Source organism: Dioscorea cayenensis, chromosome 12 (genome assembly GCF_009730915.1).
Source record: "Dioscorea cayenensis subsp. rotundata cultivar TDr96_F1 chromosome 12, TDr96_F1_v2_PseudoChromosome.rev07_lg8_w22 25.fasta, whole genome shotgun sequence".
In the NCBI taxonomy this organism is placed as follows: domain Eukaryota; kingdom Viridiplantae; phylum Streptophyta; class Magnoliopsida; order Dioscoreales; family Dioscoreaceae; genus Dioscorea; species Dioscorea cayenensis.
The window spans coordinates 3074483-3146571 of NC_052482.1; the positions used below are offsets into that span (position 1 = coordinate 3074483).

Sequence of the window (72089 nt, forward strand, 5' to 3'; positions counted from 1 at the left end):
ATACTAAATTCCGTGGGTGACAATAAGAAATTCAGGTTGGTTAAAATACAAGAACTCAGTTAGTGATAGTAAACAATTCCCTTAGTAATAGAGTTCAATTCCGTTGGTAATAATATGAAATTCCGTTGGTGATAACACCAAATTCGGTAGGTAATAACCCAAAAATTTTGTTGGTGATAGTCAAACATTCCATTGGTGATGATACAACATTCTGTTGGTGATAGTATCAAATTCCGCTGCTAATAATCCAAAAAAATTCCGACAGGACAATACTAAATTCCGTGGTGATAATAAGAAATTTCGCTGGTGATAATACAAAAATTCCGTCGGGTGATAGTAAATACGTTGGTAAAAGGTCTAATCTGTTTGTAAAAATCAAATTCGCTTGGTAATAATTCAAAAATTCAGTAGGTGATATTACTATATTCCGTTGGTGATAGTAAAAATTCGTTGGTAATAATTCAAGATTCTATTACAAATATATTAAAAACAATATTTTTAAAGCTTAAGAAAAAATTAATAATGTTCATTGGGATTTTATATAATATATATTTGATGAGGATTTTCTCTTTCATTGCAATTTTTTTTAGATTTTAATTTATTTTGATTATTTTTTCATGTCGTCTATTAATTATATAAAGCATTTTAGATTTATTATTTCCATATTTTCCTATATAAAAGGAGTTGAATTATGCTAAATTAGATGGATATAATATAAGAATTGATTTATAATAACAATTTAAATTGTACCATGCATGCATGCTTTTACCACAGTCTCACTTTTTCTTGTGGCTCTTTAATATGTATATATTTAGCTATAGGATATATATTATCCACTATAGCTACAAAAGCTATACTCATAACAAATTATTTTTTAAAATTACAATTTGCTATATGTATTTAATGTTTGTAGTTGTATATTGATAATAGCCACTATTATCTTAATGTGGCTAGTATCTAAATTTTAAAATCATTATTGCCACAAGAAATTACTATTTGTAACTAAATAAACTATTTTGCTATAGTATATTACTGTGGCTAAAAAATAGTGGCTAGAAAATTAGTTATTGCCACAAAATCAAGATATCAAAACAAAAATAATCTATTTGCTATGAATTAATGATCATTGTAACTAAAAAAATCTAATCAAATATAGATAGCTACAAATGACTTTGTCTATAGCTATTGTAATGTTTTAGCTACAAAAATATATTTTGTGGCTATGAATTTGTAGCTGTAGATATAGATTGTTGTAGTGGTTGCTGATGAGGTAAAATTCTCGTTGTTTGAGTTTTTTCCCTCTTGTTGAAGCAAAATTTCACAAATTAGGGTGTTTTACTAGGAAGTATGTAAACTAAACACTGTATTTAAATAAAAAAAATTAGTGAATATATTATTGACATGAATGAATAATTAATATTATATTTTGTAGAAACTATATACAATTATATATATTCACGTAAATAATAATTATTTAATTATATTACTATGTTTGGTTGCCCATATAAAAACACAAAATGACCACCCAGGTTTGTATAGCTACTGCACTCTTGCCTCCGGAAAGGATTTATATATACTAGTGTGGGAGGTATGTGCTGACGCTACGGGTTTATATATGAAAGTAAATTGATCTTTAATTGTATATGCATTTTTCATTTTTATGTAATTTTATTTATTTCATTTTTTAATTTCTTTTTTTCTTTTTTTTCATTTGTTGATAATTTATATTGGTTAAAAAATATATAGTAAGTTTGAGAAAAACAAATCATATGTTTGATCAAGGATTTCTTCATACATGAATAAATTACAACATTTTTTTTCATTCATGGTAGAAAAGTTGAGTTGTGAAGGATTCACCTACTTGATTTATATTCTCAAGTAAGTTTGGAATAGTTACTCAATTTAACTAAGACGTCATTCATATTTACTTAATTTAGTAATTAATTTAAAGATTATTATCATAGTATTAGCAAACAAAACCACTTGAATTGCACACAACAAAAACTTGCTCAATTTCTCATCTTCAACTCTAAACAATTTTTTTTTTTTTAAAAAAAAGAGGCATAAAAGTAAACAACTCCACTCCACTCATGTTTGTCATTATAGATGTGCATCAGAGACAGTGGAGTGTTCAACGTCATTAACCATGGCAACAAGAAGGTTGAGGTCGATCACAGTTACTAAAGATGAGATTTTAGGAGATGAACTGGATCTGAGAGACTTCCCGGCGTTGTTCTCCGATGAGTTAACTCCATGTATCTGATGATGGTTTGGGGTTGACCCTTTGCCTACCTTCTCACGGCTAGCATTATTTTTGACCTGTAAAAGGACAATGTATTAAGGAAAGTTTTTCTAAGTAAGTCATGTGAAGATGTTATTTGAGATGCTATAAAAAATTTTATTCTATACTAACTAATGCATAGAATAATTTATTGTTAGATTATATTCTCCATATCCATTGTTTGCAGCAATATTGTTGATATTCATGTCGAAATGTTCCTCTACTTTTTTGAGCATTATTTGTAAATATTTTTTTGTGTCTCAATAGTCATCTGTAGTGTATTTTCGACCTGTAAAAGAAGAATGTATTAGTGAAAGGGTTTTTTTTGTAAAAAGTATTGTCTATTAATTCATGCGTATAATAATTTAGTGTTAGATTAGTTTTACATTTTTGTAGTAAATTTTTTATTTTCAAGGTTTTCCTAGTGTGTTATGTCAAGATGGCAAGGAAGGTTTAATTGTAAGGTTTGTTGACCTTTTTTTTAATAGAAGGCTTTTTTTAACATGCATTTAAAAAAAAGCGCTAAACAAAAAGATTAGTCGTATGCTATGCAAGTCAACATTTCTTATAACAGGACGTTAAAAACATAGTTTGATGTTCTTAACTGGCAAAAGTTGATGCAAATGTTGTTTTTCATTAAATCTTTCTAATTAAGTAGAAATTTCATTATCTTGGGAGTGGTTGAGCTACTCAGAGTTCCGATTTAGTTTTAGTGAAATTTCTTCATGATATGGATAGTAGTCTTGTAATTGCAATACAATTCTTAATAATCAATAATAATTATCAAGAAAGTAACATTTAGTAAATATTGTTTTCAGTATTTAAATATTACTTCGAGTTTCTCAATAAGCTCCTTTGCATTTGAAGCATAGATAAGGATATGTCGTGCACTTGGGTTGATGAAACCTTCTTTTACAGCTTGGTCAATGAATGAAAGCAATGAATTGTAGTAGCCATCAATATTCAGTAATCCGACCTAAAATAAAGAATAAGTTTATCATGATTTGTTCATAATTTCAGTTGTGTATGCATACAATTGCCATGGAATTAACGGCTTGCTATGTATGCCTAATTGTGCCTAAGTAATCATTTCAAAAAGCTCCTCAAGAGTGCCATAACCTCCTGCATAACAATTCCAATTGAGATTAATTAGTCTATATTTGTTTGTATTTTTGGTTATTTATTTCAAGAAAATTAAAATATCATGACTTGTGAATGGATTTGTGTTTTTGTGCATAATGAATGATAAAAGAATGATAACAAAATAAAACAATGTTAGTGGCCATATAATAAATATGAAATGTAGGTTATGTACTAACCAGGCATAACAATAAAAGCATCAGAATTGCGAGTCATCTCTGCTTTTCTTTGGTGCATATCTGTAACTGGTTTTACTTCTCCTATAATGACGCCAGTGATCTGACAAATTTAAAAAACAATATATTACTGAATAGGCATTGGTATTTGTGGTTTGAGTTTTTTTTTCCTTGGAATAGTTTGTCATAAAATTCAATAAATTTTTGTCATACCTCTTTATCCATTAGAGCTTGGGGAATGATACTGAGTATATGGAGGAAAAATGTTAATATCTTAAGTTATTTTCAAATAAATGTCCTTTCAAAAAAAAATTTTTTTTAAATAAACCATACCCAAGAACTTCTCTTCCACCATCAAAGACAGTTTGAGATATCAAGCCCATTAATCCAATATTGCCTCCTCCATATACTAAATTAATGTTTTTCATCACCTGAAGGGATTTGCAAGGTTATTTCACATGTTTGTAGTTGAGCATACATAAATGAGTAGGCTATATGATTAAAAGAACAATAACAGAGAAAGAACAATGGAAACGAAGAGAGAGTGATGAAAAAAACATTTATAAATTAAGTAAAAGTAATAAGCCAAACCAGTTCTTTGCCAAGATCAATAGCAACATCTTGGTAGGTCTTTTTCTTTCCTAGGTTACTATCACAAAAAACACAAATTGTCTTGAATTTGGATGTACTCATTCTCTTTATTTTGTTTTGCTTTACTAACACTATCAAATTGCATTAAATTATAATAAGGAAAGATAAATTCAAGCTGCAAGTATGATATGTTTTTTTATTGCTATAAAAAAAAGCAAACTGGTTGACAATTGAATAATAATAAAGAAGGATGAGTAAAAGAGGACCTTGTAACCGTAGGAAAATTAGGCTGATGATATGTATTTTTTGTTGGAGTCTTACCACGTTTGATCTAGGAGACTGATGATTGTGTGGGAAGAGTATTCTATTTCTATCAGGTGTTATACATGCATACATATATATATATATATATGTATATATTTGTTTTTGGGTTAGCCACTACTACATTAGAAATGCATATATATAGAGAGATGGTTGCCTTGCGTTGTTCTTCTTTGGTTAAATTTTTTAAATTTAATTTTTGTATGTTTAGTCAAAGATATTTATCATATTTTTTCGGATTTTCTGAAAAGAAGAGTAGATTTGTTTTAAATTCGTACAATTTTTTTTTAAAGAAATGTAATGTAAAATGTTAAAATTATGATAAAATCCAAAAGAAGAGTAGATTTTCTTAAAAGATGAGTAGATTTTTTTATACCAATCCAGTCAAAAGCTAGCATACCCTAGAATTTTGGATCCCGATGATAAAAGAATTTACATTCCAATCTTGCCAAAAGCTAGCAAACCCTAAAATTTTGGATTCTGATGATTAATGTGTAGATCTGCACCCAATTGTCTTCTTGATTAGATGGGAGCAATGAACAACATATATTGTGTTATCACATATAATGGGCAAAGACCAAGAAGTGAAGCGCAAATACCAAAAATGAATCTAGCTATTTCATACCATGCTTAAATGATTAGTTGTTGATCTTGACATCCATACCCATTTTTTAATTAAATTAGATTTGAATTAAGTGTCATACCCTTAAAAACTTATGAGGATCCTCCCATTCAAAACCTATAAAAAACACCCACTTTATTTTTTTTTCATTTGTAGTGTAGAGGGTGTGGCATAGTCATACTGAGATTTTATAAACAAATGTGAAAAAAAATTATAGATAGACTGGAATTAAAGAAAGGAGGGGGGTTTTCTTTTGTTGAGTTTTTCAATGAATTTTTCTTGCATGGTCTCACAAATAGCCTTCATAAGGCCAAGTTTTTTTTTAATTCATTAATTTGGAAATAACTCACATGGTTTATATTATCAAGCAAGTCCAAAAAAGTTATATTTTAATTTGCAACTTATGCTCTTGTTTGAATTTGTAACTTGTTAAAATGTGTTCTTATTTGAATTTGTAATTGTGTTCCTGTAATCTAAATGGGGTTGCAAAACTGAATAATTGTTCAATTTATGGGATGGTCTTTTCAATTAAAAGAGATTTGGATATCATTAGTTTGAAAATAAAAAACTCAAAATAAAATAAAATAAAATAAAATAAAATAAAATAATCATAAAACAAACTATATATATAATTATATATATATATATATATATAAAGCAAAATAGGATATATAGTTTATAAAGATGTTTTGAAAATCAGTTAGGTTCAAATTTCATCTATTAATTTTAACATAATAACAATAATTCTAAAAAAATTGAAAAAAAAAACCAATCAACATGCTCCAAATGGCATTGAAGGGCTTTAGAGCTTTTAAGGGGATAAACTATATAGTATGTATATATTTTTTGCTAAATTGATGACAAAAGTCTGTCTATTTTTTTGTATTGTGCTTGAGAGGTTTTGAACTTGAAACCTCTCAAACACAAGTAAGGTAGGTAACTACTAGATTATGCCTTGGTTCCTAGGATAAATATCTCTTTTGTAATTCAAAATAATTTTTAACTATATATATAATCAAATATTATGTTTTCAGGGTATAATGAGTAGTTGTCCTGCAAAGACAGAATTCTAATATTATAGGGTTATGTTTAAAATATATAATTTGCTTGGAATTTATTTTTGTTTTTTTTAAGAAGAAGACAAGCGTTGCCCCACAAAGGGTTGTTAAAGGAACAAATAGGTACTATGATGCACTAGTTACGCTGGCTTAACGACTCCCTAGACTCCTTAGGAATTTATCATGTGAGGCTGGTTAACACGTGGAACAATTAGAGCATGTTAATATATCAATGACCACAACCTCACAATAGTAAATCTCCTACCTTGTAACCCTACATTACTGATACTATATTTCTATATTATATCTATAATATATTTGCATAGTACTATATAATATTGCGGCACAAAGGGTTTGAATTTACATCACTCATCCACCACTCATGGTGACTTCCTCTGAGTCATCTAGTGATTATCTGCAATTTTTTCTTTAATTGCAAAGTTCTCTAACACACAAATAAAATAAACCAGTGCTTGTGTGACTCTTTTAAACTCCTTTATTTTATTTTTCTTTTCATTTAAATTTTGGCATTCTAGAATTTTAATCATCATCTTCATCTAAATAAAAACATCGAGAACATAGAATGAGTTAAATTTTTGCTTTTTTAAATGGTTATTAATCTAACCCCTACTCTCATATTGCGGTGGTGGTATTTAAAAAAAAAAAAAATCTTTAACATAAAACCTCATATGTAGCATATATGTATCCATTCATTTATTTATTTAATGGCTAAAATGTATATGTATATATATTTATTAATCTATAATTAGAAACATATTTTGGTATAATACCTGAATTAGTCCTTCTACTTTTCTCCCTTTTCCCTTTTGGTCCCTCTACTCAGAAATGCTCCAAAGTAGTCCCTTTACTCTTGAAAATAGTTCTACTTAGTCCCTTCTACTCTAAAATAGGTCAATTATTGGCTGCATTTTCATAGTAGAGGGATTAGAAGGGAATAGATTAAGGGTAAAAGGACTAAATTGGGTTATTTTTAAGAGTAGAGGGATTAGTGGGGCGCATTTCTGAGTAGAGGGACAAAAAAAAATAGAGAGAAAAGTAGAGGGACCAATTCAGGTATTATACCAACATATTTCTGGCCCTAAATTTTTTGACAATAAAATAAAGGTATAATCACCAAAATAGTCCCTGTACTTTTTTCTCTCTTCCCTTTTGGTCCCTCTACTCAGAAATGCTCCCGACTAGTCCCTCTACTTTTGAAAATGTGCCCACTTAGTTAAAAATACTCCCAATCAGTCCCTCTATTTTTAAAAATGTGCCCACTTACCAACAAGGGTATTATACCTAAAAAATTTTTTATCATAGAGAGGTAATTACCTCTTCTCACTACATATCTCAAACCCGGCTTGAGATGGTGATAAACTATGTTTCAATAGGTCATTATATTGTGTGAGACAGTAAAGCCGAGTAATTAATGAAAACTATCTCAAGAAGACAAAACACTAGTTTTCATATGTATCTATAGGCTAAGCATTAGTCTGTCATGTGTTACTTAATTGAGATATCATCTGCAAACTACGCATTAGTTCTCATTACCTCACTGTCTCATATGTATGACTATATGAAAAACATATGAGATAGTGTTGTTGGAAAAACTTGAAAGCTGTGTTATAGATACCACTACCCTGAAAATGAAATTCTAGTATGACCGATGACAATCGAGATCATAGTTCACCCCTCAAAATTAACACAGTAACCCCAAACATGTGCACTTGTGCCAACGAGTTGGAATAACCACCAATTACCTTGAAGCCAAAGCCAAAAAGAAAGAGAAAAAACCCTTGGGAAGAAAAAGTTCTGTGTCCTATTTAAAAACCCAAAACTTATCTTAACTTTTATTTTAAAATATGAATATTGCAATTTAAACACACATGATCCTAGAAAAAAATTCGGTTGTCATAAAAAAAAAATGTGTAACTAAAATTTAAAAATCAATCAGATAAGCAGATCAATTTGTTGAACAATTCAAACCACAATGAGACACGTTTTAAACCAACCAATAATTTTTTTAAAAAAATGGTATAATACCCGAGTTGGTTCCTTTACTTTTTTTTCTCTTTTTTTCCTTTAGGTCCCTCTACTCAAAAATGCTCCCAATTAGTCCTTCTACTCTTGAAAATAGGCCCACTTAGTCTCTCTATGCTTGAAAATGGCCCAACTAGTCTCTCTATTTTCAAGAGTAGAGAGATTAGTTGGGAAGAGACTAAGAGTATATGGACTATGTGGGCCCATTTTCAAGAGTAAAGGGACTAGTTGGGAGCATTTTTGAGTAGAGGGACCAAAAGAGAAGAGAGAGAAGTAGAGGGACCAATTCGGGTATTATACCTTTAAAAATCTTTCTAGTAGTCATTCTCAACGATCCTCCACGAATGACTAACTAGTCAAAAACAATATTTTCTGGATAATTGAAGGAATTTTATTACTTAAGCATTACTATCTTTCGATTGAATTAATGCATAGTGAAGTGAGGCAACAACTTAACTAATGAAAGTGAAATGATTCTTGAACTTTCAAAAGCTCAAGCTGAGACCCCCACAACACGTATTAACTTCTTAATGCAAGCTATTCCACGATACAATTTTATCAAAGTGCTATTGAAGGCCATGCGCATACATCTTGAGTTCTTATGAGTGCTCTAGAAAGAAAAACTCTTTATTTTTTCATAGAAGGTGGCCCACCTTCACACTCATATAAAATAACTTCATCAAGTCCATATCACAAAAGGACTAGTTAAAGAAAGAGCTACGAAGATTTAAGAGTCCATAAGACTTATACATTACAAAGTCAACCACTCATGCATCAAGTCCTCACTAGGACCACCTAACACACAAGGTTATGGATACAATCACAATAAAGAGTAGGGATAGAGAATATATACTCAATCCATAGCTTTTAGATGCATTCCTCTTGATAACTCAAGAATAGTCCTTCTTGTCAATTTTTTGGTGAGAGGATCTGCCAAGTTCCTCTTGGATCTCACAAATTCCAAAGAGATGACACCATTCATTAATAGTTGCTTAATCGCACAATGTCTAATGCGAATATGCCTCCTCTTGCATTATAAACACAGTTCTTAGCAATACCAATGGTAGCTTGTGAGTTACAATGTAGAGCAACCAGTGCAGATGACCCTCACAAGGGTATGTCTTCCAACAGGTTTCTCAGCCACTTGGCCTCTTGGCATGCTAGCTCGAGAGTTATTAACTTAGATTCCATGGTGGAGCGTGCTATACACATTTGCCTAGCTAATTTCCACAAAATGGCTCCTCCACCCAATGTGAACACATATCCACTCATAGAGCTCACCTAGTCATTGTTCGTCACTCAGTTTGCATCACAATATCCTTATAACACTACAGGAAATTTGTTAAAGTGCAAGCACAACTCCATGATACCTTTAAGATATCTCAACAGATGACGAAGTGCTTTCTAATGCTCATTGTTAGGGTTATGAGTGTACCTGCTTAATCTGCTCACAACATATGCAATGTCAAGTCTACTATAATTCATTGAAAACATAACACTACCAATGAACTTTGCATACTCAACTTGAGACACATTTTCACTTTTGTTTTTCTTAAGACACATGCTAGGATCATAAGGTGTTTATACAGGTGTCTCATCAAAGCTATCAAATCTCTTTAGCATTTTCTTAATATAGTGTGATTGGTTTAAAGAACACCCATTTTCAGTCTTTCTAATTTTGACACCAATAATTACATCATCTTCACCCAAATCTTTCATATCAAAATGTGAAGACAAAAACAACTTGGTCTCATTAATCACATGCAAGTTCATACCGAAAATAAGCATATCATCCACATATAAGCAAATAATCACACAATGAGACCCAAACAATTTAGACTAAACACATGAATCAGATGCATTAACTTTATAACCATTACCCACCAAAGTATGATCAAATTTCTCATACCATTGCTTGGGTGCTTGTTTGAGCCCATAAAGAGATTTTTTAAGTTTGCATACTTTGTGTTCTTGTCCTATAATCACAAAGCCTTTTGGTTGTGCCATGTATATCTCCTCCTCTGGATCACCATTAAGAAATGCCATTTTCACATCCATTTTATGTATTAGTAGGCCATGAATTGTTGAAAGGGCAATCAAAGATCTAATGGTAGAAATTTTAGTTATAGGAAAATATGCATCAAAATAATCTATACCTTGCTTTTGAGTATAGCCCACAACCACTAATCTAGCTTTGAACTTCTCAATTGAACTGCCCGGTCTAATCTTTTTCTTAAAGATCCATTTACACCTAATAGGTTTGCTGCCTATAGGTAAATCTACCAAATCCCATGTGTGGTTCATAATAATAGAATCTAGCTGGCTTTTGATGGCTTCTTTCCAAAAGCTAGAATCTATTGAATTTAAAGCTTCTTGATAGGTTTTAGAATCCTCGTCAATTAAAAACATACATACAAACTCATCATTAATCTTATCTAGGTTTTCGACTAGAAAAGCAGATAAGAAATCAGGTCCAAATTTTTTTGAAGTTTTTCTTCTCTTACTTCTCTTAAGTTCATACCTAATAGGTTCAGAAGTAGAAGGAAAAGAGACAGATATCTTATCAACATTTGAAGTACTAATGGAAGTGTCAACAGCCTTGACCATAGAAAATGTATGCTCAAAGAACTCTGCATCTCTAGACTCATAAATAGAATTGTCAGTTAAGCACATGAATCTATAAGCTGCACTGTTATGAGCATAACTAATAAAAATACAATCAAACATTTTTGGTCCAATATTGTTTTTTTAAATACCGGGTATGCAACCTTTGCTAAACACCCCCACACTTTCAAATAGTTCAGGTTAGGTGCAAAACATTTCCACATTTCATATGGTGTCTTATCCAGCTTCTTGTGACAGACCTTGTTAAGAATAAAACAAGCAAAAAGCACTGCTTCCCTACACATGTTATCAAATAACCCAAAACTCTACAACATAGCATCCAATATTTTTTTTAAAGTTCTATTTTTATGTTTTGTTATACCATTTTGTTGTGGTGTGTATGGTGCATTAGTTTCATGTATGATGCCATGCAATTCACAAAATTCTTTAAGAAAATGTGTACTATACTCACCTCCTCTATGTGACCTTATTCTTTTTATCTTTCTCTCTAATTAGTTTTCAACTTCTTCTTTATATTTTAAAAACATTTCAGTGGCCTCATCTTTTGATTTTAAAAGGTAAATTCTTGTGTACCCAAAAATCATCTACAAAAGAGATATAGTATTTTTTGCCGCCTCTACTCATGGTGTTTTTAAAATTCGCCAAGTCAAAATGTACCAACTTAAGCAATTCGTTGTATCTAGATGTGACTGGTTTAAAAGGCTTTTTCATAAATTTTGCTTCCACACAAACTAAACATTTAAAATGATGACTAGCCTTAAATGCATTCATAAGATGCAAGTTTTTAAGCCTCTTAATGGATGCAACATTCACATGTCCTAATCTACCATACCATACATCAATAGTCTCAACAATATAGGCATATCGGGAAAAATTTTTATTAACACCAGAAACAGAAATAGTGTTCAAAACAAAAAAGGCCATAGACTAAATGCCCCTTACCAAGAAAGTCACCATTTTTAGTGATGATCACCTTGTTAGCCTCAAACACAATCTTTAGCCCAACCTTGTTCAGAAGACTGCCAAGCATTAAGTTCCTATGCAAGGAAGGAACATACAAAACATCATTGAGTGCAAGGGTTTTGCCAGAAGTGAGTTTTAGAACAACTTTCCTTTTTTCAAGAGTACACCAGCAGTGGCAGAGTTGCCCATGAACACGCACTCCCCATCAGTAGCCTCCTGGAACTCGTGGAACATCTCTTTGATGTAGCAGAAGTGCTTGGACTCCCTAGTGTCAAGGATCTAATCTGACTTGTTGTCCACTAGATTGGCCTCCACGACCACAATAGTAATGATGTTTTCTTTCTTAGTGAGGTTGGCCTGTGGGACAGCTTGGTTGTCTGACTTATGGCCTTGCTTAGGTTGGTCTTTGCGTTGGTAACACTGGTAGGCCTTGTGTCCCTACTTTCTGCAATAAAAAATAGGACACCTTGGGTTTCTGAATCTTCCCATCATTGGCTTTACTCTGCATTCCTTTCTTGTGAGGCTTGTCCTTCATCACGTTCTTGCCCTTATTTTTGGACCTATCCATCGGTGCTGAACTAGACTCAACCAAGTTAGCTTTAATAGATAAAGAGGAGGTTGAATTTTACTTATCTTTCTGTTGATTTGCCTTCTCAGTCAGCATGTGGTTGATCAGCTCCTGCAAGGTATGGTCCTTCTCCTTATACTTGAGATGGTTCCAGTAGTTACTCCAGGATGGCAGAAACTTCTCTAACAGTATGTTGGCCTTTAGTATCTCGCATATCTTCATCCCCTCAGATAGGATGTTGCCCATCAGGTTTTTGAATTCATGGACTTGGTCTATCATGGATTTCTAATCCACCATCTGGAATTGCAGCCACTTTTTGACCACATACTTCTTTCTCCCTGCATCATCTGTACCATATCTAGTTTTCAAAGTATCTCAGATAGTTTTAGCGTAACTTTGGTTGACAAATAAGTTGAAGAGAGAGAGTCAGTCATGTGGTTCAGAAGATGGCTGAAGATCATCTTATTGTCCTTCTCAAACTTAGCCCTAGCGTCCCCATCTGCCTACTTGGTTCGGTAAGTTGGTGTAGTGACAGATGTAGTTGGGTGGAAATGGTATCCAGTTGGTCATTGTGGTGGCCAATAAAGAGGACATAGTCGATCTCCAATTGCTCAAAGAAGATGAGCATTTTCTACGACCATCTGCGGTAATTGGCGCCATCAAGAGGCTTAAGCTTTGACATGTCGGGAAGGGCTTTTGCTGTTGGTACAACCATAATTGAAGTTAGGGTTTCGCTTTCAGATTATTGGAAAAATTGAAAGTTCTGTTGTGGATACTACTGCTCTAAAAGCGAAATTCTAGCACGACTGAGGTACAATCGAGATCGTCATTCGCCCTTCAAGATTAACACAGCTACCCCTAGACATGTACACTCGTGGCAAGGAGTTGGAATAGCCACCAATTGCCCAGAAGCCAAAGCCAAAAGAAAAGAGAAAAAAACTTTGGGAAGAAGTTCTGTGTCCTATTTAAAACCCAAAACTTATCTTATCTTTTATTTTAAAATATGAATATTGTAATTTAAACACATGTGATCCTAGAGAAAAATTTGGTTGTTATAAACAAAAAACGTGTAACCAAAATTTAAAAATCAATTCAATAAGCACATTAGTTTGTTGAACAATTCAAACCACAATGAGACATGTTTTAAATCAACCAATAGATTTTTTTTTTAAAATCATTCTAATAGTCATTCCCAACAAGTGTGACCTATTGATCTCTAGACTAAGCATTAGCATTTGCCGTGAGATATCATGCCAAGACTTAGAATTGGTTCTCAATTGCCCTCTCTCTCTCTCTCATATATATATATATATATGAGAATAGTGATGTCCTATTAAAATGAATTCTCTCACCATCTCAAGGGTTCCTAGATGTATGCAAGTTCTCTATATAAATATCCTCCAACATGGCTTTAACCTCATCCAATCCTCATCCTCTTTTGGTGTTCGACCTCCTCTTAAGATCCTCTATGGATTTGTGATCTCAAACCCAAGAGACGCTACTACTTTATCTTTTGCTTATGCTGTTATTCTCAATAGTAGTACTACTTCATTCATTTCCAAAGATTATCATGTTGAAGATCTCATTCACACTCTTAACTATCTCTTCAACCAAGCTCTCATTACTCTCTAAGTCACCACCATACAAAAAGTAGATCCCACCACTACACTGGCCACGCTGCAAAACCTCATGGTTGCTATTTCTCGCACCACCCACCATTCATCCGAGACCATCACCAAGAGATCACTGGAAGGCCTCCATCAGCTAAGTCTCCTCTCGACACCTTCAAGAGAAACTTGCCAACTACAATTCTCTGGCGAGTTACTTGGTGATTACCACAATAGTTGTTGTCGGGGTGGCTGCTTGTGCTGTGCCGGTGACTGACCTTATTATAGTGCAATCATTGTTGTAGCTCTTCACAACACTATGGAAAGAACAGATGATCAATCCATTGAAAGAAAAGTTAAAGGTAGTTGAAACCAATCAATTCACGATTCATTTCATGAACATCAAGGTCTCTAAGATGAAGGACATGGTCCAAGGTCCAGAGTGAGCTTCATAGCTCAGCATAAGGAAGCTCAACATGATGAGATGCTCTTGGAGGAAATGAAGAAGGCCTTGGTGGATGTCCTGGCTTAGCTTGATCGAGATATTTGAGCTAGAGCTGGAGATCCAAAATCTACTCTAGATCTCAGTATTTTTCACCTATATATATATATATATGCCAACTTTGTCGTCTTGTAAATTGTGTGTGTTCTATTTCAATTTCTGATTTTTTTAGATTTTTTGTTTCTCCTGATCCATGTCAAGGAAATATTTCTGTATTTGGATGACCAATAAAAAATAATATAATTTTCTATGAAAATTTTATATTTTGTTTTGAAAAATATATAATAACAATAATAAATAATGATTGGAATGGAGAAGCGATAAAAGCCATAAGCGAAAGGAAACATTGTGGTAGAGAGTCTAAAGACCTATGGGGTATATTATAAAAAAACAAAAACAGTGTGGGCCAGATCCGGATCCTGCTCTCGGTGAAGGCGGAGGCCTTACGAAGACGTTGGATTTGGTTATATAATAGGAGGGGAATCTAATGTTTGAGTTGAATGGCTGAGATTACATCATCATAGAATACAGTTAAGTTCGAGGTATGCAAGAGTCTGGTTAGTCATAGTCAAGTGTGTAAGGTTCAATGATGTTGAAGTCAATGTAATCAAGTCAGGTTAAGTTGGGTCCTATATATGCAACCATATTATTAGATGGATGATGTGAAGAATGTGAATGTTTTGAGCTGAAGCTACTCTATTTATCTTGAAAGTTCTTGAGAGTTCCATTGTTCATATTTATTGTCTTCAACCTCTCTTCAGACATCCTATCAACAAGTGGTATCAGAGCTTGCAAGGGAAGGTGTCAAGCAAGAAGATAGCTCTCTAGAGTTCCCTAGTTGTCTAGTTCAAGATGGCTTAAAGTAGTGGATCTCCCAATTTCACTCAATCTTCAGTGCCTATATTTGATGGTGAAGACAATGATCATTGGAGCATCATGATGAAGACCCTGTTCCATTTCAATGGTCTATGGGAAATAGTAGAAAAAGGGTTTTTTTTAAAAGAAACCAAGCTCAATGAGAACAAACAAAAGGATGCTCACTCTTTATTTCTCATTCAACTAGCAGTGCATCGCTTTTTGTTCTCATGAATTGTAGTAGTTAATACAACCAAAGAAGTATGGGATATTCTCAAGACACAATTTCAAGGCAGTCCCAAGATTGTGGCTTTAAGAATCCAAACACTAAAGCAATCTTTTGAAAAACTTGCACAAAAAGAAGAATGAAAGTATGCAAGAATTTATTGCTAGACTAAATGATCTTGTCAATTAGATGAGGGACTAGGAGATCAAATACCTAAACCTCTTGTTGTTGGAAAGATCCTTAGAAGCTTGGGACCAAAGTATAACTTTGTTGTTGGAGCAATTATGAAGCCAAGGATCTTACAAAACTCACCATGGATGAGTTAGTTGGTTCACTTCAAACTCATGTAGCCTTGTTGCTGAGTCAGGATGATGCCTTTATTGATAAGGCTCTTGTTATGAAAGAAGAATTAGCTGATGATGAGAATTGGTCTTCCACTCGTAGTAAAGACACAGGTTTTTCAAGACAAAAGGGTAGAATTCCTAATAGAAGTAGAGGAAGAGCATATGTACCAAGGGGAGGAATCAGCTTCAGAGATACTCAAATTACTAACCATGAAATTCAGAGTTATGAGCAAAGGTATGCTAGAAGCAATTTGAAAAATGTGCAATGTTTTCATTGTAAAAGGTTTGAATATGTGCAGTCCAATTGCCGGTTCAAAGATAAAATTTTTGAAAACAAATATGTTGAGGGAGCATCAAGTTCTCAGGAATCTTAAAGTTTCAGTCTCTTGAAAGAGATACAGGGAGTCTATTTATTGTTCACACTAAGAATGAAGCTTGTGAACCTTCAATTTGGCTTTTAGATAATGGTTGCACTTGCGATATGTTTGGTAGAAAAGAGCTATTTTATAGTTTGGATGAGTCTAACTGTAATGAGGTTAGACTTGGTGATGATCAAGAGATGAATTTTGCTAGAAAAGGCTCAGTTGGTGTCCCAATTCATGGAGAGAAAATAAATTAATTCATAATATGCAATATGTGCCTAGCTTAGCACATAATCTGCTGAGTGTGGGACAACTTTTAGCTAATGGATGCAGTGTGGCATTTGAAGGTGATCAATGTAGTATCAAGGATGTAGCAACTGGAATGCAGATCTTGGTAATCCAAAAAAATGAGAAAAAAATTTTTTATTGAATTTTCTCAAGTTGATCAAACCAATAATGCAGTGAACGTCACCTATAATTAAATGTTATGGCATAGGAGATACGGTCATTTGAATTCTCAAAGTCTTCAATTATTACATCAGAAAAATATGGTGAATGGGATGCCTTGTATAAAGAATTTCAATGAATTTGAAGCATGCATCTATGACAAGTTAACCAGATCCTCTTTTCCTTCTAGAAAATCCTCAAGAGCCAAGAAAAGGCTTTAATTAATTCATTGATATTTGTGTGGCCCTATGTAAGAATCTTCTCTTGGAGGCAACATGTACTTTCTACTCTTTTTTGATGATTATACAAGAATGAGCTGGGTTTATTTTATTAAAAATAAGTTTGAAGTGTTTGCATGCTTCCAAGACTTCCTATCCTCTCTAGAAAGGCAATTAAATTCCAAATTGAAGGTGATTAGCACTAATAGAAGGGGTGAATACATGCCAAATAAATTTAGAAGTTTTTGTAGTAAACTTGGCGTAAAACATGACTACACTGCACCTTATTCACCTCAGCAAAATGGAGCAGCTGAGAGAAAAAATAGTACATTGGTGGAGAAGGTAAGGAGCATGCTGAATTTCAAACAATTGCTATTTTCTTTTTAGGCAGAGGTTGTATCCACTGCAGTCTACTTATCAAATCTATCAAAACTCGTGTAGTGTTTGATAGAACCCCTTATGAAGCTTGGTTTGGTGTCAAATCAAAGGTTGATCATTTAAAAATATTTGGTTGTGTAGCTTCTACTAAAGTGCCATCTCAACATTTGTAGAAACTTGATGATAGAGCTCAGAAACATATCTTCATTGGATATTGTACTGAGTCTAAGGCTTATAAATTATTTGATCCATTGACAAACAAAGTTGTGATCAGTAGAGATGTACACTTTGATGAAGAAAAATATTGGGAGTAAAACATTCATAATTCAGTTGATCAAAGACTTTTGTTGCCTGGTAAGCTATCTTCTGGTTCTATGAATTATTCTGCATTAATCGGGAATGGTAATTCATCTGAATTAAATATCACAAAAGATGTATCAGAAGATAGCACTCCTTCTGAAAACTCAACACCTGTAATAGTTAGAAAGCTCAGGGAAATATATGAAAGCTGCTCTTTTACATTATTTGTGACACAATTTGAAAATTTTGAAGAAGAACAACAATCTGATGTGTGGAAGAAAGCTGTGTAAGACAAAATTGCTACAATTCTGAAAAATCATACATGGGACTTAATAGAATTGCCTCCATGCAAGAAAAAAATGGGATTGAAATGGGTGTTTAAAACTAAATACAAGCCAAATGGAGAAATACAAAAGCACAAAGCTAGGTTGGTGGAAAAAGGCTACATTCAAGAGCATAGTTTAGACTATGAAGAAATCTTCTCTCTTGTTGCAAGGATGGATACTATTAGAATTTTGTTATCCTTGGCAACTCGTAAAATTGGATAGTCTTTCAATTGGATGTTAAATCAGCTGTTTTGAATGGAGAGATTAATGAAGAAGTGTATGTTGAGCAGCCTAAAGGCTTTGAAGTTCAAGGAAAGGAAAATTTGGTGTACAAATTTGCACTAGGCACTGTATGGATTAAAACAGTCTCCAAGGGCTTGGTAAGGTAAACTTGATTCATACCTCTAAAGGCAAGGATTTCAGAGAAGTGCAAATGAACACACACTCTATATGTAAAGAGTGAAGGCCAAGAAAAAAATTCTATTGGTGTGTGTTTATATTGATGATCTAATATGTATGGTCTCCTCTCCATTATTGGTGGAAAACTTCAGAAAAGATATGAAAAAGGCATTTGACATGAATGATGTTGGAGTAATGTCATATTTTATTGGCTTGGAAATTTAGCAAGATAGTTTTAGAGTTCATGTGACTCAGAAAAAATGTGTGGAGGATTTGCTAAAGAGGTATAACATGCATAATTGTAGACCTGCCTAAATTCCACTGAGTCCAAGCCTTAAACTGCAAGTGTATGAAGAAGCAGAAGCAATAGATGAAACAACATACAAACAATTGATTGGGAAATTGATTTATATCACACATTCAAGGCCTGATATTGCTTTCTCAGTCAATTTTCTGTCCAAGTTCACACATAAGTCTTCAAAATATCATTATGGTGTAGCAAAACATATATTGAGGTACTTGGTTGGTACTAAAGACTTTGCCATTTTTTACAAGAGGAGAACCAAGTGTGCTGTCCAAGGCAATTCAGATAGTGATTAGGGGGAAAGCAATGAAGATAGAAAAAGCGCCTCTGGAGTAACTTTTAACATTGGTTCAGGTGTTGTATTATAATACACTGAACCTTTGGGTACATGTTGGAAACTATATTCAAGTTATTATCACAGTTGCAGTGAGACTATTCTATAGAGTACTTCTATAGAAGAGCCCAAATGGAAAACACAAGGACTTATATGTGAGAGTTTATAGAAGATTTTGGGTTCATAGGTAAATAAGAGGACTTGATATGAAGTGTTTTCAGAGACCGTTTGGAAATACTATTTTATCACACAGGGAACGTTGGAGAGTTTGCAAGTACTTATTTATATGACTCTTTCCTGACAGGGACTGAAAGTGAATTTTGGTAGAAATCAAAGTAAAGAGAAAAAGGGTGGAAAATGGATGTCTTTTAAGATGGGCTTTCTTCTTCTTCAATGGCTGCAATAGTGTTCTGAAAGAAAGAAAAAGAAAAAGAAAATGAGAGGCTTGAAGAGTTGTGCTTGGAGATCATCGGAGGGAGCTCGTCGGAGGAATGGCTTGGCTTGGTAAGAATTTTCTTGGTGCTGTATTTCATGGATGTGTGTATGTATCTGTGGTTGGTTTGATGAAGAAGAAGATGAAATTTGAAGAAGTATTGATGGAGATTATGAGGGTATCGTTATTAGATGATTTTTTTTGTTTTGAAAAAACCCTTTGTATTTGAGATGAATCTTGCTTGGAATGGTGGAGGAATTCTTGGATTTATTATACCAGTACTGTAGCAATCGGAATTAGGGTTTGTTTTGGTTAATTAAGTTGTTGATGGAGATGATAATTAAGATAGTGATGATAATGGTTGGGAATTAAGTGGTTGGTTTAATTGATTTGGTTGAATTTGGAGTTGGGTTTGGCTAACCAAGTTGATGTGGTTGGGTTCAGTTGCATTGATTTGGTCTAGATGAGTTGTGGTTGAGCTTGAATTGTTTTGGCTAAGTTAAATTGGTTGAGATTGATTTGGGCTTGATTTAGATTTTGGTCTAATGGTTTTGGGGTGAAACAATTCAAGGAGAATTGGGTTCAGTTGAACTAAGTTGGTTCAAGAGATTTTGTATAAGAATTATAATTGGTTTAAGGCTATTTGGTTTAATTGAATTTGGTTCAATGAAATTAAAGTTGGTTCAGTGAAATTAAGGTTGGTTCAGGAGGGTTTAGCCTAAATTGAATTAGTTTAAGTGCAAGTTGGAGGCCAGTTTGATTATGCGAGATCGAGTTTGGACTAGTTGGAGTGAGTGGGCACAAATAGATAGCCAGTTATTTGTTATTTGTATTTTCTTTTAGGTTCAGTTATGTCATTAGCCTGTATTTATTTATTTATCCCGTTCTCTTGTTAGGTGGAGTTCAGACTTAGGAGGGAGTTCCAAGTCTAGTGAGAAACCCAAGAGAGATCAGGTAAGTTGGTAGTGGTTAGTTTTTAAAATAAGTGATTAATGGCTACTATTTGGAATTAATTGTTCAAATATTTCATTTTATTATATTTAATAATTTATATTGTCAAAGGATACTTATATTTATTTGCAGTTTGCTATGCCATAACAATTGTATTAGTATATTGATGCGTACCGCAAGCGCACGGATCGTTCAAGTAGTAAATTATTATCGTTCCTATGAGAACATTACTGCTAACTACCAATTTCTTGCAATTAGGATTATTTAGATGAATCGTTAGGTATGTGGATTGTGGAAATAACAACTAATGAAAACTAAAATTAACAAAATCAAGGCTACCAATGGCTTAGATGATTAGTTTAGATTTCAAGGGCTTCTAGGATTAAAGTTCACCACAATGATAGATAAAAGATTTCGTATTGACTTTTTATTTATTGATTTAGTTTAATGCCTTTGATGGTGGAATATCCTAGGATACTTACTATTTTCTTTCAAAATATAGCGAGATATCTAACTTAGAACAACTCCTATTTTTGTGGTAATTAAATCTAATTAGATCATTTAAGTTCTATGACATCTGGTTATCCCCAAGAAATCATAATCTAGGATTTCGGGTTCAATTTTAGGGTTTTCAACACCTTAGTTCACCTTTCGGTCCATCCTTTGGTATCTAAAATCATGCAAATATGAGGGGCCCAACTCATTCACAAGCATTACGTTCCATAAAAGTGAATAAAAAACAAATAAACATTAATAAGGAAATAAAACTCAATACATCATCAATTATCTAAACATTAGGCTAACCCAATTCAAAAACAAAAGATCTACTCGCTTATGTTCGATTTATATGCTAAAATATTCATATCCATCATAGATCTAAACATGAAATAAATCAAAGAATAAGAAAGAATAAACTCTTTATCCTTCACGAATGATGTTCTTGTAGATCGATGAATCTCCCCCTTAATCTTTGTTTTCTTTCTCCTCTTTGATAGCTTTAGATGATCTCTAACCTCTTAGAGAAATTGCCTCCTTGTTCTCGTAGCCAAAAGATCCTTTAAACTTCTTTTTCTTTGCTTTATATAGAGAATGGTTAAATTAGGGTTGCGATGGCGGCAAAGATCCGCGGCTATGTTAGCTGACACGAGCAGGTTGTGCTTCTTCTAGGGTTTTAGTCTTTAAATTTCTGCATCACGATCCATGGGTGTGGTAGCTACCACAGCTCACCCGAGTTTCAAATAAAGGCCAAACTCCACTTATTTGCATGTAAATTAATGAAAAACAATAATTTGAACTAAAAGAGTGAAATTAAACTAGAAATATGGGGAAATATGCATGATAAACTAAGAAATAAAACCTAAATATAATAGAAATATACTATAATTTATTTCTTATCAAACTCCCCCATGCTTGAATCTTTGCTTGTCCTCAAGCAAAACAACCATGAAATCCAAAGAGAATTCATTATTATAATTTATTATTGTTATTTTTAGACAAAACTCAAATGATAGAAATAATTTAACATGGACTACAATAAGAAATTCACAAGCAAAACTCCTAAGAGTATACAAAACAACTGTTTATACCAATGCAAATGAACATACACAAGCATGACTTAAAAATGTAGCAGTCACACCACATGCAAATGAGCATTGCACTTAAAATGACATATATCCAAGCAAATTCATATGAAAGATCAATAGGCCTTTTATTCGACACTTTTTTTTCATCCTTTTCATCCCTTTTTTTCTTTTTCAATTTTCACTGACTAACATAGATTGTAAATTATAGATCTACATTTACGCATTCATGCCTAATTATGGCTTTTCTGCTAAAGGAACACTCTTATCAAGAGCTAGAACCCCAAGCTACTTGGTCACACAAAGTAAGAGAACAATGTCAAAACATTATTATTTCACTAAACTTCTATTGACATAAATTTTGCGCATATCACTTCTTCCTTATTTGTCCACTTATAAGATATAATAAAAGTCATGGAATTTCAAGGATTTCATTTGCAAGGATATATACCGAATTTAGATGCATATGATTAAGAGCAATGGAGTAAGCACGAATATTGTTGTAAATGAAAGATGTATTCCCAAAGCTATTGATAATGAATAGTAACTCTGTCTTGGACCATCTTTATCTGTCATGTCAAATAGCTAGTCAAATGAATTTTGAAAGTCATTAATATGAAAAGGTTTTTTTTTTCAGATTTTTACTATTGAAGACCTAAATGAATCTACATGCAATAAGATGATAACTATGTAAAGGGTAAGTATGCTAAACATGTAATACCTAATACTAATGCAAAAAATGACTCTCCCATGCTTGAAAGAGATATTGTCCTCAATGTATGAGAAGGGGAAAAGTTTACTCAAAAGATCAGTGTGGTGGTGGAGGAAGGTGGCTTTAGGAAAGATGCCAGTTGTGTATTGCTTGCAAGTGGTTTCCATATTTTACACCAGCTTTAAAAAATTTTATGTGAGAGGATTTTAAAAATGAAAAGACACTAATCTAATAAGCACTACTTGTAATATAACTAAAAAAGATGTTGTCATTTATAATTTCATTAATTAATTATTGAATAGTTTCTTTGTTTTATTTGAAATAATATGTCTCATTAGTGAAGTTGTGTGTCTCTTTAATGAAGTAATGTATTGAAGTGGTGTGTCTCATTAATGAAATAGTGTGCCTTTTTAATGAAGTGGTGTATTCAAATGACACTTATTATTGAAGTGGCGTGTTTCTTTACTAAACACCACTTCATTTCTATAAAAAAATAAACTCATACCATCATTCAAGCCAATTGAATGGCAAACAAACTCTTCACAAGTTCATTTGATTTTTTCTTTTAGTGGACAAAAGATAGAAGTAAACTTTCACTTTGTAAAGCCATTCTTGTCTTTGCTTGAGTATGGAAGTGCAAACCATATATACTGAAAGGTCTTCATTGTATCCTAAAGGAAATTCGTCATTCAATTCAATTTGCATTAAAGATTTGAAATTAGATGGAGGTGAATTAAGCCTAAAGAAAAGTGTTACCCCGCACTATTTTCTTTCTTATATCTTCTTCTCTATATATACCTCGAAGAACCATCTCCACCAATATTTTAACGTCACCTGGTCGTGTACATTTAGGAGCCATCTTCAAGAAGTGGAGGGAGAGATTTCACCGAGGAAAAGAGGTGGAGAAGAGAGAGAAAAAAAATAAAAATAAAAATAAAAAGTAAAAGAAACAAAAATAAACTAAAATAATAATAATAATAATAATAATAATAATAATAATACTAACAATAAACCGTTTCCTTTTAAATTTTTTTAAAAAATAAATCGGTTATTTGTAAAATTAAAAGAGAATAAAGAAAGAGTTTTTAAAAAAAAATAAATAAATAAAATGAATTGGTGGATTTTTGTAATAATAATAATAATAATAATAATAATAATAAAATATGAAGAGATTTTTGAAATTTTTTTAAATATTAAAATTAAAACAGGATTAAAAAGGGATAAAGGTAAAAAAAAATTTAAATAAATAAAAGAAATAAGAATTTGAATTTTTAAGAGACAAAAAAGAATAAAAATAAGAAAAGGAACTGAAAATAACCTGCGGTTTATGTTTGCACACGTGTGACGAAATTTATTTTGAATTGCACGCACCACGAGCATGCCCATGCTTTGAGACATCTTTAACCCGTTAATCATTCTGTTTTCTGAAAAATTTTTATATATAAAACAGTATGGTTATGTTGTAAACCATAAGCAACCTATATTTTTAGAGAAGCCCCTCCATTGCTGAGTATTCACATAGATGACCATATTTAGATTGAATCAAGACTAGAACCTGCGTGAATGAGTGCAAAAATTTAGATCAAATAACGACATGAATTAAATCAACATGAGCTAAAAACATAAAATTTCTAAGCACAATTTGAAAACTAGGAAAAATAAAGAGAGAAAACTTGGGTTGCCTCCCAAAAAGAGTTTATTTAAGGTCATAAGCTTGACCCTGTTTTATGTGTTACATGGAGATTGTGGGAGGTTTGGAATGGGTATAATTCATCCCTTTCTTTTTTTTATTATTCAACGTTGTAATGCTTCAACCTTGGTCCATGCACTTTGAAGGAACTTGTAGTTTTACTCCATACTTCAACAACGTCATAAGGAAAAGCTTTGATCACTTTGAACGGACCTAACCACTTGGATTTGAGCTTTTCTAGAAAAAGGTTCAACTTAGAATAATAATCACCATATCTGCTTTATGAAATTTTCTGCGTTGAATTTTCTTATCATGGCAACAGTTAGTTTGCTCCTTGTAAATCTTGGCATTCTCATAAGTATTTAGTTTTAACTCATCAAGCTCATGAATTTGAAGTTTAGAAATTATTTTAAACAGACTTACCCATCCATTAAGCTTTTCAATATTTGCAATGATTGGTTTGTGCTCCCAATGATCTTGCATGTTCACCAACGTCATTACTAAAGCAATGTTTTGGCATTTCTTGTCTATCAGTTTGGTGTAGCATGTCAATCCTGCAACATGAATTCTCAGCAAAAGATTTTTTCCAGCATTAGACAAATCAAACTCAACTTTTTCATCACCAATAGTTAGAGAAAGTTTACCATTCTTAACATCTATAATAGCACCTGTTGTAGCTAAAAACGCCTACCCAAAATGATGGGGATTTGAGAATCCTCCTCCATCTCTAGCACAACAAAATCTGCTGGAATGAAAAACTTACTGACCTTAATTGGCACATCCTTAAGGATACCTATCGGATACTTAACAGAGCAGTCTGCCAATTCCAAAGTGATTGTAGTTGGCTTGATTTTGCCCATTTCCAGCTTCCTGCACATAGAGAGAGGCATAAGACTTACACTAGCCCCAAGATAGCATAGTGTCCTTTCGAAACTTATGGTGCCAATCACACACGGAATGGAGAAACTGCCTAGGTCTTTAAGCTTTGGAGGCAATTTGTTCTGGATTAGAGCACTATACTCCTCAGTTAGTGCTACAGTCTTGTATTCCTCTAGTTATCTTTTGTTGGACAAGATGTCCTTGAGAAACTTTGCATAGTAGGGCATTTGTTGTAATGGCTATGTAAATGGTATGTTGATATATAACTTCTTCATAACCTCCAAAAATCTTCCGAATTGCTTATCCATCTTAGCTTTAGCTAATCTCTGTGGAAAGGGAATTGGTGGCATGTAAGGCTGTCGTGCTATATACTTGTGTTCTTCCCTTTCATTGTCTATAGCGTTTTCTTTGTCTTCAATTTCAGCATATGGTGGCTTGTCATTATCTGTTGTCTCTGTTTCAATGGCTTGATTGATATCCTTCATAATTTTTGGATCCTCCAATTGTGTGCCAGTCCTCAGAGTCATAGCATTGCACTGCTCATTCGGATTAATTTTTGGTTTACTTGGGAACATAGCCTGAGGTCTTGATGAAGAGCTTGCTTGCTGAGCAATTTGGGTCTCTAGCATCTTGTTGTAAGTTGCCACAAAATCAACCTTTGATGTTAACTGCTTGATTGATTCACTCATAATCTGAAATGTTGCCTAAATTCTTCATTTGCTTAGTTTGGGTCATCAAAAAAGTTTCAAGCGACGATTCCAAATTTGATTTCTGGACTTGGTAAGGATTAGAAGGCCTTGGCTGAAATCTTGGGGTTGTTGTCTGAAATTACTTGGTCTTACTTGACTTTGATTATTATTATAGGAAAGATTTGGATGATTGCGCCAACCAGGATTATAAGTATTCGAGAAAGGATCATCCTAAACCCGCTGATTGAAATTATTAATGAAGCTAACTTGTTCCACTGATGTGCCTTGAGGGGTGAAATTTTCAAGTTGACACTCTATAGCTCTATGCCCAATACATCCACATATCTCACATGAAACATTAGAAACTCCAACTTCATTCATGTTTATTCTATCAAATTTCTGAGTTAAGAAATCAACTTTTGCAACGATGAGGTACAAAGCATCCACATCATATTTCCTTAGAACCTTTTTTTGAGTACCTCTTTCATTTGGCCATTGATAATGGTTAAAAGCCATGTTTTCAAACAGATCGTAGGCCCCATCCACACTCTTGTTCATCAAGGGTCCTCCTGAAGTAGCATCCACTGTAATCCTTGTGTTATAATTCAACCTATTTTAGAAGGTCTGCACGAATAACCATATATCACACAATGATTCTCTTTCTTTTTGAGCAAAATTAGTGATCTGATTTCTAAGCTGAGTTGTCTTGCTTGGAGGGAAGTATCTGGCTTGGAAGGCTTGTGATAACTGATCCCATGCTGTGTTAGAGCCCGCAAGAAGTAAATGCAACCATGCACTGGCTCTGTCTTTTAAGGAAAAAAGGAATAATCTTAATCTGATGGCATCTACAAAAACTCCATTAATCTTCAAACTGTCACAATACTCTAGAAAATTGAAAGATGCAAATTGGGATCTTTATCGGTGAGCCTCCAAATTGATTTTTGCTGAACCATGGAGAGGAGTGCAGGCTTCAATTTGAAGTTATTTGCGTCAATTGTGGGTTTTGTAATGCTCGAGTGCAATCCTTGAACATTTGTTGTTGTAAAGTCCCTTAAAATTCTATTATTCTCTTCCATGATTAAGGGTTACGATTCTTGAATCTTTTTCCTTCTTTGATACTATCTTCTAATTTGAAAGGCTCGCTCGACTTCAGGATCTAACTCCACAAGGTTATCAAGATCTCTCGATCTTTGCAGATAATTAATAACCTCCTGCAAAGAAAAATAAAGTAAAATAAAATAAAAATAAAATGTCTAATCTAACCAAGTTGCAAATTTAATCAATATCAACAATCAAGGTCCTCGACAATGGCACCAAAAACATAATGTGTATCGCAAGCGCATGGATCATTCACGTAGTAAATTAATATCATTCCCTTGAGGACATTGATGCTAACTACCAATTTCTTGAAATTAGGGTTATTTAGATGAATCGTTAGGTATGTGGATTGTGGAAATAACAACTAATGAAAACCAAAATTAACAAAATCAAGGCTACCAATGGCTTAGATGATTAATTCAGATTTCAAGGGCTTCTAGGATTAAAGTTCACCACAATGATAGATAAAAGACTTTGTATTGGTTTTTTTTTATTGATTTAGTTTAATTTCTTTGAAGGTGAAATATCCTAGTATACTCACTATTTCTTTTTAGAATATATTGAGGTATCTAACTTAGAACAGCTCCTACTTTCATGATAATTGAATCTAATCAGATCCTTTAAGTTCTATGACACCTAGTTATCAATAAGAAATCATAATCTAGGATTTTATGTTCAATTTTAGGGTTTCCAATACCTTAGTTCACCTTTCGGTCCTTCCTTTGGTATCTAAAATTATGCAAATATAAGGGGCCCAAGTCATTCACATACATTAAGTTCTATAAAAGTGAATCAAAAGCAAATAAACATTAATAAGAAAATAAAAGTCAATACATCGTCAGTTATCTTAAACATTGGGCTAATCCCAATCCAAGAACAAAAGATCTACTCACTCATGTTCAATTTATAAGCTAAAATATTCATATCCATCATAGATCTAAACATGAAATAAATCAATGAATAAGAAAGAATAAACTCTTGATCCTCCACGCATGATGTTCTTGTAGATTGATGAATCTCCCCATTAATCTTTGTTTTCTTTCTCCTCTTTAATAGCTTTAGATGATATCTAACCTCTTAGAGAAATCGCCTCCTTGTTCTTATAGCCAAAAGATCCTTTAAAATTCTTTTTCATGGCTTTATATAGATGAGGGTTAAATTGGGTTGTGATGGCGACAAAGATCCACTGCTATGTTAGCTGGCACAGACAAGTTGTGCTTCTTCTAAGGTTTTAGTCTTTAAATTTCTATACCACGATCCATGGGTGTGGTAGCTACCACAGGTCACCCGAGTTTCAAATAAAGGCCAAACTCCACTTATCTGCATGTAAACTGATGAAGAGCAGTAACTTGAACTAAAAGAGTGAAATTGAACTAAAAATATGGGGAAATATGCATGATCAACTAAGAAATGAAACCTAAATCTAATAGAAATATACTATAATTTATTACTTATCTAATATCTGGTTTTCTACAATTATACATAGTTTTAACTGTGGAAAATACTTGTATGTATGTTTTAATTATTCATTTTAGGTATTTATTTAAATGGTTATGTGTACATTGACTTTGAGATGATTTGTGAAACCATGTGTGCATATTAAAATTGTTTTATCGTTAATGCTTGTGGAATTGGTTTTCATTCCTGGTAAGGGGATGGTGTCCTGGATCTGAATTTTACTGGTGTTATGCATATATTGTACTACTGAGCTTTTATTGGTTTTTGATGGTGATTGCGGACTTTAGTCCGACACTACAGTGGGGGGTTCCTACGATCTGACCTAATGGGAGGCGGCGTGGTCAACCCTGTGTTTGCCCCTAGTTGAAGAGTGTTTTAAGACCATTGATTTGAGAACTGTTGTACAGTACCTGTTATTTTGGATTGTGATGAGGAGGTAAAGCCCAGTTGTCGCTCTTAGGAGAGTTGTCTCTCACAAAGATTATATTCTTTGAAAAATTTTATTTGATGAGTAGTTTATGTTTTGATGGTTTAAAGTTAGTATTATGCCAAATTTTTGGTATTTGTGGAAGTTGGAAACTTTATTTGAGCAATTGATCTTTATATACTCTAAATTTAATTTCTAAAGTTAGTTATTTGAAATTATTGAGCCACTATCAACTAATTGAAATGTGTTACATTTGCAAGAGTAGACCTTCTTAGATCGCCTGTGCGAGTGTAGAGTTAGTCAGGGTTGAGTCCAGGGTTGTAGTGGGTCCCTTTCAATTCTATTTGTGTATTTGAATCTGTAGATTGTAAGCGGTGAGCAAAAAAATCCAGATTCGATGATGCGATCCGATATCCGATTTTTGACCTTAATTTTTTGGGTATCCGAACCGAAAAAAAGAGTTGGGTAGCCAATCCGAATTTTTTAGATGCAAACCGGGTCGGATCCGGGTCGAAAGAAATTAAAAATCGGATATCCCAATTCGATAGGTTTTTAATTTTTATTATATTATATATATAATAATTTTAAATTTTATATTGTCTAAAAAGTAAAAATGAAAAAAAAAATCCAATCCCTCATCTCATCCCTTTAAAAGTTTTATATATAATATACATTAATAAATTTAAATTTTATAAGGGCTAAAAATAAAAAAAAAATATCCAAATGCCTAATCAAATAACTTAAAGAGTTATATACTCATATAGTTATATATATATATATATATATAAAGTTAAATTCTACATGAGTTAAAAAGTAAAAAATTTCAAATCCTTGCCTCCCATTCACAGCTAGCCATTACCGCGTCTCTTCTCTCTAGCCTTCATTCAAATCTCTTCTCTCTAGCAACTAATGATCATTATTGATAAGACACTTGATGCTTTAGAAGTTATTTGATTTTTTTTTTTTATAATGTCTAATCTTTGATAAAACTCTTTATTATTTTTGTTATGACTTTTCTTGTGTGAAGAATAATATAAGAGTTTAATGCTAAGTTGTAAGATTTTTCATATTTGTCTTTTATGTAATGTTGTTATTTAAACAAATCCATGGAGTAGATAAAACTTAAATTCGGATCCGGATATCCGATATCTAATCCGATTTAAATCAGGTACCCGATGTATCTGGTTTAAACCTGTTGGGATACGGGTTGAGTTTTTGTCAATCTGAAAAAACTGGGTATCTGATCCGGTTTTAAAAACCGGATCAGGTACCTAGTTTTGCTCACCCCTAGTAGTTTGTGTAAAAGTTGTCAATCGTGTTCAGTAAGTCAATTTTGTTTTATAGGGATGTCAGTCTTCCAGTTAAAATGGGGTTTTAACTAATGGGTGATAAATTTACCTCTGTAAAAGTAGTGGGTGTGACATGTATCATGGATTTCAAAATAATAAAAGACTGTTGCTCTTCTCTTAACCGAAACTGAATAAATTTCTTCATGTTCTGCTTGCTGCCAAGGAATATGGATGAAAAGGATCTTTGATAATTGTGGCATTCAATTTGAATGTCCAATTACAATCCAATGTGATAAGAAATCTTGTATAGCAATTGCCAAAAAAAAAAAATCCAGCATTACACAACAGAACCAAACATATAGATGTGAAATTTCATTTCATAAGAGATTTGGTGAGCAGAAGTTTGTACAATTAAAATACTACAATACTGAAGAACAAGTTACAGATTTATCCACAAAACGTCTGGAGGCAAAGAAGCTGTACAAATACAGATCTTTACTTTGAATTTGCAGTCTTCAATTAAGGCAGAGCATATTAGATTAATTGAAGTCAGAGGCTACTGTTGTTGTTTTGCTGAAGAAATTCAAGAGCTGAATATCCTAGTGGTTGATTTTGTTATATAATAGGAGGGAAATATGATGTTTGAGTTGAATGGCTGAGATCTCATCATCACATAATGCAATTAATTAAGTTTGAGGCATGTAAGAGTCTAGTCAGTCATAGTCAAGTGTGTTGGGTTCAATGATGTTTAAGTTAATGTAATCAAGTCAAGTTAAGTTGGATCCTATATGTGTAACCATATTATTAGATGGATGATGTGAAGAATGTGAATGTTTTGATGCTCTGTTTGTCTTGAAAGTTCTTGAGAGTTCCATTGTTCCCGTTCATTGTCTTCAACCTCTCTTCAGTGATCATGTTAACATTTCTTTCACCACTGAAGCTTTAGCACCAAAGTTTTCCTCATATTTGGATCTCAAGGAGGGTTGATCAGTCATTGGTGACAGAAGCAAGCTTAGACTTGAAAAAACTTCTTGATCACTTCTAACATGCCCACCCCCGCCCAGGTGAGGTGAATCATTTACTCTTCATTTTATAATTCTTTCTTTTTCCTGGGTATTTTGGTTGACATGGTGGAAAATACATTCAAATCTAACCATTTGCATGGAGAAAGTTTGTTTATTGGCTCAAATAGATCTGTAATTGTGGATATTAATTGATTTATAAAGGGGATCTATTTTTTTTATGTTTGCTTTGTTTTTTGTAAATTACTTGAAAAAAAAAAGAAAAGAAGAAAATTTTGATTTTATGAAGGACATTTTTTTCAGGAGTTAGAATTAGTTTAGGAATTTTCTTAGTTTTGCTAAAAACAAAGGGATAATGAGAGTTGAATGTAGAAGTCCATGTACAAATGTCCCATTTGCAAAAGACACTAAGAGTGTATTTGCTTAGAGGTATTTGAAGTTATAAGTAATTTCTAATACCTTATTCTTGAAATACCCTATTTAGTTTGCTGACTTTCAAAACATTTGTGCAAGTTCAAATACACCTATGGATGTATTTGGACTTACGCCCAAATTGAGCTTAAGTACAAATCCTTGTAATTGGAAAGCTTCGTGTGATTGCCCGACCGCTGTGGGGCCTGGTGGTAACCTCACGCCATCGATCTCCATCTTCAACCAAGATATTTCTCATCACTTCTCCTACTTCATCATCTCCAACCTTTTTTCTTTGTTCTTTGAAGTAATAGCAAATCATGCCACAGATCATCGTTTCTGCTTCTCTCCATAAGTTCTATCATTTTATTTTTTCATGCAACTTCTTTTTTATTGAATTTAAAAGATGCTTTTATAAAATCTTGTAGATCTAAAGTTGCATGACGGTTATCCTCACCGAGATCTCTTCATCATTTCTCCTTTCTGTCTTTGAGATATGTTTTTTTTTATTTTATTTTGTGAGTTTTTTAATTTAAGATGTTTGTTTGTATAAATTATTGTAGATCTAACAACCTTCATTTTTCACTTGACAATTCTCATCTCAGTGAGGTTAGAAAATTTTTTCCAAATATTTCTTTATATTCAAAAACCTATTTGTTTAATGAATATTTTTTTGTCTTCAAAAATCTGGCCATATGATCTTATCTTTATTGATATTTAAAATAGTTATGTGTAAATGGATGATTATGTAGTTTTTTTTCTATGTGTGTAATGTTTGTTTTATCTCTTTGGTATAATGATATGATAGCTTAATTAGAGATAATATGGTGATCTCTTTATTTAAATATGGATATCAATGTTAAATCTATCCTTTTTAATGTTCATTCATTTTGAGTTTGAAGTTACTTGTACATATAAGAACTATATCCTTTGTCATTATGTGTACTAAATATGAAGCAACACAAAATATATGTTTGGTTTGGAGCTTCCATGAAGTTCATTTATTATCTCTTAGGAACATATTTATGTTGAAGATTATGCTGTATTTTTGTTAATTTTAATTTTTACTCAAATGATATATTTACCAAATTGTAATGGAGTTCAATTGTTGTTGATGTTGTGTGGGTTTATGGAAACGGGAGCCTTAAGAAACTGACAGGACATGTGGAGGGGAACTGCTAGTGATTATTTATTATGTAGACTATTTTAGCCTCAACTTTAGGCCTAATCAGTTTTTGCCCAGCCTATTTTTATAATAAGGAAAAAAATGACATGGCATTATCAACTAAAATGACATGATAAAGTGATAAACTTTTTCAAAGTATCTCTACCACCATACATTGTAACCATTATCAAACCTCTCTAACATAAACAAGGCATTCGTCTACTCTAGACTATCAAGTTTTATTCATGGATATGGGCTATTTTTTTTTTTTTTGGTAATTATTAGTTACTTAGGGCCTGTTTGGATACCAATGAAATATGCCATAATCCTGGAGTTATGCCATAATTTAACATTTTGACATAATTATGTCATATTGGGTGTTTGGGTAGTTAAATTGCACTACAAAATTATGCCATAATGTGAATGTTATGGCATAAAATAACATTCCACTCTAAGTGGAATATTTGTTTATGCTGAATTGTGTGGCTGGCTTGTGTTGTGTCTTTCTCTCATTCTCTCTAAGGCCAGTGGAGATATTTCATTTTTAGGGTTTGAAGAGGCCGCCGTTGGGGCAATCAAGACGGCAGAGCCTAAGGCCGACGCTGGAGCATCCAAGACACCAGAACCAAAGGCTGACGCTAGCGCACCCAAGTCGTATCCTTAGTAGGCCGAAACTAGGCTGAAAAAGGAAGAATGGCTGCATCGCCTGCAAGGTGTCGGTTGTTTCCTTTATTTATCTTGATTTGTTATGTGGTTGTGAAGCAAGAGGTATGATTAATTAGGAGGCCTTGAAGAGCATTTCTACTTATACATCTCAACAATGATAGCAACACAATTTGAAATTCATGTTGGACATAGTTTAATGAAGGAAAAACATAGATTTTGTGGGCTTGGGTGTGGGTGTTGTTTTTCTTTACAAGGTTTTAGTTTTTAATTGATTACTTTTGTTGATTTGTCCTTTTAGTATGTAAACATCATTACAACGCTTTGGCTTTCATGGAATTACTTGGTTTATTAACTTTCGTTTGAAGGAACTATGATTATAGTTATTTTGATTTATTGGTATGTCTTGGAATTACTTAGTTGATATGGTATGTTCTGTACTCCAAAGTTGCCAAATTGTTTTGCAACTAGAGTTTGCATACTCTATTCTGAATTGTTCTGATAATTAGTGACCTTTCTGAACATTAGAGATCATTTGAAATAGTGAGTGGCTTATCATTATGATTTATCTGTATGTGCATTGGCTCTTATAAACCAAGAGTGTGCATATGTATGTATGTATATATATATATATATTATATTCCATATGTATTCAAGTACATTAGAGAGAGAAAGATGGGAAAGAGCTGTGGTTAGTGAAACAAGGAGTGGCTTATTATTGAAGTATTATCAGTTCATTGTTTATTTCTATATGTTTATAGTCGTTCTTCCAAATTTTATATATTCAAATATATTAGAGACTGAGAATGAAAGTGAAATAGATTGCTTTTTTTTAATCATTAATAGTACTAATAGATTGGCAATGGACCAATGATGGGTGGGTGCACATTGAGGAGGAATGAGTTTGCATTGTCAGAGATAGCTCCATTGTCCTCAATACAAATGTTGGATACTAATAGATTGGTTAGCGCTGGCATCTTATTAAACCAAACAAAAACCTTAGTTAACATTCATATTAGAGTTTAGTTAAATTTGAAGCATGGTTTGGCATGGTTTAGCTTGGTCCTCAATACAAATGTTGAAGCATGAGTTAGTTAAATTCATTTATACTAACATTTTTCATTATTTATGACTAATAAATCAAATGCAAGTGAAAGTAAACATGAAAGCAAGGCAAAGTGGAATGAAATTCACAAGGCTCACCTAGTAAGATTATTGGGTGAGTATAATACTCCTACGTAGCATTCACAAAATGGATGGACTAAAGAAGCATGGAACAAAAGGTACGCGACATGATAAGCAAGTTTTTTAATCCAAACCTCCTACAAACCAAATTAAAGCATTAGAACAAGAGTTGAAAAAATCTACAAACTTCTAAAAGGCCTTTCAGAATTAAATGGCATTGGATGGGATTATAAAGGACATATTATATCATCCCCGGATGATGTTTGGGCACCACTACTGGAGGTATGTATATAATTAATGATTTATGTTTTCATTATTGTCTTTTATCTAATTTGGAGCAAATTAAACAGAGGAATAGAGATGTGAGGAAATGACATAAAAGACCATTTCCACATTTTATAGCACTGCTGGAGATTTATGAGGGTAAGAATATATTTTCTAATATTTGAATCCTATAAATTTTTTCTTTTACTAACACATTATATATTTTTTATGTAGGGAGATACATTGAAGGTAAGCGATCTTGTGGTGTAGAAGATTATGAAGTCATTTCTGAATCACCTATGCTCTCCACAACCCCAAGTGTTTTTACTCCAAACAAGCCACTCCAATCATCATCTATTCACGATACAGAGGATGATGATATCATACAAGTGGAACATCTTTGTCCTTAACTACAGAATCCTCAAACTAAAAGTTCAAGTAATGTAATAGGAGATGAAGATGGACATAGAAGAAAAAGGGAGTGAAAGGAAAAAAACACCAAGATTCATCATTCAACATGCAACAATACATAGCATTTTGAGAGTGTGAGAATAAAGAATATCTCGATGATCTTAAGGGCACTCAAGACAATTGAAGATTGCATGAAGGTGTTTAACTCAATGAGTGGCATTTTCAGAGAGGAAGAGGTGTTCAAAGCCATCCAAATTTTAATTAAAGAAAAGAGTTATCATGAACTCTTCTTATGTCTTCAGGATGAGCATAGAGTGCCATGGTTGAAGATGATGTTCACGAAAATTGAGTAATAGACAATGAGTGTGACATTGTTATGTGTTTTCTTGAATTTTATGTGTTTTCTTTTGGATTGACATTGTTATGTGTTTACTTAAGATGATGAACTTGTTAAAATATCTTTTTGGCTTGATATTGATATTTTTGTGTGTTTTCTTGACATTGTTATTATTCAGGAACTTGCAATATTTGCCAATTTTCAGATTTTTTTCTTTAATCTTTATAAATTTACTAGGTTATGTTCAATATACACTAGGTTTGTTTGCTTGATTTACATATATTTCAAATTCTTTTCATTAATCTTTTGTAAATTTGCTAACTTCATGCAGACTTTCATGACCATGATAGAGAAGAAGATAGCAATGGCATTTAAAAAGATCAGGTAGGTAATTTAAAAATCTGAAGGAAGGGATTGGTTTTTTTTTAACTAATACATTAAAAATAAACATAGCAAATAGCTGTTTTTTACTAACGCATTAAAAATCAGCAAACGTATGTTCTAGCTCGACAATAGCTATAATAATCATCCCACATCTGCACTACTAATTCATCTCTTTTTCGAGCACCTACATTTCGCTCAAAGTTCATGGTATTGATATCCTCGCCATATGAATCATCTCCATTAGGAACAATATTTTCTTCATCATCAAATTCCTCAACAGCATTTGTACCATTATGTATACGGTGAAGTTATGCAACATACAAGTAGCAACTACTATATCAGTTTGAGACTCGATTGTGTGAAAAGTTGCAACTTAAAGTATTGGAAATCTCATTTTTCAAAATTCCGATGATGCGTTCAACATGATTCCTTAACGAAGCATATCGCAAATTAAATAGTTCTTTAAAATTGCTCAGTCTAAATTGTGCTCGTCCTTGCTCCTGTAAAGGGTAATGAACACCTGCGTATGGAGCAATAAAATTTGGGGTATTAGCATATCCTGTATCTACAAGATAATAGTTACCCCATAGGACTTCAAAACCTTGTTCAATCGAATATTGGAGAATCCTAGCATCAAAAGCAGAACCTTCCCAACCAACTCATGCATATATAAAATGAAGGTTAAAATCACATCTGACCATAACATTTTGTGGTAGTGTTTACTTCCTGTATCTATAAGGATCTTATTTATTAAAAGAAATCATGATAGGAATATGTGTTCCATCAATGGCACCAACACAATCCTAAAAAATAGACAAACATAAAGTATTTAAAATGACTAAAATAAATTTATAATTAAAATTAATAATATATAGTTTTACCCACCTTAAAATATGGGAAAAATTTTCTGTTATTCTGAATAACCGGTGATGTGATTATAGATGGAGGTTCTATGTATTCACGAGCAAGTCGATGAATAGTTTTAAGTACTTTACGAAAATAACTACTAACCATTGCTGCAGAATATTGAAATCGCTCTTGAACATCGTTGTTACAAGCATTATGAGCAAGGGTTTACATGAACATTGCTAGTTGTTCCTCGACTATTGTCTATTTTGAGTTGCGGAGGAGAGATTTTTCTCTTAAAGGATTAGCCAGTGCTTGAAATATATAAGGCTCCATACAAACTTCTCTTTTGCAACATTCTTCATGACCTCCAAGAATTTCTTGTACATATGTAGCTCCTGTAAGAATAGATGTGTGATGTTCTTTATCTTTGAAAGTTGCTGGACATTGTCTCGACCAGACGCTAAGCATTAATAGATCATCTTCTTCATTTCTTTTCCTTCAAAGGTTTGAGAAATCCATGTTGAAAAGGGTATGTGTAGTTGCAAAAGAGTCATGTTGTGTATAATAAATAGAGGAAAATTATAACGGCAATAATTATAATGGCTATATTTACAATGATTATTTTCTAACGTCTATTTTAAAAAATTTTAAATATCAATGGTTATATTCCAATGGCTATTTTTATTATGTAATAATTGTTTGAGCTTTTTGCAGGTGTACCCTTGAGTAATTTTGAAATTTTATATTTGCCCTGCATAAAAGATAATTGCATACATACCCTTGAATAATATATAGAATTTCATATATACCCCTAGGCTTCAAATTGGTTGAAAAATCATCTGTTAACAAACAAAAAATATATAAAATGACCATTATACCCTTGAAAAAAAAATTATTGTAAAATGACCATTTATGAATACCTCCTTTAAGAATCTGAAATTTAAAATAGTTTAAAAAATTATTTTTTATGTGCAATTATATCATCCTATTATAGTTCCAAATATATCACTTCATCATTTAAATTTTGAGAAAAACCTAACTGAGAAATACACCATTAAATATATTGATCTACATGTATATACCCTTGACAAATAATTTATTGTAAAATGACCATTTATGAATACTTCTTTAAAAATATAAAATTTAAAATAGTTAAAACTTATCGTAATGGAGTCTATTACAATCATAAATTTAACCATACAAACACATCAACATGTTCACAAAATGTTTGCTAACCATTAAAAGTTTACATGTTCACATGAACATGTTTACAACCAAATATCAAAATGGAGTCTATTACAATCCTAAAGCTCCAATATTTGTAGCCAAACCTGTAAAATTAACAAAAATAGATTATATGAGCATCATTTATAACCATACAAACACATCAATATGCTCACAAAATGTTTGCTAACCATTAAAAGTTTACATGTTCACATGAACATGTTTACAACCAAATATCAAAATGGAGTCTATTACAATCCTAAAGCTCCAATATTTGTAGCCAAACTTGCAAAATTAACAAAAATAGATTATATGAGCATCATTTATAACCATACAAACACATCAATAAGCAACTAATTGATTAATAAGAGGGCAACTTGCCTCTTCCCCATACAAACATCATTTAAACATGGATCTCATTATCTCTTGGAGTTTTTCTAGGCTTGCCTCTTCCCTTACAATTTTAAATTAAACTTGATTAGTAACTCAACAAACAACTAATTGATTAATAAGAGAGAAACTTTAACATAGATTACAAAACTTCAAACAAAATTAAAAACAATTTAAATCAATCAAGTAGAACATTTATATAATTTTCAATACCTTCCTTGGGTTTGTTGGGAGCTACTTGTTGATGGATTTGTTGAATGTTCCGCCTCTTTACAAGTTCTTGCTTGATGACCAAGTCCACCACACCTAGCACATTTATGTCTGCCTGACTTTATCTCATATGCAGCCCTTATCCTATTTTTCTTCGGTCTTCCAGCTGGTCTCCTTGATAATGGAGGAAGTAAACCATCCAATTGACTATTAGAAGTTCATTGGTTAATGTTAGGCATAGGAGCAATCTCCAAGTTGTAGGCAACCGTAGTTTTCTCCACTAAAAAATATAAATCAACATATTCTTCCCATTTTGCACCTCTGATAGAGAAGATGAATGCCATAGCATGTACACAAGGTATTCCAAAGACTTGCCACTTTCTACAACTGCATATTCCATCAGTTAACAGAACCTCACACCTCTGTCCTTTATAAGAGACCTCAGCCTTTGAATCACTACAATGTTGTACCTCATATGCTGCCAATCCTCTAGATAGGTTCCTTACATATTTCTTCACAGATGGCTCAATATCATCCTTCCATTTTGTTGCCATTCTTATTATTTTATCCATGGTCACCATTATCTTCTGTCTGATTGTGTCTAAAAGATCTAAAACAGGCCTTTCCCTGGCTTCTGCAACCCATGCACTTAATGACTCAGATATGTTATTTGTGATGTAATCACATTTGCAAACAATACTACACTGTGATCTACGCCATATCTCCAGTTTCTTCCCCAAGTCTTCTATCCAATTATAAGCTCTGATATTAATTGATTTGATGTCTTCTATAGCTGTATTGTAACCTCTAACTGTGTATGATCTTGCAGCAGCCCAAACACTTCTTCGTAGACTTTTCCCACAGAATTTCTTCTTTAAATTTTTGTACATGTGCCTCACACATGTTCTATGCTCCACAGATGGATAAACCCTGCAAATTGCTTCCTCAAGACCCTTTTGCCTATCAGATGCAAGTACCAAACCATTAGGCAAACCTATTGCCTCATATAAGCCATTCAAGAACCATGTCCAGGACTCAATGTTTTCCAACTCTAATATGCCATAAGCAAGTGGAAAGAGTTGATTACATTTATCAATAGCACTAGCTGCTGCCATTACTCCTTTGTATTTGCCTTTGAGATGGCATCCATCAAGTCCCAAGAAAGGTCTACACCCCAAAAGAAACCCTTTACTGCACGGTCCTAGACATATGAACATCCTCTTGAAATGTGATTTCCCCTCCTTTGATTCTTTGTCAATTTTTACTATACTGCCACGATTCCTTCTCATCAACTCATCCTTGAAATCTATAATCTTCATATAGGAATCTTCCCAATTACCATGTATGGTAGACACAACTTCTTCTTTCCCCCTCCAAACCCGATGATATGGTAGATCCATATTATACTTTTCATTTAGCCTTCTTCTTAACTCCTTGGCAGATAAATCACTTTCCTGTCGTAGTCAATCACAAACCTTACTTGCAATCCAATGTTGGGTAGCCATTTTATTCCCACATTTGTTTATTGAGCAACAAGAGTGTTCATCTTGCATTGTCTTTACCTACAAAGTATTAATGCATATTAATTGCGAGTTAATGTGTATTGCAAAATTAAGTAACAATAAGTAATTAATAATTGTTCTTACTTGGAATGCACCTTGCTCTCGAACAATCGATGCATGGACCATCCAGGAGCATTTATAATCTACACACCTTGCCGTCACTCTTGACTGATCACTTTTGATGTACTTAATGGAAAACTCCCTAAGAATGGAGTACTTTTCAAGTGCCCTTCGGAATAGATAACAATCAACAAACAAGGAGCAGATCTTTATACTCTGATTTTCACCATCAATTTGAATTTGGCCTTCCTTAGCATTTGATTCATCACTTGATTCATCATTTGATTCACTATTATACAATAAATGGTAGCTAGTTTCACTGTCAATCTGCTCAACCAAGTCATCATCTTGACCATAATCTTCTTCATGCACTATATTGATGTTTTCATGATTTGCATCAATGTTTGTTTGGGTTAGAATAGGTCTGTCATTGGAAGCACAACTTTGACTTTCTCTCATATCCCTTACTTCTAAATTACTGGCCCTTTGTCCACCCTCCTGTACAGAATATGGTGTTGCATCAACCAATGTTACATAAAGCTCACACTTCTTTAAGTCCTTATACTCATTAAACATGTTAGTGAGATCTTCTTCTCTTCTAATTTCAACAAATGACTTCTGACTATTTTGTCTTGTCACACTCCAAAATATTGGTATTTGATTCAACCACCAGCTGTAGAATTGAGATAGATCTTCTTCCATATTCATTTTGTTGTATAAATCAGCATCTATAGTAATTCATTTTTGTTTTGCCAAATGATACTTCAATCTTGTAGTGCCTTTAATTTCCTTGAAGTATCCACCATACTTGAATGTCAACTTGTACACACTGTTGACACTATCACTGCAAGAAATGGAAATTGTTGGAATTGTTTAAAGAACTTACAACCTAAACCAAAGTAGAAAAACATTTCAGTAAAAAAAATAGCAAAAATACCACATTTTTGTAAACTAAAGAGGAACCAGGAACCAGCCCTTTAATTCTTCAAATGGCTTGGATTATATCTGCATAGAGGAAAAGAACAAATAGACTTTAAAATATTAGCATTAGAAAACAACTTTATTTTGTAACAATATTGCAGAGCTGAACACTAAGAATTAGCATCAGAAAACATTAAGGCAACTCATGTTATCTATTGCAACAAAGAAATTAAGTAGTTTTCAATTATTTGGTTGTAACTTTAATGTTTGCCACGTTAACCATACAAACTCATGGCTTGGCTTGGTTTCCATCTGCTTGTTTGGCATCCAGGTTCACCTTCACTTTATTCAGAGTTTTCAATTATCAATCCATGTGAATAACCTTCATTTTAATTTTATTTCACTTCCATAATTAAATGCATAGATATCTATAGTATACCACGTAAATATAAGCAAACAAACTAACAAAACATGAAAGAACACTATGTTATTATTCTAAATCTAATTGGTATATAAAATTTGTTGTGCATTGGCAGTGGTTATTTGGGTTTCTTTACTTCTGGTTTCCAAAGGCTCCAGAGCCAATGAGAGTAGTTCTAGTACCGGTCCATGCGGCGGCCTGAATGGCCGTCTTCTTGACAATTATATGCACGGCGGAGACCAGCACTACAAAAAAATTGTTATATAGTGACAGTCAAAATTCCATCACTAAAACCTCAATATTTGTCACTATAGCCATTTTCATGCTATACCGACAGCCATGAACCCTATTGCAACAATGAAATTTTCGTTAAATTATCCTTCGACACTATAGACTTATATTGACAAAAATTACATCTGTTGCAATATCCCATCAGGATGTACCGACAGCATTGAGTATATCAATTAAATTGACGGAGATGCCCGTCACTTTATCCTTTTTCTTAAATCAATTAAATTTTTTACTGACGGATAATACCGTCAGTATATCTACATTGATGAAATTTTGAAAAAATTTTACTAACGGATAATACCGTCAATATATCTATAATGATTAAATTTCTTAAAGTTTTTACTGACACATTATACCATCAGTATATCTATAGTGATTATTAAATTTCTAAAAGTTTTTACTGACAGATAATACCGTCAGTATGTCTATAGTGATTAAATTTCTAAAAGTTTTTACTGAAGAATAATATCGTCAGTATATCTATTATGATAATTTCTAAAAGCTTTTACTGACGAGTAATACCGTCAGTATATCTATAGTGATGAAATTTTTTGATAATATCATCATTATACCTATACATTTTTTGCATATTATATAATTTATAATATTTTTCACCTGGTAATAAATAAAAACAAAAATGATAAATAACAAAATAAAAAACAATTTTATTGATTAAATCAAATGACACATAAATAAATCCTTCATTGATTGCACTGATAAATTTCCAATCCATAGATAAATTTCCAACAACGCAAGCTCATCGTGCTGAGAAAGCCAAACAGCTTCTTAGTTAAACTAAAAAAATAAAGTACACACACACAAAACATAAACCAATCAAACATCTAAATGGTACTGCACACTATGCTCTTTCCACACTCCTTCCTCCAAGTACTTCTCATAGAAACATGTTTCTCCATCTGTTTTTACTGCCAATACCCCTGTACTCTTTGTCCCAAACACTCCCTGTTTCCCATCAAAATACTAAATTAAAAAGAAAAAAACCAATAACAAGTTTCATCAAAATAATATATATATATATATAAATATATAATAACCAGTTCGGTGTCTTTTTCAACATGGTTTGAACTCAGTCTGTGTTCCCAATCAGAGTCACACCCAGTGTTTGGCAACCTATCATTCCCAACCTTCACTCTTTTTCCCATCAACTTCTCCACCATCTCCTTTGCAGCAATTTCTTTATCTCCAGTACTCCTCAACATCTCCTTCAAACTCTCACGAAGTACTTGTGCCTGCAAACATTATTATAAACACATATTCCTAAACATATGATAATAACAATATATTATTACTTTATGCCATGGAGTATTCAGTCTAGCACAAGTAAAAAACATGAAGTCCTGGACTTACAACTTGAACACACACAGGCTCACCTTTCTGCCTGTTCGAAACATACACCATAATTTTTGAACAAACATAAAAAAAGAGAGTAGTAAGAATTAGTACAACCATGCAATTTATTCACAACAATTAATATATATATATATATATAATTCACTGATAAGAAACACCAAAGCTATAAAATTCAAATATTATAAAGAGTAGTATATGTTTATAGTTATATATGTGATATGATTATGAAGAACACAGTTATAACTAATAATTAATCAATCAATGATTAGTACAAATGAAGCTCAAAGTTGTCAAAGCACGAACAGTTAGTTCCGTTGAGTTAACAAATCATAAATCATCCTTCATTTTCGGGTTAATTTAAAAAAATAATAAAGTTAAGAAAGAGCCTATTCACATATAAGTCACTCATAATTTGATCAATATAATCAATGGATTAAAAGAACTCAAGATCACACACGCACGCACACATATTTTCATGATCAATACCATTAATTTGAAGTATCATTAAGCATCTAAATAATGTTGAAAATTTATGACAACATAAAAATTGGTGTATACAAAGCAGAAAGGAGATCATATATAAGAAAAATAACTAGTGGGCATTATTCCAGTTAAAACTATACCTTAATTTGGGTTGAGCTGGCCAATATATGTTTGACAATAAGCCATACAAATATAATCAATAGTATGGACATCAAATTCTACAAAATAAATAAACCTAACTAGAGTAACAAATTAAGCCAAAAAATCTTGAAAATCCAATCTTTAATTTTGATTAGTAAAATACCCATAATCTACATCATTAAGCATCAATAATTACTTTGATCAAACAAGAAATGGCAAATATTATGGCTGAAATTTCCACAGAAAACTATGAACCAAATAACCCAGAAAGATAACAGCGCCATCAAGTTTCATAAACTAATCCCCCAAGATCCATTTAAATCCAATGTTTTGCACAAACAAATAAACCTAGAAATAACAACTCAAGAAAACCCTAATCCATACACAAGAAGAAATTATCATTGTAATCCAAATTGCCTATTTCTTCAACTTCTCTATCAGAAAGTAATATTTGAGTGTGCAAGGGAAAACCAAGTCATTGACTAACATCTTACATGTACAAAAGATCTAAATTGAAGAATGAAGAATGAAGGGAAAAATAGTAGAAATGTTTCTTTTCCTTCAATTGTAAAATTATAAAATCCAGAAGTATGTCTTGAAAAAAAATTTTAGCTTATTCCATGTTCATCAACGCTAGAAGACCAATAAATATCCTTTATAAGCTCTATATCAAGTATATATTCATTAAAAACAATATGCAGGCAACCACAAAAAAGGTGACAAAATCATCTATGATTTAGGTGTAGCAAAAAATCATTTCAACCCAATGGTCAATAATACAATCATAATGTAAATTAACATTTTGAGATTGAATGGCAATAATATCTTGATATTTCTAATTAGGCAAAAATATTGTAAGCATTTATACTAACATTTAATATCCTATCAATAAATTGTAGCATACATGCAGAGTAACGCTGTGAAGAAGGCATATCAGCTTAGAGGGAAGATTCGGGTAGTTTGGAATGTGAGCATCTATGTCCTTCCGCATGGAAGCCGCAACTTGCAATGAGAGTTTGTCATAAATTTCAGAACTATTAAAAGAAATACACACAGTACATCAATTGACTTCTGCATCCCTAAAATTCTAAACAAAACCAAATTTTCTCATCCGTGTTAAATCATGTTGTGGGTGGTTATAAGCGAGACACTGAATGCTACATGCAACAAATTTAGCTGTAAAATCAAATAAAACTTGGATCTGAATCTTGATAAAGCAGCATACATCAAACTACACAATTGGAAAATTCAAGGCATGAGTGTAGATCAAAAGGACCCAGGAAGTGTGGTGCCTTGGTGTCTTACTTTGGAATCGGAAGACGAATCATTGAATAAAGAAGCTCCAGCAGACCCATTAAATTGTGGAAGTTAATTCTTAATGCAACAGTTCATAAACTAAAATCACAATTTCCTCACGCAATCAAATACCAGAACATTCATTTGAGACAGTTTGTTTTGCAAAGTTCAATTTTTGATCAGTTTTTGGCCATATTAGATAGTCTCTATCTTCCTGTTCTACATCATTGATCAGTTTTTTGCTTTAATAAATATTGGATCATAAGCATTTATACTAACATTTAATATCCTATAAAAAATAATCAAAAATAATCAATACATTTAAAATGATTGCGAATAAGAGTTCTACAGAAAGTGTTATATGCTATTATTACTTGATTTAGCGGTGTTATATGTCTTACAATTTATAGATATATATATATATATATAGTAATAATAACATTGAAATGGATGCATGGAAATTAAAACCACTGTATGACAAGTATTCCAAGCATCACTATAACAGTAACAAATAACAATAAGACATCAACCAGAGATTAAATCTCTGGTTGAATCTGTCAGCCTATGTAAGACATCAACAAGTCATCAACTAGACAAATAACAAGCATCACTGTATACACATGTTGTATACATATATTTTTGCTCACTTTCTTTCAGAGTTATGATGATTCCAGCAACCTTATCATGGGAAACAATTTGATAATACTTTGTAGAGATGTGAAATTAGTGACTGTATTTTGTGCTGAGGAGCAGATTTTACTTCCAAATATAAATTCTACAGAACGTTTGGATTAGCTATGTTTTAAGGAGTAAATAAATAAGCATTTGAACTAGAGATTAAGCATCAAAACTCAAAATAAATAAAATATCATAGCAGTACCTTCGCCAAATCTCTAGCCAATTTCCTCGAAGTCAGAGCAAGTGAATCCCGCTCCTTGGACAGCTTAATCTTCAAAAACCAAAAAAAAGGGCAAAAATTAGAATATCAATCAATGAAAAACTCAAAGAAATCAAATAAGCATCCCACACTCTAAATCAACAACACTCTCCCACTCATCACTCATTAATCGTCACTCTCCTACTACTGCTCATCACTCTTCCTCTTCACTCTCCCACTCATCACTCTTCTCCTCTCTGGGATTCCGGCCAGCGAGCTAGCCAGAATCTCCGTCGGAGCACGAGCATGGAGATGAAGATGGGGGCGTGGGGAATGGAAGAGGTATTTGTGAGGAGGAGTGGGAGATCGGCGTCATGGAGGTCCGATGAGGCTGGCGACAAGGAGGTGTTGCGTTGGGCGGCGATCGAGAAGCTTCATACCTACGAATTGTGGAGGATGAGGAGGAGGAGGAGGTATGAGCCAAAGAGAGTGTGTTTATATATAACAAAATATATATAAACACACTCTCATCCTTTTCTAGGGTTTCTCCTTCTTCCCTTTCGATCTCTCTGATTCCGATCTATCTTGTTGTTTTTCCGTGCTTGATTCTCTCTGATTTGGTGTCTCTAGGGTTCTTTCTCGGTGGATCGGGCTTCTCCTCTTCGATTTCCAGCATTTCGATCTCTTCTCTTCGATTTCACTCATGATCGGCGTCATGAGTGAGCGAGAGATCAATCAGAAGTCTGCGAACGATGTTCCTTCCTTCGAGATCGGTCACGAACAAGGTAGGGTTCTCCTTTCTTGCTCTTTTGCCTTTCGTCATGTCGAATCTGAGAAATCTTGTGTTGTCTCCAGGGCTTTATCGGGTCTCACAGCGTATTAGGGCTGAAGACGTGCCTTCTGAGACGACCGACAAGGATGGCGCTGGATCTCCCGCTTTCACTACTGGAGGTGAGTTGATAAGGTTGGATGAGGTTAGGGCTTCGAATCTCGCCGATTTCGGTGGTCGAGTTGAGAAATCCATCCACGGATCCGAGCTGATGGCGGTGCCGTCTGGCGATTTCTCTGCAACATGGATTCATTGATAGGGTTTTCAAGGTCACTGAGCTGGATAACCTTCGCTTCTTGAACAAGCTTCTTTCTCCTCTTTCTTTTCATCTCTCTCTCTCTCTCTCTCTCTCTCTCTCTCTCTCTCTCTTCTTTGTCTCTTATTTTTGGAGATTTTTTTTTCTGTATTTATTTTTCATATTTTAACATTTATTTAGAGTGTGTTTATATATATTTTGTTATACACTTAAACAAATGTAACTATATTTACTCAAACAAAAAAAGTGTAAATATTAATAATAAGCTGCATTTAAATAGTGTAAATATTTATAATAAGCTACATTTAGTTTATATTTCTTTTTTATTTTATGACTTATCATTATTTTTTAAGAGGCAGGGGTTTAAGCCATTCCGGATTAAAATATTTAGAGCAAGCTTTATAGAGAAGGAGACCACTCTTATTCTGAGTAGATTCAAAATTACTTGTTTAAATAATTTGAATTTTTATCACTAGTAAAAAATTTTACAAAATTTTATAATTTTATTTTATTACTAGGGTGGTGGTTTTTAATATATATATATATATATATAATCTTAAATATTTATTTATTTATTTTTGTAAGTTTACTAGAAATTATGGTTGTTGATAATATATGTTTTTTTTTCAATTTGTGTTTATTTTTCTAGTAAACTTCTTCAATTTGATATTAAGAAACTTCTTCAATTTGTGTTTATTTTAATTCAATTTGGTTGCTTACAACGTCAACTGGTTTCATCCAGTGAGGTTGGATCATTTTAATAATTAAATATAATATACATATATATATATATAACATTTTATTAAAATATATTTTGTATATTTATACCAACGAAAGCATAAACATCAGCAAATGTCCAATTTATTCTAATAATTATAAAATTTCATTAGTATAAACCATTTGTAGTTACACAATTTGACTGTCACTATAGATAAGAATCAATATATAGTAATATTTATACCAATAGAAAAATAGGTGTCATTATATGCTTGATTTATTCTTGAAATTTTGTCAGTATAAATAGTCTATACCTACAAAATTTGACCTTCACTATAGATAAGCGTCGGTATATGACAATAACTATGCTAACGGAAGAATATGCATCAATAAATATTTAATTTCTTCTGACAGTCATAGAGGTGTGTTGGTATGAAATCCTTCAGTAAATATCTTGTCTATTCTGACAGTTTTAATGTACTATTGGTAAAAACAATCTATAGCTACAGAATTTGACTATCACTATAGATAAAAGTCATAATAAAATAATAACTATACTAACGGAATAAAATCCATCAGTAAATATCTTGTCTTTTCTAACGATTTTAAAGTATTGTTGGTAAAAATAATCTATAGCTACGGAATTTGACTGTCACTATAGATAAAAGTCAAAATACAATAATAGCTATACTGACGAAATAAAGTTTGTCAGTAAATATCTTGTCTATTCTGACAGTTTTAAAGTATTGTCGGTAAAAATAGTCTATAGCAACGAAATTTGACCGTCACTATAGATACAAGTCAGAATAAAATAATAGCTATACTAAAGGAATAAAATCCATCAGTAAATATCTTGTCTATTCTAACAATTTTAAAGTATTGTTGGTAAAAATAGTCTATAACAACGGAATTTGACCGTCACTATAGATAAAAGTCAGAATACAATAATAGCTATACTGACGAAATGAAATTCGTCAGTAAATATCTTGTCTGTTCTGACAGTTTTAAAGTACTGTTGGTAAAAACAGTTTATAGCTACGAAATTTAGCCGTCACTATAGATAAGTGTCGCTATATGGCAATTTTTTTGTAGTGCAGGTTTGCTCAGAGCATGCCGACGGATACAGGAACTTTGGTCGAGTCCCGTGTTATTAACTTCACCGGACTTTTTATCCTCATCTTTGCTGTGGCTGTTTGCATTTCCACTACTATACATAGAATCACATTCTAGACTATTATAAATATACATTTATTTATATATTTGTGTGTCTAATTTTTTTTTTGGATTCTATTTATTCATGTAGTTTTAGTTTGAGAGATTGGTTACTGATTTTACCTGTCGGTGTTATTTGGATATGGAGTGAAAAAGGTTGTGGGCCTTATGGCTTTCTCGTTCATGCATGCAATATGTTGTTTAAATTCAGTATAACATCTATGATTGAAATTATAGACTTTGGTTACTTGATTGATGGTATTTCTATTATATATAGTGGTGTATCTGCAGCCTCTAATTAATTAATTAATTTCTAAATGAATTTGGATCTCATTTGCATATGGCATATCCACCATTAGATTTATAAAGATAAAAACATCTCAATCCATATTACCAAGCCTATGTACTAAGTCAATATATAACAATAAAACTTAGTTGTTAACACCCCATTAATTAAGCATTCCGTTAAACATTCATATATAGTCCGAAGAGACCTGGTCTTCAGTCAACGCTATGATTATTGGACAATTCTTATACCTTTCTTGTCTACCAATTTAAATTGCTTTCCAAGATGAAAAGTTATACTCAGGTACCATAGAATCTCCAAATTTTTTTCCAAAATAATAATAAATAATAAATAACAATAAGCAAGAGAAAGAGGTGAAGAAAATTGAAATAAACCTGACATCTTCGCATGAAAACAAGGACACCTCCAGCTGCAGTTTGAATGGTAACCAAAAGTTACTCTGCAGACAACCCGAACCCACAACCAAAAGAATGAAGTTTAGAAACAAAATCAAAAGAAATTAGTGGTATTAGAGAACATGGGCAAAGCTAAAGAGGAATCATTTGCTCTCAATCTTCTAAAAACAAAAGGCCAAAGAAAATAGCAAACATCAGTGGTATTCTCACTATGATCAGAGAATCTAGCCTGTACAGCAAAAACCCAAGAACAGCTTCCTTTGTTGGTGTATACTGGCAAGCAAGCACATATTCAAGCTCCCAACTTTCCAATTTTGACGAACTCCATCTTTCTTGTCGCTAGGCTTCTCATCATCGGGTTGAACGGGAGAGTAATAGAGAGAGAGAGAGATATGAGAAATGGGAGAGAGATCCGATATTATTGGTAAAGTTATAGAAGGTTATTTTAGACATTTTATATATCTTAATCAAGATTATAACTATAGTTAATAAAGTTAATTAACTTCTGGTAATGGAATCTAATGGTAGGGGTGAATCCGCAATTATCTATATTTTTCAAGGGTATATACACAATTATGTTTTTTCTGAGGGTAAATATGCAATTATAGAATTTTTGAGGGGTAAATACGCAATTTTACCTAATTGTTTATTACGCTAAACCAAACACTCATTCTGTTAGAATAAAATATGTAGTAATTTATGCAATAATTTTTTAATTTTAATAACAAAATACTGATTCTGTAAGAATAAAATATGTCATGATTTTTATATAATCACTTACACTTCCTGCATAATAAAATTATGTCATATTTTTATATTTTGTAATCAAACAGACCCTTAGTGTTATTATAATTGAGCTACTAGAATGTTATAACCTTTGATATATTCTACCTTTATATATAAAATCTATCACTTTTCTGAGGATGCCTTTTAACTTAAGTCATACATTCTAATGTGCTCATTCTAACTTTTTATTCTCTTTTGATGTGCGGCTATTGATTGGGTTGCTCTTGTGCATGTATAGCCATATAATGGTTTTTATTTAGTTTTCTTCTATTTTGAGAAGAATGAACAAGTGATTTTATTTATAGCCATATATTTAGAAAGTATAACAATAATTTAGAAATCAATTTAATTAAAATTTTAATGTTTATGTTGATTAATATAATAATCAATATTGACATTAAAAATAAAGATAAAAAAAAAGATTGTGAGTTTCAGGGTTTGGGGGTAATCTCATCATGAGTGTTGACATCTCTTAAATACATTAGACCAAACAGTATATTTCATAATACAGATTCACAAATCCATCTAAACAAACATAAAATTCTGTAATACAATATTTTCAATTACATCCAACCAAACACCAGATTCTGCATTACTATATTTTCAAACCCATTGTATTTACGATTATGTCTTACAAAATGTAACCTAAGTCAGCTGGTATGGAGACATGTTATTGTTGCTTCTCCTACGTTATGAGCTTCACTAGTCATTTTGCTTATATAAATGCCTTGTAACAATGTTTATGCACACAATGGCTCCTAGGTTGAACATTCGAAGGGAAAACCTCATAAAGTAAGAGATAACCCAAAAGGAGCTTATCAAATGTTTTGTCAAGTTGTCCTCGTGCATTCTTGTGCTGATGATCCTCTGCCAAAGCAATGAGAAATACCATCTCATGACCATTTCGACAACTACCCTCGAATGAGTCAAAGATGGCTCCCTTGTTACTGGCTCAACCTCAACTCTTTTTTAAATGTTGTGGGCCCTACTATATTTTTTTCCTTTAATTCATTGTGGGCGTGACTCTAAACTCCGACAACATACAAAGGCCTGTTCTCTTAGAGATCCTCATGCAAACCTTTTGTGTTGAGTACTTGCATCGTCATGGCTTGAAATTCGCTGATCCTCAGGCTTCAAGTGATGCATGTCCATCATCATGTTTGAAGATTTCCAACCAACGATGACCATTCTCCCATCCTTTGTGGTCATCTCATCTCCGAGTTCCTCACCAGGTATATAAACATATATATTTACAAATCATATATATATAGGTTGCGTCTTCTACGCACGTCCTTAAATTTCAAATCTATGTAGATTATCAACCGTCAAATCATCAACCAATAGTTTAGATCATTCAAACGCATAGTTTTAATGTTCCTATGAATAGTTACACAGTGAAAAGTGGGATGCACAATATTTTAACCTTAGCCGTAGATCGTGATCATAAAGTAACTGAATCAATCTCAGCCACGCAAATCCATTCCTACTAGACTTAATGTTGCAAATCAAAAACTTAAACTAAACCCATAGAACACCAGAACAACCCTTATGGACCTGGTACCATGCCAGGCACTGTTCATAGTACTGTTCATGCACCAATATGTGCCTATCTTTCTCATCCTTACTCTCACTCATACCATTTCAAATCTGGGGACAGCTCTGTGGATGTGCCTAGATGATGTTTGCTGATATATATATATATATGAAGCTTGGGGTGCATGCAAAGAGATCCTTTGTTGATGATGGGGCCTACAACACATGGACATATAGTTGAGGTGAAGGCAGTAACAGGTGATAGTTAACGAGAGTTATCTTTGACTCATTCGTGAGACATGTGTCAATGAATTATTGGAAACTACATCAACTACTCCCATCTCACTTCATGTAAGTTGTTCCCTGAACCTTTACACCTAATATGAAGGACCATTTGTAGACAGTGATTTGGGGTCCATTTGATATGTAAAATTTCAAAGAACAACACAAAACAACTCCTATTGTTATGTGTTTGTTTTACAAATGGAGTGGGAGTACAACACAAATTATTCAATTTGTACAGCATAACTTCTTTTTTTTTGTACGGCCAAAACTACGGTACAAAAATTCCATCGAAGTACATGACAACTTAATGACAAAACTATTCCTATTTAAAATTAAAAATTACATTACTGTATTACAAAGGCCATAGGATTATTTATTTATTTCATTATTTATTTATTTATTTATTTACCTATCTATTTTGTTTGTTTTTTAGGATTAATATTTTAATGAAAGTTTGTTTGTTGTAGATTGAATGTTTTTAAAATTATATTGTGTTTGGATCTAAACCTATTTAGCTGATTTTTTAACTTGTTACTATGATGTTGGCACTTATAGAATTTGTTTAGATTTATAAAATATCGTTGTAACTTTTTTACTATAAAACAAATATAGAATAGTAAAAGGTATTATTGTAATTTTACTATTTTGTGTTCCATACTTATGCAAATCAAACATTAAACAACACAAAAAAAAAATTGTACTATCCAATAAAAATCAAACATAGAACAACACAAGCACTTGTGTTGTACTTTAACTATTTGTACTATACTGTACTGCTTGTGTTATTCTTATTAACGAATCAAACTTGTAGTTTTTTTAGTGGAATCCATGTGCTTCATTGAGTTTCTTAAATTTATTTATTTTAAAAATATTTGTCAAAATAGACTTGGAGACTTGAAAATCTATTCCTTGGGGATAAATATCAACATGCGTCTCCATATTATATCTATATGTATACATACATACATATATATATATATATATATTTGGTTAAGTACATATTTTCATAATTTAGTGTTGCATATGTGAAAGCTATGACTATGGTCTATGGATATCAAATAAATTAGAATTAGGTTATAAGTTTTATTCCCATGCTTGATAAATTTTTAATTCATTGTGGGTCATATTTACATATAGAATGGTTTTTTTCCCATGCTTGATAAATTTTTAATTCATTGTGGGTCATATTTACATATAGAATAGTTTTTTTCCCATGCTTGATAAATTTTTAATTCATTGTGGGTCATATATATATATATATAATATTAAAAATTTTCAAAAATTGTGGGATGGAGCACTACTAATGGAGATGGATGAAGATTTGAATTCGAGGTTCAACCAAAAGAAATACTTGATAGGAAAGATAAGATGCTCCATGGCAAAATCATACCCATAGTCAAAATTTTTTGGATAGGTGATTGGATCAAGGAGATGGCATATGACCCTGAGGCTGCCATAGAAACAACACCCTGATCTTCATTCATCAAAGTTTGGTCTTCAATATATTATTCCTAAACTTGATCTACTCTCATCCAAGTTTAGATCTTCAATATCTTCCGAGCATGGTCTTCATTTATCCAAGCTTAGGTCTTCAATCTTCTATAAAATCTTGCCATATATATCTTGTATCTTTAAATAGATTATGTCATCAAATAGCTCCGCCCATAAATAGCTTTGGATCTTTCCTTCAAATTGTATTGCTAATTATGGTCTTGAGAATTATGTTGGCTTGCCCTTATCTTTCTTAGTTTGTGCCTTTAAATAACTTCACACCAAACTAAGCTCTATACAATCTATGGTCTCCAAGAGATGATCTCCATACTTGCCATTAACAAATTACTCCTTTCTTTAGAATATCCTTCAAATGGTCTTCAAGAAATAAATCTCTCGGGAGAAAAAAGTTTACCAAAGATAGATCTTATAATCTTGGATCTTACCAAAGATATATTAAATCATAACTTTAGATAAACTTGCTCTTTAAGAGAGATTTTTTCACCTTGATGCTCCTTGCCAACAATAGACGTGACTCTATTTAGCTTTGCCTCCATATTTAGATTTTCTCCAAATCTAAACAAATCTTTAGTTGTATCTAAATATGGTGTTGATGAGATCATACCTCCAAGTGGTTGCTTGATAGATTTACTTGCCAAATATACAAGTGTCTTCATTTAGTCTTTGACTTTAAAAGGTTAGGATCTTGCTTGTTTTCTCTTGAAGTTACAACTTTCTTGCCTTATATATCTTCTCTAAATATAGCTTTGATCTCATCAATTAGTTGTGACCATAGATATCATTGTGTCTTCAAATAGATCTCATTTCCAAAGATAGTTGTGTAGATATTCTCTACATGCCTTTTGCGTGCTCCTTAAGAGAGATTTTCCAAGGTTGATGAACTTAACAAAGATAGCTTCAATAGATTTTCTCCACTTGGTTCATTGGGAGAGATCCTCCAAATATAAGCTCTTACCAAAGATAGCTCCATATGGTTTCTTGAGAGATCCTCCAAATATAGTACCAACCATGGTTTTCTAGTTTTCAAGCCACATCATCATCCTTTGCTAAGTCATCTTGCCATGTCACTAACCTTGCCATGTCATCTTGACTTGGTGTCAAATGATACCAACTATAGAGACTAGCTCTAACCAATACAATTCTTTTTTACCAATTGTCTTTCCAATTTTATGTTTTTACTGAGTCATACATGACTTTGTCCTTGTCGGTGTTTAATAGTTGGATCACAACCATCAATTGTTTATGCTAATGCTACCTTTCTGATTTTGTCTTCCTCCACAGTCGATATTATATGTGCCATTAATTAGGATCAAATGCTCACTTCACCTTTAATTTTGTTTACATCCACTAGAAATAATGCTCATTGATGTTGTGTATCCAAAACCATTTATGTTTCAAATTTGTATGAAATATATATTAAACTATTAATTGTTCAGGTTGACGCCTTGTTGGTAGAACGCTTGGAGTAGTGGGAGTGAGGACATGACTTTTTCTTGTTTTTTGAAAAAGAAGAGCTTGCGTTAGTTTAAATCACGAAGGAGACTATCTACAAGGAAGTTAGGGGGTTTAAAACTCACTCCACTCTATATGACTAACCATTCGAAGGATCTTTGGTTGGTTGTTCTTCTTAATTACACCTGACGTAAACCCAGAGAGTAAAATTAAGCAGTCACCCAAAACAATATCCAGCATGGATCCTTGGTGAAGCACTTTACTTGCAAACTACTGAGTGATGATCTGGGAGTCCGTCTCCATGTCAATTTGATCCACCCCAAGCATTTGTAATCATTGCAGTGTCTCCCTCAACGCCAAAGCTTCAATGATAGTTGGGTCAAAAAAGAAAAAGAGGGATTCATGCACCTCCATTCTGAACAACCCGTTGTCTTTCCTGGTTAGTGTTCCAAAAGCTGAGTGTTTCCGCTGAGAGCCATAGACTACCTCCAAGTTGCATTTGAGTCTCTTTCGTTGCGATTTTTCCCAAGAGTGAATGTTAGGATCTCCTAAAGGGGGAGTTTGATAAACAGAGTGCACCTACAACCATTAATTTAAGAAGATAGTTGCTTGGTTGGCTACTTGCAGAGGATTTATTAAACACTTATTTGACCAAAGGTGGCTACTTCACTAATTCCATATACTCCACATGACAACTAAATTATAAATCTATGTTCTTGCTTTTTGAAATAATATCACTTGCTCTTATGTAGTTTTTTTTCATTTCTCACATTTTTTTTAATCTTCACTTGCATGAGGAAATGAAATTTAATATTTTTAGGTCATTATTATATAGTTCTCTTTAAAGAGAATGATTATTTTTTTATTTCATTTTTTTATCTATGATTGGAAGAGGCATACCTAATAACTTTGAAGTAAATTTATGGGAACCTATTTAATTTTAAAATTTTGAAATAATCAAATTAAATATAAACTTGCCATTTTAGATTGGAGAAAAATGATTTATGATAGCACTTAGCATTGAAAGGTTTTATGGAATATTTAATATAAAACAAAATAAATGACATTAAATGATTTCAATTAATAATATTATATGTAATGTCAAAAAATGTTTTAAAAAAGTTTAATACAGCTTTTTATTTTGAAACTCTATGAAAACAAATTATCTAGATACTATAAATATAAGTTGGGTTTCAGCCCCATTTGGGCTAGAACAATAAGTTGAGCTTTGGCCTAATATAAAAATGAAAAAGAAAAAAAGGAAGCTGTCAATTAATGGAAGGTCAAGGGTAAGAAGGGTCATATCATATGAAAAAGGCTATGTGTGTAAATCCTATCATTCAATGAGAGAGTAAAAGTAGAATGACGAGACAATAGAGAGTGAGGAGAACAAATAAACCAAGAAGAGGAAGGAGAAGAAGATTATGGCTAAACTTGGCAAGAAGATCGGATAGCGATCAGCAATAGATTTTATCTACATTCTTGGGTAGAGAGAATCCTTGCTAGTAAGGTTCCTAATCCTTTGAGTTAATTTCCCAAAATCCTTCTTGATGCCATTGTATCCATCTTGTGAGAAGATGATGTATGCATGTCTTATTGAATCTCTTCTTGAATACTCTTGTCTTTGAGTTTGTATGTGTCTAGTTAGCTAGAGAGATCTTTGTAAACTCTATTAATCGACATAATGGAAGCATTGTAAGAGTTTTTAAGGAGTCCAGTGGTTTTCTGTTGATTAGAAGGGTTTCCAAGCTAAAATTGGTGTCTTGTATTGTATGTTTGCATTCTCTTCGTCTTTGGTTATTACCTACTTCAAGGTCACAAAGAGGGGTTGTAATCGCACTCTTAATGGTTATATTTGACCTAGAAGGTTTTTGAGCCCTTATAGAGGCCGCATGGAATTATTCAGGATGCATTTGGGTTGTCAAATGGGCATCTGAGAGACATATATACGGGTTGTCTTATGGGCATATGGAAGGCCATATAGAAATTCAGAGAGTTTTCACTAGGGTATACAGGTGGCATACAGCATATAGAAGCCGTATAGATTTTCTTGAGAGTTTGCACTAAGTCATACAGGTAACATGCCGACCGTATAGAGACCGTATGCATAAACAATAAATTTCTACATTACTGTAAACAATGATTTGCTATAGTGACTTCCACAGAGTTTTTCATTGTTGTAGTACAGGTACCCCCACAATATATGTATTGATGATTCCTAGGAAGTTATGGCTTTCCTCTAAGTAGATAAATTTAAAGCAAATAGTATGCGATCCTAATTCAAAAATATTTTACTTACTAATCTTTGTATCAATACAAAAGATTGATCCCAACTTCATGCTGGTTGATCAAATGACCATCTATAATAGCAATGCATGCGTAGCATGGGCTCAGACAGAGCTATGACACTCACAAACAAAAGGAAGCCCATTATCTTGATTCACCGCCCCAACAACACATTAAATAGTTAATTGTCTCGATTGCCACTTTTACTTGTACTCCCTCAGTTCATTTTACTTGCCATGTTTTGGAGCTATTCTTTGTTTTTTTTTACTTATCATATTAAAAAATTTGTGCAACATTAAATAATTTTTTCCAAATTTACCCTTTAATTTAATGTATTTGTGCAATTTTCAATAAATCACAATTAACTAAACATTAAATCATATTCTCGATATATATAGTGGATTTTTAAATAGGGATGGTTTTGGAAAGTAATGGAATTTTTTTATAAAATTAAAATTGTAAACTGACTTTAACCGATTTTCTTAATTAGTGTGAAGTAGTTAAATTTAATAAATAAAATTGAATGAAAAAAAATACTTTTATTTGAGGCGGTTTTGGAGACCTTATGAATGACAAGCATTATCTCTCATTTACATTTTGAAAAGCGGTTGCTAGTGTTGAGTATAAGGACTTCTTAATTGCCAAAGGGTGGAAAGTGATGTCACATTATCTTATTTTTTATTTAATTTTTTAAGGAACATACATTACGATCCAGATTTTTTTCCTGGGAGCCTTACTGTTAGTTTCGGAGGAGTAGCTAGATGTGTGATTATTTATCTCACAAATAAAGGAAAAACACACACACAAACAAATAAGAGAAAAGAGGCACATAATATGGTTACCCAGTTTGGCAAAACTTTGCCTATATCTTAGGGGCCTCGCCCGGAGAAACAATCCAATAAAAGAGGTGATAGAGTAAAGAGTACAACACTCCCTCACTCACTCGAGACAAAGAATACCCTCTTAAGATTGCCCGATACCCACTCTCCTTAATCCTCACCCAAGAGTCTCTCTCGCATGGCTCATCCTAAATCTTCAAGCAGGGTATCTTATATAGATGCACCTATGTCTCAATAGATCTTCCTCTTTTAGACTTTTCCGCGACTTCCTAACTTGGACACCTTCCAAAGTTAGATGTTGCAACACTACCCACCTTACTGAACATGACTGAGTTCTTACCAATTGCAACCAAACTTATGACACCTTCTACCCTATCGGTTCCTTCAGCTCACTTCGTAGCAATTGACTCATCTCAAGCTCCTCCTGCCTGCAACCACTTCCTTCCTCACGTCATTTGAGTAAGCCCCTCTTCCAAGGGTAGCACCCACCAAGGCGCACCACCATCTCAACAAAGATGGCCTCCAAAGATCTCCCGATCTTCGTTCTAAACTTGGCCCAAGTTTCATCTTCAATTAATGATTTTCAATAGATTTAGACAATATATTGTTACTAAAATTGTTTTCCTCTCATCCAAATTTAGCCTTCAATATCTTCAAGCATGCTCTCTAATCATTCATGCTTGGGTCTTCAGATCTTCAATCAATCTTCGATTAATCTTCAATAAATTCTTATCAAGTATGTGATTAGTCTCCTTGAATAGCTCCACCTAAAATAGCCTTCATACCATCTTCCTTTCCATGCAATATTAATGATAATCTTTGCTCAATAAGGAAATATTCCTCTCTCAATAAAATAGATTTCTCATAAAAGGAGTTTACCAAAGATATAATCCATCATCTTAGATCTTACCAAAGAAAGATAAAATTAGACCTAAGATAAACTTACCCTTTAAGAGAAATCCTTTTACCTTGATTCTCCTTCCAAAAATAGTTCTTTTCCAAATGAACCATTGAGAGGCAATTCTCTAATTATAATCTCCATCATGATCTTTTAGCCCACATCTCTTCATGTGCCATGTCACCATGCATTAGACCACATCACCCTTTTTGTCACTTCTCTTTTATGCCAAGTCATCATTGCCACATCATCTCCCTTTTCCATATCACCTCTTGGCTTGTATATAATGTTAATCGAAGTCCTCAGACCTAACACTTACAAATCTGATCCTTCTAGATTCTCGGTATTTTTTTTAGTGTTAGTGAGTTTGTCATGGTTTAAATGATTAAAAAATATCAAATAATTAAAATAGAAACTTGAAAAATGCAGGTGAACTCTTCAAATATATATATATAGAGAGTGATGCTATTTTTTACCAAATAGATTTATAGAATAGGTTTTCCATGTGAATGCCAACTTTCCATTCACGTCATCATCTAAGTCATTTTTTTATATAAATTCAAATTTAAACCTTAAAAATCCCTTAATTTTTAAAATTTAAAAAAAATGTATAAAACCATATCTAAAATTTTGAAATCTTAACCCAAACTACAAAATCCTATAGCAAAAAATCTAAAAATTTAAACCCTAAATAATAAATAATAAACTCTAAAATCCCAAACCGTAAATCCCAAATCCTAAACCCTAAATTGTAAATCACAAACCCCATAGGGTTTAAAGAGGGAGTTTCGGTTTATTATTTATAATTAAAGGTTTAAATTTAAGAATTTAGATAATAAAAAAATTAATTTAAAAAAACAAAAAGATGACATGGATGTTGACAGGGATGCCAAGTTGATATCCACATCATTCGGGAAACCAATTCGGTAAAAATATCATTACTCATACATTTAAGGTTTTAAATGGGCACTTAGAACATCTTGGGCATCAGAAATATATATATATATATATAATTTACACTACATTCAAATATATTATATCTTAATTGTCCTATAGTAGTCATCCAAAAAGATGTGAATTTAAAATATTTCTCTTTTGTAGTTATACCTTAAAAAGATGTCATTTCAAATTCCAATTAATTTTTTACATGCCTGTTCAAACTCATTAAATTTAGAAGTTCTTCTCACGGAAGATCAGAAAATCTGCAAGTTCTGATCTTGGGATTTTGTTGTATCTTGAAGGAATTATTGCTGAACCAATTTGCAATATAAGGGGGCAATAAATTCCTAAAAGAAAGTGTTTTACATGCCTCAAAATCCACCATAAACCCACAACTTTCCATTAATCAATTTTTAACATTTGTCTTTATGATTTTATGACATAAAACAATTCCAAAACCAATTCATAATAATTTATACTAATATATGATAAAATACTTTTAAAATTTATTTATTTATTTTTCATTAAACATATATAAAAAAAACAATCTAAAATATACTCAACTACTGATGGAAGTGATAAATTCTATTTCAATGACCACAAATCTTCATATATTTATTATATAACCACCCAATGTGTTCATATATAAACACAAATTAGGTATCAGCTTTCAATAACATAGAGGCGATATAAATCTTACATAAAATTTAGGCCATGTTTGGATTGGCTTTTTAAAGCCCAAAAGTGCTTTTTTATAAGTTAAGCACTTCTGGATTTTAAAATTCATGTTTGTTTTGGCTTTTAGGCAAAAGCTAAAGCTATTAAAAAAGCTGAATTTCAGTTAATTCAGCTTTTTTGAGAAGCTACTTAAGTGGTGCTTCTCAAAAAAGCACTTTAGAAAAGCTATTTTAAGAGTTGTCTAATTACCGTTATACCCTCAACAAATTCATAAATTAATACATTCACTCCTGACTTTCTTCTCCATCTCTCATCCTACATCTAATTTTAATTAATAATATTAATAATTGTAATAATAATAACAGGAATAATAATTATTATGATTATAATTATAATCATGATAAAATAATAATAATAATAATAATAATAATAATTGTAATTATAATTATAATAATATCACATTAAGTTATTATTATTATTATCATTAATGTTTTCATCATCATAAATTGAATGTATAATTATAACTCAATGAAAACAAAATGAATGTCCATTTTAGTAATTTACAACCTCTAAAAGCCTTTTAGAAAATTCACATCCAAACAACTTCATACATACAAAAGTACTTTTTTATTAACCTATCCAAACAAAAAAAATATTGAAAAGCACTTAACTTATTCAAGGAAGCACTTGTAAAAAAAGTGCTTCTATAAATTAAAACAAAAGCACTTTTTCTACAAGCTAACCCAAACAAGCCCTTAATAACTTCTTTAGATATTAAAGATTTTCTGGAAATAGCTTAGCTTTTTTATCTTTTGTGATAGTGCTTAATTTAAAAATTCTGTATTAGTTTAGTTTAATATTTGTTAGCTGTAAATACCCATAGACGGTGTTTGGTTGGTTGTAATATTAGATAATCCATGGAATCTTGAACAAGTAATGGAAGTTTACTCCATTTGTTTGCTTATAATGAGAATATTACTTTTTTGGAAGATAATATTACCGGTAATCACATTACTAACTTAATATGTGTTAATGTAACATTATGGATAATGTTAATATATGTTAATGTAACATTATGGATAATGTGAACAAATTGTCACTGTATCCTTTACATTCAATAAAATCTTAAAAACATCAATTTTTTTAAAAAATTCATAAATAAGAAAACTTCTTGTTTTTTTTCCTTCCACATATTTTTTAGATGAAGATATATTTATGAAATATTTGATTGTAGGTTAAAAAAAACCATTTTAATTTTCTTTCAACTATTAATTAGAAGAAAATTTTATATTTATTTAAAATAATATGTTAAAAATTTATATTTATTATTGAACATTGATATTTACAATTTTGATATATTTGGCACCTTTAGATAGGGATATTTTAGTACTGAAAAACATTTGATAATATTATATTTCCACTAACCAAACATGTTAATGTTGTATTCCCGCTACAATATTGTTTATCATCCAAATAGAAATTATACATATTCCTGTAAATATGACTTGAAAATTACATATACAATAATCATATTCTAGACAGTAATATAAATTTTTTTGTGAATCAAACGACTCCCATAATATTATTATGAGTCTTTACCCAAGTGGTTGATACATATCACTCTTATTTAATATAACAATATAATTTGCAATAACCAACAATAAATATAAAATCATATTTTATCTTATGAACTATTTTAAAGTCAAAACAACAACATAAAAAATCATGTCTCAATTTAATAATATTTTATTATTAATTTGATCTCTATATATTAGAATCCAAGAATAAAATATATTATCAAATTTAAATAACATAACAACCCATAATTGTACAATGGAAAAAACCATTTTATTAATAAATAATAACTTACATTGGTTTCATTGACCATACTAGTTTTTAAAATTGTCATATATATTTTTCTTTTTACATTTTTGTTCTCCAAGTCCATGCTACCTAACCAAAAAAGCCAAAATCTATACGCATGAGTTCAAGTCATATTCTCTAAGTCCTTGTTTGTTCGCAAGATTGGCTTGTTTTTGGAATTAAGATATACTTTTATATAAGTAGCCTTTTGTTCCCACCATTAACATGCACTACCAAATAACAAAGCAATTGTTTCTTTCCCCTTAAATTATTCATTGAAGAATTTAAAAAACATAGACTGGTAAAGAAGTTGTTTATGAGGTTAAGAGATTCATTTGGTAATAAGAAATTAAGGGAGTCCATTTCAAATGTGGAAGAAGGTTGCAGGAAGGTTGTTGGGTAGGATTGGAGATAAGAGAGTCGGAGTCCTTTTCAGTGTGAATAAGATCGAGGGCTCTTTTGAATGGCAGGAAAGTAATAGGCTGATAGACGCGTGAGATTAGTAGTCCATCGTATATGTTGGATTGAGACAATTTTTTTATTTAATCAAAAATTAATCATTAAATATATTTAATGTTCCCACCAGTGCCACCACTCTTCATCCCCACACTTAAAGCCATTTTATTTGTCAGCATAGCCAAAATAAAATGAATCTAGAACATAATTTATCCATTTTTATATATATATATAAAAAAATCTAGAACAATCACATCATGGCATAATATACTGAGTTGCCGAGTGGACCATTTTTATTATTTTTTGTTTGGGCTATTTCACCTATTTTGAACCCAACTTTGAATTATTATTGGCAAGTTTTTGTCATCTTGACCCATAAAAAGGGTCTAAATAGGCACATAATTTTTAAATTCATTTTATGCATATATATAACAATAATTAATTAAACTACTTATGATGAATAAAATAATAATAATTAATTTAATTTGAAAAAATTATGTATGTATATGAAATAAAATTTGGTTACAAGTGAGAAGTGAAATTTGAAAAAAAAAAATCATATCTGATATAATTAGTAAATTAAAACAAATATAATTTGAACCGATTAAAGTAAATTATGATTTAAAAATATGAAAAAAATACTTGCTATTTATTAATAATAATATATTCTTTAAAAATAAATGATTTTTTAAAAGGATAAATTTTAGGAAAAAACTATAACAATTTGTTTATTTTATAGAAATAGGGTTTAGAAAATAAAAAAATAAGTTATTTTCACAAATCAGAAATATCTTGGGCAACATTAAAGTAATACAATTCATATATAATATATAATAATATCATTTAATAATTGTAATGATGAGAATTTTTTTATAAAAGATATAGGCTATATATAGCGCTTTATATTTATGACAATATTAAGTTATAAAAATTTTATAATGATCTAATTCAATATTTATTGACTACAAATATTCATAAAATTATTAGACATCTCTCCTTTAACAATTGATCAGACCTACCACTTTTCTCACATATAACAACATAACATGTGATAATTAATAATAAATATAAAATTAATTTTTATTTTTTTAATTGTGAACTATATAAAATTAAAAAAAAAAAATCAAAAAATCATGTCTCAATTTAATAATTTATACCATTAATTTATTTTAAATGCATTATGACCCAAAAGTAAATATTTCATCAATCTTAAATAACATATTATACATAATTTTATAAATACAAAAATTATTATTAACTAATAACTAAAATTAATTTTGCGGACACATAATAGTTAATTTTTCAGTTTTTTATTATTTACTCTTTATTATTATTATTATTATTATTATTATTATTATTTTGTTGCATTTTTGCCCTCCATACCATCTTACCAAAAAATGGAAAATATTATTTAGATAAGCATGAGCTCAATTTATGTTCTCAACTTCAAATAATGTTTTTTTGTTTTAAAATAAAAACTATAAACATTGTCAAAAAGATAAACAAGTATAAAAATGCACTAGTTAGGAATGGCTTAACAACATCTTGAAGTGCATTATAAATGATTTGAAAGGCCCTTAACATATAACCCTGAAGAAATAAGATACACCACCTCTTATAAGAGACCCATCCGAACCTAATAAATAGTATTTGGGTCTATACATAAACAATACTACTAGAGTACTTTAAGTTATATATATGAATTTACATTCTCTATGGACGTTCATAGATAAGAAATCTATGGACGTCCATATACATATATATATCCTTTTGTAAGAAAAAGAAATTACTTTCGCCCTCAATTTATATTTTTATATAAGTTGTTTTTTAAGTGTACTTTTAAATACACTACCAAACAACACCAACAAAAAGTTCAGCAAGTTCAGACTGCTGAAGAAGTAATTGTTTTATCATAGAAGGAACCTGCGTGAGGGTGGAAAGAACAAGTTTCAAAGTTGGGCAATTGTCGCAAAAAAAAATATATTTATTCTTTATCTGGTGACGTCACTCTCCTTTTCATTCATTTTGCATTGTCGCACATAATCTTATACTTGCCCTCATCCCTTGGTCAACTGTTTATATATATATATATATATGTAGCTCCCATCTCACCAATTCAAACACTGACTTCACCCTCGACCAATGGTTTTTATCTAAAAAGAGTTGGGTGCAATACCCTAAAAAAAAATTATATATTAATTCTTACGTCACTCTCCATTCACTTTGCATTGTTTATAAAGAGAGTTGGGTGGAATACCCAAAATTTTTTCTTACGTCATTCTGCTTTCCATTTATTTTACGTCATTCTTATATATATATATATATAGCTACCATCTCACCATTCCAAACATACAATCATTACCATGGCTTCAACCTCAACTATTTCTCCTCCTCCTCCTTCTTCGTTGTTCGACCTGCTCTTAAGATCGTCAATGGATTTCATGGTTTCAAATCCAAGGGACGCTATTTCTTCTTCAGGTCTTTTTATTCTCTACAACAGTAGTACTTTATCCATGTCCAAATCTCATGTTGAAGATCTCATGGACACTCTTAAAGATCTTCTCAACAAGGGCCTCCATACTCTCCAAGTCGCCACCCAAGAAGAAGTAGATCCCACTACTACACTGGCCACCTTGGCAAACCTTGTGGCTGCCACTTCCCGCGCCATTGACCATTCCTCTGAGTCCATCGCTCAGAGCGCACTTGAAGACCTCCGACAGCTAAGTCTCCATTCGCAAGAGCTTCAAAAGAAACTCTCCAAGTATAATTCTAGGGGGAATTACTTGGCGATTACCTCAACCGTTGTTGGCGGTTTTGTTGCTTTTGCTATGGCGCCGGTGGGCCTCATCCCGGTGCAATCATTGCCGCAGCTCTTCAGCACAGTATGGAAAGAACGTATCACCAAACCATTAGAAGAAAAGATAAAGGTTGTTGAAGCCAATCGATTCATGATTCATGACATGATCATCAAGGTTGGTAAGATGAAGGACATAATTAAAGGTCATGTCATGAGCTTGGTAGCTAAGCTCAAGGACGACGCCAAACATCATGAGAACAAGCTCTCGGAGGAACTGGAGAAGGCCTTACTGGACTCCCTAAATCAGCTGCAGATGGTTGAGCTCGAGCTGGCGATAGGAAATCTAAGCTAGAGCTTAATATCCACTGGTGATGACGAAATGATGATGGCGTGTATGATTGTGTATTTGAATTTTATTTCTGAATTTTTTTGTGTTCTGTTATTTCCCATATTTCATAAGCAATAAATAATAATAATATAATATTATGTAAATATTTATATTTTTAGATAAAATAATAATTTGGGGCGGAGAAGAGAGGAGTAGTCTTCTTTAAGGATACTTGTGATGAAAAAAAGAAAGTATATATATATATATAAAAAATAAAAAACGGTGTGGTTTCTTCCGCGACAACCGGAGCGCTTCAATTCGGCGGAGAAGGCGGCGCCGTGGTCAGATCAGGATCTTGATTCGGGTGGAAGCGGAGTTTGTTGAAGATTATGGATCGGTTCATCAGGTTGGGGAGGCAAACCTGAGAACATGGGGAAGGCGTTGACTATGAATTTGAAATGGCTTGAACCGCTTCAAAGGCCAAGCCGAGCTCGTCCGTGGCTTCACTGGAAAGAGCCGCCGTCGGGAGTCAGATCCAGCATCGGGCGGAGGTGGATCATGCAGTGTTAGGGATGAAAGATGAAAAGCAGAGAACTGATTTATTTCCCAAGCAAAAGCATTCTAATACATAGTGCTTCAGCACACTTGCTGACTATAGGACAAAGAGTGTCATCATATCAACTAGCTCAAAAAGTTACTCACCTACCCAATTACCTGGAAACTTGTAGCAAAACAGTACAACCATTTAAATATATAGATAAACAAACAAGGACACATATAACAAGATTAATACTCAGTCTAACATTCTCCCCCTAATCTTGTTATTCCTTGGTCTTTTTTATTCCCAACCTGGTTCTCATCTCAACCAAATTCAGTCGACCCAAAGCCTTAGTGAAGATATCTGCCTTCTGCTCCTTAGTACAAATGTGTTCAACTTCCACTTGCTTCTTCTCTATACAGTGTCTGATGAAATGAAACCTGGTTTTCAATATGTTTGGACCGATTGTGGTGGACTGGATTCTTGCTCAAGGCTATAGTGGACATGTTGTTAACGAACAGCTTCACTGTTTCTTCTGGTTCCCCAGTTAATTCACTCTTCAATCTTGCAAGCCAAATTCCTTGACATGCAGCACCTGTAAGAGCAATGTACTCAGCTTCACATGAACTCAATGCCACCACCTTTTGCTTCACAGAACCCCAGCTGATCAAGCTATTCCCAAGCATGAAAACCATCCCACTTGTACTTTTTCTATCTTCTACATCCCCAGCATGGTCACTATCACTGTAGCCTGTCAATTCCTTTTCCTTACTCCTTTTGTAATATACAATGCCATAGTCAATGGTGCCTTTCACATACCTTAGGACTCTCTTCGCTGCTGCCATGTGCTCAGTAGTTGGAGCCTCTAGAAATCTGCTAAGTATCCCAACCGAATACATTAGATCAGGCCTTGTATGTGTAAGATACCTCATGCTTCCAATAAGACTTCTATATTCAGTTTTGTTCACTTTCACAGCACCTCCATCCCTTTTCAGCTTCAGTCTTTCTTCCATTGGTGTATGAGCTGGATTGCAGTTCATCATTCCCATTTCCTTGAGAATATTCTTTGCATATGCAGACTGACACAATGTTATGTGTTTTGTTGTTTGAGATATTTCAATCCCTAAATAATAATTCATCAAGCCCATGTCAGTCATTTCAAACTCAACCTTCATCTGCTCTTTGAACTCTTCTAGTAGATTCAAGCAACTTCCTGTAATTACTAGATCATCCACATACACTCCAACAATTAGTCTGTCAATTCCACAGGTTTTAGTGTACACAGCATGCTCTTGAGTGCATCTTTTGAAACCAAAAGATAGTAGAGAGTTGTCAAGCTTTATGTTCCATGCTTTAGGGACTTGCCTGAGACCATACAAAGCCTTTCTCAGCTTAAGCACCTTCTCTTCATGATTTTTCACAATGAATCCATCTGGTTGCTTCACAAATACCTCTTCCTCTATTTCCCCATTCAAGAAAGCCGATTTAACATCCATTTGGTGCACTTGCCAACCCATTTGAGCAGCCAATGCAAGTATCAACCTCACAGTCTCCATCCTAGCTACAGGTGCAAATACTTCTTCAAAGTCCACCCCGGCCTTTTGAACATATCCCTTGGCAACTAACCTGGCTTTGTGTTGCACAACCTCACCTCGAGTGTTCCTTTTGAGCTTGAACACCCATCTTAGGCCTATGGGTTTACAATCAGATGGGGGAGTGACAAGGTCCCATGTTTTGTTTTTCATAATCTGTGAATACTCTTCTTGCATTGCTTTTCTCCAAATCTCTTCAGTCACTGCCTCTTTGAAATGAGAAGGCCCTTCAATTGCGACTAAATACAATTCTGTCTCACATTCGACTTCCTCCATTTCTTCAGTATTTCTGTAAATACACTCCAAGTCTTTGAATTTCTTTGGTTTCTCTGAGCTTTCAACATCCTCGTTTCTTCCTCCAATCGACAGTGCTTTGAACTGGAGTGTCCACATCTAGATTCTTCAAACTGAACTGCACTGGTGTACGGTCTTTCATCCGCACCTCTGCTGTGTCTTCGATGTAAGAATCGCACCTGTTCAAATGGTTATAGCAGTGGTCCGATGAATGAGTTTGCACCGATTCGACTACGCCTCCTCGGGTATTCCCTCAATTTTTGAAGAATCACTGTGGTTTTTAGGATACATTCTATTCTCAGATATTTCTGCACAGTCCCAATTCCACTTCACTTCTTCTTCAAATAAACATCTCTACTTATTATCACTTTCTTACTCATTGGATCAAAGAACCTGTAAGCTTTGGTTCCTACTTCATACCCAATGAATACAACTCTTCTACTTCTATCATCCAATTTTTTTAGATGACATCCAGTTATTTTTACATGTGCTTGGCATCCAAACACCCTCAAGTGTGAAACATTGGGCTTCACCCTGGTCCAGCACTCATAAGGTGTCATCCCTTTCAAGCTTTGAGTTTGTGCTCTATTTAGTAGATAGACTGAAGTGTTTATAGCTTCTCCCCATAGAACCTGTGGAACATCCATGCTTCGAGCAAGCTCTCGGCCATGGACATGACTGTCCCTATTTCTTCTCTCAACCACTCCATTCTGACTGTGGTGTGAAGGGAGCTGTCAAGAACCTCTTGATCCCTTGCTCATCACAGTACTCTCGAAAATTCCTTGGAATTGAATTCTCCTCCCCGTCTGCATTCGAAACCTTTTCAACTTCAAATCCTTCTCATTTTCAGCAACGGATTTGAACTTCTTGAACGCACCTAAGGCTTCATTTTTGTGTTTCAACATTGCAACCCACATCAACCTTGTACAATCATCAACTAGGAGCATGAAATAGTTATTTCCTCCTAGTGTAGGAGGAGTAATTGGCCCACACAAATCTCCATGGATCAGCTCCAAAGGTTTTTCTGCTCTAAATGTAGAAAAGAACGGTAAGGTGCTTCTTTGATGCTTGGCGACTACACAATCTTGACATATTTGAGGATGCGAGATGTATGGGTGGCATTCCCTCCACCATTTTGTTATTTGCCAAATCCTTCGAGCCCCGAAAGTTCAAATGACCATACTGTTGTGCCACAACCATGCTTTTAGAGTTCATTTTCGACATCGGACAAGTTTCCAATGTCTTTATCTTCGATGAAGTAAAAGTCTCGCTATTTGACCTTTCTACCTCAAAGCAGGAGATGACCACTACAATCATGTATGGACAAAGTTCCTTTCTCCATAGTAATTTTTGCGACCTAGCTCATCAAGTCGACCAAGGCTTAGAATGTTTGTCTTCAATTTGGGAATGTACTGAGCACATTTGATAGCAATTTCTTTTTCTCCATTTTTGGCAACTGAGTAGAACATTTCCTCTGCCTTCAACTTCTACTACGGATCCATCCCCAAATTTTACCTTACCAATGCGGTTTTTCATCTATTTCAATGAATAACGATTTGCTCCCCGACATATGATTGGCGGCTCCTGTGTCCAAATACCATACATCATAGTTATAAGGTTCAGAATTGATACCTTGTAACAAAAATGCCATCTTCTATGAATTCCTCAACAGTGGCCATTAGTAGTGAAGTTTGTTCGACTTATTTCTATGGATTACGCAACAAATGCTTTCTCCGTTCTTCTACACTTTGAGGCATAGTGCCCAAAGTGTTGGCAATTGAAACATTTGATGTGGCTCTTGTCCTTCTTCGGCTTATCCTGCAATGGTGGGTTGCTACTGCCTCGACCTCCTTCTCCTATACTTTCGTGCCTCGAACGACCATGGCCATGACCTCGCACTCTGCCGCGCCCACGCCCACGCCCACGCTCACGAGAGAAACTTCCCGTTGGGCCTTCGTCTTCCACTCAGCGCGAGTGAGAAGCACCTGCTCTTCGGTACTAGCATCATACCCTCGTAGTCGCACCTCATAGTTTTTCAGTGCGCCCACAGCCTCCTCCAAGGACATGGTGCTGAGGTTCCCAAATTGCTCTAAGTTTGAGGCAATTGGGAAAAATTTCATTGGGACAGCGCGGAGGAGCTTCTCTACAATTCGCTGTTCCTTCACCTTTTGGCCAAGCCCACGCATTTAACTCACCAAGGATGAAAGCTTACTAACAAACTCATCAATTCTCTCAGAGTTGGACATCTTTAGGGTTTCAAACTCCCCACGAAGTTGCTGCATCCTCGCACCTTGAAATTTCACAGCTCCTATATGCAGGGACTTTAAAGCTTCCCATGTTTCTTTTGCCGATTTCTTTTCAGAAACAAGCATCAAGAAGTCATCACTGATTGCTTGATGGATAGCAGAGATCGTAGATTTGTCTTTCTTCAGATCTACCGTCATCCCCGCTTCTGGCTCCACTGCTTCCCACACTCCTTGCGCATCAAAGAACGAGCGCATTCTGACAGCCCACTTCGCGTAGTTCCCCCCTTTCACTAAGAGAGGGAAGGACGCTGGAAGGTTGCCTCCTTCTCCTGAGGATGTCCGTGAGCCACCTGAGTCTGACCATCCGCTCCCCGGGGTCTTACTGCTCCTCGGAGTCGCCATCGGAGTCTTCGACATCAGCTCTTTGGGATCTCACCGTCGCTCTGGATACCAAATGTTAGGGATGAAAGATGAAAAGCAAAGAACTGATTTATTTCTCAAGCAAAAGCATTCTAATACATAGTGCTTCAGCACACTTGCTGACTATAGGACAAAGAGTGTCATCACATCAACTAGTTCAAAAAGTTACTCACCTACCCAATTACCTGGAAACTTGTAGCAAAACAGTACAACCACTTAAATATATAGATAAACAAACAAGGACACATATAACAAGATTAATACTCAGTCTAACATGCAGAGCACGGCGTTGGCAATGGATTTGAGGATCCAATTCTTTCGACACTCTGGAGGATGAGGAGCTCCCACCAGGCTCTGATCCAATCGGAGAAATTAAGGTACCAAATTTCACAAATTCTTTAGGAATTATTCACGACTTTTTTTTTATTTTTTTGGAATTTGGGAATGGATCATTTAGGTTTAGGAGCTCCTGATTAGGGTTTAGTTGGTGTTGCGTT

General features: G+C 33.0%; 2 protein-coding genes, 1 long non-coding RNA gene and 1 pseudogene across 6 annotated transcripts; 1 reads left to right on the forward strand and 3 right to left on the reverse strand.

Annotated features, from left to right (window-relative positions):
- Nucleotides 1-2931: 2931 nt before the first annotated feature.
- Nucleotides 2932-12634, reverse strand: LOC120273108 (annotated as a pseudogene).
- Nucleotides 12635-31031: 18397 nt separating this feature from the next.
- LOC120273657 lies at nt 31032-35795 on the forward strand. Of its 4 annotated transcripts, none has more exons than XR_005540591.1 (4): nt 31032-31265; nt 33343-34924; nt 34993-35065; nt 35141-35795. It is a non-coding gene; the product is annotated as an uncharacterized LOC120273657 (long non-coding RNA). The 4 variants fall into 4 exon arrangements; XR_005540590.1 differs by having other exon boundaries at nt 31032-31260; XR_005540592.1 differs by lacking the exon at nt 31032-31265 and having other exon boundaries at nt 32892-34740; nt 34839-34924.
- A 3134-nt stretch (nt 35796-38929) lies between these two features.
- On the reverse strand, nt 38930-40909 carry LOC120273109. Its single transcript, XM_039279759.1, has 2 exons — nt 40358-40909; nt 38930-40165 (listed from the first exon to the last, which is right to left on the reverse strand). Exons 1-2 carry the CDS (start codon nt 40907-40909, stop codon nt 38930-38932), a joined length of 1788 nt encoding a protein of 595 aa, XP_039135693.1.
- A 1891-nt stretch (nt 40910-42800) lies between these two features.
- On the reverse strand, nt 42801-46321 carry LOC120273110. The gene is made up of 4 exons (XM_039279760.1): nt 46301-46321; nt 46138-46206; nt 43022-43216; nt 42801-42929 (listed from the first exon to the last, which is right to left on the reverse strand). Exons 1-4 carry the CDS (start codon nt 46319-46321, stop codon nt 42801-42803), a joined length of 414 nt encoding a protein of 137 aa, XP_039135694.1.
- Nucleotides 46322-72089: the final 25768 nt, after the last annotated feature.

Coding starts and splice junctions, on each gene's coding strand:
- LOC120273109 (XM_039279759.1), bottom strand. CDS start 40,909: ATGTTTAATGAGTATAAGGACTTAAAGAAGTGTGAGCTTTATGTAACA. Junction 40,166..40,357: donor GAGAGCAAGGTGCATTCCAA/GTAAGAACAATT, acceptor TGACTACGACAG/GAAAGTGATTTATCTGCCAA.
- LOC120273110 (XM_039279760.1), bottom strand. CDS start 46,321: ATGAGTGATGAGTGGGAGAGT. Junction 43,217..46,137: donor TGGCTAGAGATTTGGCGAAG/GTACTGCTATGA, acceptor TAATGTTTGCAG/GCACAAGTACTTCGTGAGAG. Junction 42,930..43,021: donor TTGAAAAAGACACCGAACTG/GTTATTATATAT, acceptor GATGGGAAACAG/GGAGTGTTTGGGACAAAGAG.